The 72,089-nt window shown below is 43.2% G+C and overlaps 1 protein-coding gene and 1 long non-coding RNA gene across 6 annotated transcripts; one reads left to right on the top strand and one right to left on the bottom strand.

The window, feature by feature from the left end:
• The first annotated feature begins 15,074 nt into the window (after nucleotides 1-15,074).
• On the top strand, nucleotides 15,075-39,017 carry LOC106844170 (spermatogenesis-associated protein 31D1-like). Its single transcript, XM_070496091.1, has 9 exons — nucleotides 15,075-15,271; nucleotides 19,594-19,750; nucleotides 20,484-20,529; nucleotides 21,115-21,175; nucleotides 21,457-21,755; nucleotides 22,455-25,509; nucleotides 36,838-36,883; nucleotides 37,491-37,526; nucleotides 38,697-39,017. Exons 1-9 carry the CDS (start codon nucleotides 15,075-15,077, stop codon nucleotides 39,015-39,017), a joined length of 4,218 nt encoding a protein of 1,405 aa, XP_070352192.1.
• A 2,312-nt stretch (nucleotides 39,018-41,329) lies between these two features.
• On the bottom strand, nucleotides 41,330-66,774 carry LOC106828620 (uncharacterized). Of its 5 annotated transcripts, none has more exons than XR_011497270.1 (8): nucleotides 66,655-66,774; nucleotides 64,993-65,339; nucleotides 64,541-64,596; nucleotides 60,133-60,242; nucleotides 59,733-59,856; nucleotides 42,542-42,748; nucleotides 41,799-41,992; nucleotides 41,330-41,644 (listed from the first exon to the last, which is right to left on the bottom strand). It is a non-coding gene; the product is annotated as an uncharacterized lncRNA (long non-coding RNA). The 5 variants fall into 5 exon arrangements; XR_011497269.1 differs by having other exon boundaries at nucleotides 60,133-60,239; XR_011497266.1 differs by lacking the exons at nucleotides 60,133-60,242; nucleotides 64,993-65,339 and having other exon boundaries at nucleotides 66,655-66,754.
• Between the last annotated feature and the right edge of the window lie 5,315 nt (nucleotides 66,775-72,089).

The following is a 72,089-nucleotide window of genomic DNA, read 5'->3' as shown; positions in this document are numbered from 1 at the left end:
GTTGAAGTATACTGCAACAGCCAGGGCTAGCAACAGGGAAGCCATTATTCTCCCTAGGCCTGAATGGTTGCAGGAGGAAATGGTTACAGCAGCCCCTTGAGAACCTGTAGTCCTCAGTAGAGGCACATCGCCACTGCCAAAATATGGCCCAGCAGGGAGGGAGCAGGAGGAATAAGTACCCTGACCTCTCTCCTTCCATGTTTGATCAGAACATCCATCTTTGGCTGATGCTTTCCATCTGCCAAACCTAACCTGAAACCAGACGGTAAGGGACTTGTTAGATGCAGTCTATAAAGATTAACCTTACAAGACACTGAGGAGGAGGAAAAGAGTGGAGAAAGTGGAGAAGGGTGGAGATTGAAGCTGTACCCAGCAAGTGTTGGGTGGATCAGTGCAGATGTGAGGCAAACAAAATATCTAGCTCAGTGATTTCATTGTATAGATATATAATTATTTAGTCTACTGTGTGTTATTGAGCATTTAGATTGCTTCCAGATTTTCTTTTTGCTTATTATAAACATTCTTTTATTTAAATGTTTTCATGCCTGTTCTTACTTCTGCAAGATACATACTTAGTTGAGTGGCTGGGTCCCACTTTTAAGATTTTTGATATATATAACCTTCAGAAAAATTTTACAATTTACCCTCTTCCAGCAAAATGTGAGAGAGTTTGTTTGCCTACATTCTCATTAACACCAGGTATTATCATTAGTCTTTGCTGGTTTACTAGGGGAAAAATTACATCTTGCTGTTTTAATTTATATTTCTTTGGTTACTAGTTGAACTTAAAAATTAAAAAAATCTTCACTGGACATCTTTGTTTTGTTAAATTATCTTCTTGTTTTAGTATAAAATCCTTACTCTAATTTGTGGCTAGTGCCCTTCAAACCATAGATCCTCTGTTTTACCCTCTCTAGAGAATACACTTTCAATATTTTGTGATGGTCTTTGCCATGGTTACTTGACTAGAGTTGGGGCAGAGTTGTAGGACTGTCTAACTCCTGAACCGGATTTTCAACCAATCTTCATGTTTTTAGTCCCATTTTTGTACCACCACCTTCTTCTTCCTACTTCCAGAGACACCTCATGCTGCCAATTCCCAAGCCTTTTGGTGGCAATGCAATGTAGTTTGCTTTGATTGTTGACTTTCTCCTCTGCCAGCTCAAATTCAAACTTCTCAGGTCTTCCAAGTAAGTTACCACTCTTCTCTTTGCTTTCCATCTTCCTCATTTTTGTGGTGGTGATCTCTTCTCCTGATCTCTGTGTTCTTATATGTTATACCTTACAAGTATATAATTCCCTTTCCTGTCATTTTAATGAGTTCATTGGAGGGTGCAGTGTTTTCACAGAAAGTCCCAACCTGAATTTGTATCTTAAATTTGAAAGTGTTTTACTGGACCTTGTTAGGTTGGAAAATCCTAGAGATGTCTCATAGACTCAGAAAGGATAGCTGTTAAGACCAGAGAGCTTTAAAGTTGCCTTGGATCAGTGTGAGGAAGGCTCCTCTATTGATGAAAATTGTTTCCATGACCTCTTAGAATATCTTTGCACTGACATTCATAAAGGTTTTAAACAGTTGGGTTGTTCATGCAACAGTTTGTGAACTTGTTCATTAGCATGCAATCCAATGAATCAGACAGGTACACATTTATTATATTCACAATTTAGGTTAAGCCACCCAGGAATATAGCAAAATGGTTCATAACTGATGTTGCATGAGCACTGACTATCAGAAAGGACGGTGGCTAGAGCAGGGTTCAGGGGACCTGCTGCTGGGTCATTTATATGCTGGATCATGAGGTGGTCTGGGCCACTGAGGAGGTCTAGGAGGGGCTGGGGTGAGGGGAAGGGGACACTTTAAGGGCTCAGTGCAGCTGCTGTTTGCCATCTAGTGTGGAAGCATTTTCATATTTTATAGTAGGTATGGTCATAATGGTACATATAACTAATTATCAGTCCTGAGTCTTTGTCTTTTGCTCCAACCATGTTGTTTTTATGTGAATTATTTACCCTCTCTAGGATGCTCTAGATGTGACTTTAATCTATGTTTTACCTATGTTGTCTGTCACTGCCTTAGTTCCTCTTCTCAATATCTTTCCTAGCTTTCTACAGATAAGGGATCCCCTGTATTAGATTCAGGCCTTCACCAGTTCCTGAGCCAGTCCTGAAGGTGGTGGCCATCTAATCAATAACATCAGCAACCTAGTGCTTGCTTTCCAACAAGCGTCCTGACTGTGTAGGTAATCCCTGAGTTGTAGCTTTCCCTTAAATCCCCAAACTTGGCTTTCTTTGTAGGGTGGACTTGTGTCTCAGTTTCCCTCCCCACTGTGCTTGGTACCTGATACCTTTTGGTACATCCTACATCTTTCGATTCGCCCTCTCCTTGGTCACTTTCTGTAGTCTTGCTGCAAATGGACAGATATAGCCTGGAATCATGATATAGCTACCTATGTGGCTTTGAGCCCATCTGCCATCTCTGCTCTGCTCTGTAACCCTGGATTGCACTCCTTTGGTATTGATGCTTGCCCAACCCACGACCAAGTATTGCTGTGCCCTTTGGATGCTATATTATAGACTGTGCAGGTGCTCCCACAAGACCATGTTTCATACCTTAGATTGGGCAAATTTACCACCCTAAAAAAAAAATCAATGTTCTGTTAGCAAGGATGGAGAGAAGAATAGCTGACAGGTCAGATACCAAACAGCTTTTGGCACACCATATCACATACTGGCATTGGAGGTTCCCAACTAAACAGGCCCTGCAAAATATCTAATGATATGGTGGGCAAGTGCCATGCAGGTACTCAGAGCTTGCAGTTAGCTTTTTAATCTCCCTCTCTTAACTGTGAGAAGACAACCAAATATTATCAGACATTTGAGGAAAGATGTATACACAAGAAAGATCAACTTAAAAAATAACTTGGAGAAAACAGAGGCAAAGCAAAAAAGGAGGTAGGAGCAAAAAAGTTTTAATATTATCATTAATATTCTCAGAGAGGTAAGAGAAGGTCGTGTAATAATGAAACAAGAAGAGAACAGTATAAAAGGAATATTTAAGGAATAAAAGAGAATTCTTGGAAACTAAAAATATCACAAAAATGATAAACTCAATAGAAAGGTTGGGCCGTGAAATCGAACACACCTTTGAATATAGAACAAAAAATAAAGAAAATGAAAAATGAGAGAAAAGAACGTTAGAATGTCATTCTAATAGTTCTAACAGCTGAAGGTTAGAGTTTCCAAAAAAGAGAACTAAGAAAATTGAGGGGAGAAATTTGTAAATTAAGTCAAGAAAATTCCCCAGAGCTAAAGAAATCAGTTTCAATCCTATTTAATTAGGTATGTCATTGTGAATTTTCAGAACTCAAGAGACAAAGAGAAGATCCTATAAACAGAGAGAGACAGAGAGAGAGAAAGAGAGAGAATAGGAATCAGAATGGCTTCAGATTTTTCAAAAGGAATACTGGAATCTAGAAGGCAATGAAGCAATGCTTTCAAGGTTTAACCTCAAATTCTGTACCCAGACAAATTATCAGTCAACTCTGAAGGTAGAATAAAGACATTTATTACTTGCAAATTTAATACTTACAAGGCGTCATGTTTTATCTACCATGAACCCTTTCCCAGAAGGTTACTGGAGGATATGCTCCACCAAAACAAGGAAGAGGAACAGATAGGTGATGCAGATGAGGCCAAGGGCACCCTCAGGATTGATGATGAAGAAAGGTCCCAGGATGAGAGTTAGGCACCAAGGCATTGAGGACAACTAGTCCAGATTGGAGCATTTCAGAAAGCTCTGGAAGAGGCTTCTTTCTTTAAGAAGATGTAATTGATAGATTGCCTGATACATGTGAATGTCTCAAGTCAGATTCACACTCCTGGCAAACAGTTGGAGGTTAATTCAAACTAGGGGAACAAAATCAAGCGAAGGAGAGAGCCAAAAGTGGATTCAGACCTGGCAGGTAGTTTGAGCAGGGCAGGAGCTATCAGCATAGGAGAGATACCACCTAATAATAGGAAGGGGATTGTCTTGCTCCCAGAGCCGGATGGAATATATGGTCTGACTGGGCATTTGTTGACATTTGATTCCTATATGGCTCATTTCATCCACACTTCTTAACAAATAAGTGGCCTCTGATATCAAAGATATTCCAATTATGACTTTATTATCACTTTTCATTTGGACCAAAAATATCAAGCCCTTAGTTCTTAAGCCTTAAAATTGTGTCCTTCTGTCTAGGTAGTTCTCCCAAACAGATACAGCTTTTCTAAAATATTGTGACAGCAGCTATCGGGTTTATATAACGTGTGAACATCCAGACAACAATAATACCTGCTTTGATGACTCTAGATAATGGACTCTCTCCTCCAATGGTCATTAGAGAAATGCTGCTATAGTCTTGTTCTAGCATCTTACTGGTTTATGTTGGCCTTGAGCTTTTTCTGTGTCTGATTCTCCTGGAGTTGATTTGCTCGATTCCTTGTACTGGGGACTTCACACTGATAGCAGCCATTTCTCAGTCTCTCCACCTGCAGCTACTTCATTTAGTGCAGAACCTTCAATAATTGCATGATGGTTTGTGTTCCTCTCTAAAAATTCTCTCTTATTCTCTGTCCCTCTCCCTCTCCCCTGTGTGTTGCTCTGAGATTTCCTACACAGGCAGGATGAGTGTTAGGCCCTCCACTTTTTGAAAAGAAGAAGAGCTTTCAGGTTAAAAAAGAGTGTTTAGTGCTTGTCTTAGTTAGCTTGAGCTGCCATCACAAAATACCATAGACTAGGTGGCTTCAACAACAGCCATTTATTTCTCACAGTTCTAGAGGCTGCTGGGAAGTCCAAGATCAAGGTGCCAGCAGATTCGATTCTTGGCATGAGCTCTCTCCCTGGCTTGCAGATGGCTGCCTTCTCACTGTATCCTTACATGATGGGGAGAGAAAGCTCTGGTGTCTCTTCTTATAAGGCCACTAATCCCATCACGGGGACCCCACCCTCATGACCTCATCTAAACCTCATTACCTCTCAAAGGCCCCACCTCCAAATACCATCACATTAGGGATCGAGGCTTCCACATACGAGTTTGGAGGGGACACACATTCAGTCCATAGAATGCACAGAAGCTATTCCTTTGTTTTTTCCTGTGAGCTTCATCAGAAATTCTGGCCATAGCCATTTGTGCATTTACTGATTGACTGTTTTCCGTCCACTGTTCATTGAACAGTGCTTCTTAAACGGTAGTGTACATACTGGTCACCTGGGGGATTTTTGTTAAAATGCAGATGATTCAGATTCTGATGTAGAGTTTGAGAGTTTATTTCTAACAATCTCCCAGGCAATGCTGATGTTGCTCGTATAATGACCACACTTTGAGTAGTAAGGATAGATACAACCACAAATACTCAGAAGTATTTATTTTGAAATTTGGGAGAGAAAGGATTTGGGTTTTGTTTAAAAGTGTGAAGCATGATCCTATGCAAATGAACCACTGCTGTCTAATATCTGTTAAGTATAGCTTAATATATTGAAAACCCTATTTGGTCTCAGGTTGTATGTTAGATATTACAGATTTTATACCTGGAAATTACTGCTGCTTCCATTATCCTAATTCTGTGTAGATAGTAGAGATCTGTCCTCCAGAGATGGGAATGAGCAGGATCCTTTCCTTTTGGGAGGTGTACATGGAAGAAAGGACAGAGAGAGCACAGATAGAGGATGTTGGGATGGACAGGGATCAACAAAATTACTTGCTAAGAGCTCTCTTCTCAAAAATGTCATTGCAGATTAAACTACTATTTCTCAAACCTGAGGGCGCATAAGAATCACCTGGGGTACTTGAGGACAGTGCAGATTACTCTATGCCCTGAGGTTCTGATTCAGTAGGTCTGGCAGTGAGACAGGGGAGGCAAAAATTTCCATTTTATACACACAGCTCAGGTGAATCAGGCAGTTGGGCCTTGGACCATTAGTGTGAGAAACACCGCATTAGCAAGATTGGTAGTAGTCTCTGGAAAAAGAAAACAAAACACAAACAAAACTGGGCAAATGTTTCTATCTGTTCTGATTGGCGTCTTTTGGAGTTACTGTAAGAGAGAAAGGAAGACGTCCCGCTGCTCAGCAGACAGGGCTTTCAGACATCTGACTATACATTAAGCAGGCTCAAACCATGTCAGTTCTCTGAAGCAGGACGGATGGCCATAATTCACAGGAATGTGTAGTTTATAGCTGATAGGAATTTTTGAGGCTTTCCAACTTTTTTGGCTGTGACCTATAGCAACAGATACATTTTATATTGTGTTCCAGGAAACACACACATGCACAGACACACTCACACAACACATATGTGTACATTTATTGACTTCATCAAGCAATACTCTTACAACCTGTGATGCTCTGATATACTTTTTGTTATGTTTAAATTTTAAAAAATTCTCATCATGACCCATGAGGTTGATTGTATGGCTATTGTGTTATAACTTGCCACTTGAGAAACACCAATCTAGTGCAGTCATGTTATTTTAGAAATGAGAAACAAGCTTGGAGAGGTGACGCTTGTCCAAAATCACACAGCTATAAATAGAAGAACTCAGAGCTAGAGCTTTCAATCCGGTCATCCATCTACCATGGCCTACAGTATATCTAAGTGTTTGTTTTATTGCTCTCACCCTATTTTCTCTCAGAACAAAATAGTCCATTTATATTTACTAGATTGCCTATCTAGTTGAAACACTTTGAAGGGTATAAATGTTTTTTCTCTAAATGAACCACTAGATGGTAGTGTCAACTCTTCTGATGGTGAACTATTCGGCTGAGACAAGGTGGATTCAGATTTGTATGTTTGCACCCTTATCTTACAATGCTTTATAGATTGGTATTTCTCTGTAGGTAAGCTGAGCTTTATGCCCAACCTGAAGAAACTGTTTTACATGATTTTACAAGCAGGATCCATTTTTTTATTTGGCATTTGGGTTTTTAAAATCTGTTTGGAAGAGATATTTAGAAAAACAAACACACATGTGCTGCCAATATCCCCAAAAGAGCCCTCTTGTTTTGTATTCACTATATTTTTATTTTCCATATTCTTATTTTAAAGGACTTTAAATAATCATTTTCTGTTATTTCTATTATTCCAGATTGAAAACTAAATTTCTTTTAGTGTGGAAAGTCCTATGTGGGCCCTTTTGGGTTTGTAATATGTGAACAAAACTCCCAAACAACTTTATATTTATCATCTCTTAAGAAGGAAAAGTCATATTCTGCTGTAGAAGATTTTTCTTTCTTAGTTGCAGCAAGGTTGGCAGAGTGATCTGTGCGTGTAAGAGGAGCTTCTGAGGAAGGTGAGTGTGAAGACTATGCTGTTTGTTGGGGTTTCAGGGTTAAACAGACTGAACAGTTGAGTCCTTCCTCAACCATATTGTCCTCACAGTTTGAGCTGGAGGAGAAAGAGAGAATCAGATGGCTATCCTTGACCTTTATTCTTTCTAGCCCTCTTTCCAGCCTCCTACACAAGTTCTCCTCTTTAAAAAAAAAAAGTGAATTCAAGGATGTAGGAAAGATAGGAAGGATAAGAAGTGTGATGGTTAATTTGATTTGTTAACTTGGCTGAGCCCTTGTGCCCAGATATTTGGTCAAACATTGTTCTGGATGTTTTTGTGAGAGTACTTTTTAGATGAGATTAACATTTAAATTGGTGGACTTTGAGTAAAGCAGATTGGCCTCCATAATGTGGGTGGTGGGCCTTGTCTGATCAGTTGAAAGCCTTAGTGGAGCAAAGACTGACCTTTCTCCCCCACCCTCCCCCAAGTAAGAAGGAATTCTTACAGCAGACTGACTGCCTTTGGACTCAAACTGCGATGCTTCCCTGAGTCTCCAACATGCTGGCCTAGTCATCGTATTTTGGACTTGCCGAGCCTCCACAGTCACATGGGCCTGTTCCTTAAAATAAATATCTCTCTCTCTGTATACATCCATATGTATACATGCATGTATACAAGTATACACTTATATCCATTCGTCCTCCTATTGGTTCTGTTTCTCTGGAGAACTCTGACTAATACAAGAAGTAAAGGGATAGGGAAGATAGGGGACTTCAGGATGATTAACCCAGCTTACCAATTAAAAGCTCAATTAAAGCATATGGAAAGACAATTAGAACACTGCTGTTCTCTCCTCTATTTCTCTCCTGCAGCTTCCTCTTCTCTGAAGCCTTGAAAAATGCAGGGACTTACTCTGTTTTCTGTATCATGGTATCCTCAGTGCTTACCACAACTTTTGCCACATTCTAGACTCTTGCTAAGTATTTGTTGGTTGAGTGAATGAATGGTTAGGAGTCTTAATTGTACAACATAGGGAAGGACTGATGCTCAGTGTCACAGGAGCATGAAAATGTACAACAAGTTTGGGGAATGATGAATAGTGCAGAGGTGAAGGTGTTCTGGGACAGAGTGGCTATTTATAAATCTGGAAGTGTATCCTGCTGAGAATTGGGACTTTATCCTTGTGAGCAGCAGAGAGCCATCAGGCAATTTTAAGGAAGGATTATATCCATATTTGCCCCTCAGAAGCTGATTACCAGGATTTTCTGAAGGATTAGCAAAGCTCAAAGGCTTTTATTTTTATTTTTACTGCACTTTAGAGTGTCTTAAATCCAAATGTATTCCCTTGCCTCTGCCTGTTTCAAGTCTCCCTAGTTAACCTTTTTGTGCACTGACACAATTGAGAAAAGAACATGGGTCTGGGATTGATGTTGAAGCCTGGGTTTATCCCTTAGAGGCCTCATGATCTTGAGCAGCTGCTTTACTTCTCAGCAGCATGGTTTCTTCACTTTAAATATTGGTATAACCCAATGTTGAAATGTTGAAGGCATTTTCTTAAGATCCGGAACAAAAGGAGAGTCTATTATCTGCTTTCTTTCAACATTGGACTGAAGTTTCTAGCAAGTGTCATATGGCAAGAAAAAAAAGAGTAAAATGTATAATGATTGGAAAATTAGTTAATGGATAAATTATTAGAAATAATAATAAAGTTTTGTAAGCCTATTGGGTAAAATATACTAAAAAGTCACTATATTTCTATATGATAGCAACAGAAAGTGTAATTCAATAAAATTTACAATGGCATTAGGAAATATTAAGTTCTAGGATGAAATGTAATAAGTGTCCAAGTACTTTACGACAGAAATTACAAAACTTTATTGAAAGATATTACAGAAGACCTACATAGAGAAATATACCATGTTCATGGATTAGAAGGCTTATTTTGTGAAGATTTTACTTATCTGAAGTGATCTACAGATTTGATGCAATTCCAGTCAAAATCCCAATTTATATTTAAACCCAGTGAGCCAATTCTAAAATCCATGTGGAAATGCAAAGGACTAAGAATAGATAAGCCATTTCTAAAGAAGTATCAGATTGGAGGACTTGCTTTACCAGAATACTAGATATCAATATTTATAAACCTGTTAGTTGAAAGATTGACAAATAGACCAATGGAACAGAATAGAGAGCTAAGAAATAGATCCATGTATATACGGAAACTTAAAGCAAATCAGTCGGGAAAAGAATGAACGTTTGAATAAATGATGCTGGGAAAATTGATTATCCATGTGATAAAAATAAACTCTAGATGCATTAAGATTTAAACATGAGAATCAAAATTATGAAATTATTAGAAGCAATATAGAAAAATATCTTAAGTACTTGGAATAGGGAAAGATTTCTTAAATAAGACACAAAAAGCATAAGCCATAAAGGAAAGGATTTATAACTCCCACTATACTAAAATTAAGAATTTCTCTGGGGCCGGCCCAGTGGTGCAGTGGTTAAGTTTGCATGCTCTGCTTCTCGGCGGCCTGGGGTTCGCCAGTTCCGATCCCGGGTGCAGACATGGCACCCTTTGGCAAGCCATGCTGTGGTAGGCGTCCCACGTATAAAGTAGAGGAAGATGGGCACGATGTTAGCTCAGGGCCAGGCTTCCTCAGCAAAAAAGAGGAGGACTGGCAGTAGTTAGCTCAGGGCTAATCTTCCTCAAAAAAAACCCAAAAGAATTTCTCTTTACCAAAAGACAGCACAAAGAGTGAAAATACAAGGCACAAACCAGGAGAAGACATTTGCAATTGATAAAACTGACAAAAGGTCAGTATCCAGGATATGTGCATAACTTCTACACATCAGTGAGAACAGAAAATCCATAGAAAAATGCGTGAAAACTTGGAACAGACATTTCACAGTAAAAGAAAGCCAAATAGCCAATTTACCTATTAAAAGATGTTCTACCTCATTCGTAGTTAAGGAAATGTAAATGAAAACCATAACATACTACCATGTCCTCCACCCATGAGACTGGCAAAAATGAAAAACTCTAACATATTGTTGGTGAGAAAATGAAGCAAGAGGAACACATACACTGTGGGTGGGAATGTAAATTGGTATAACCACTTCAGAATAAAAAACGCCTATAAAAATACCCCATGATTGATCAGTCCCACTTCAGAGAAATTTTTGCACATTTGCACTGGGAGACGTGGGAAGGCAGTAGAGGAATGTTCATAGCAGTGCAGTTTGTGACAGCAAAACACAGAAAACCACTCAGGTGTCCCTTGCGAGCTGTCAGCCTCACTGCTCATGAACAAGGAGGAAGGACGCTATGACTGTCCTCGTGCCGTATAGTTCATGAACAGTGTCTGCCATACCATCTAACAGGAAGGCTCAAAGGAACTCAAATTATTTCTTAAACCCGAGAAATGATAACATAGTCCATTTTGTTCTTTCCTTTAACCTGTCACTTTAAAAATAATTCACAGGCCTTTAGGGGTAAAGAGTACGATGTCAACAATTGACTATAAGAGAGGAATAGTTTGCTGAATTGAACCTCTGCATTCTGGAAAGTTTAGAGAGGGTGTGGTATACCAGAAAAAGACTTTAAAAAACAATTTAAAGACCAACCTTGAAATCAATGTGTCAGTGTCTAACTTGTACACCTACTTTGTATTAATTTTGAAGCTGACTTACACCCTAACAAAATCAGACCACGAAGCCCGTGCAGAGGGTGTGGTCAGTTGTTTTTGCAATAGTAACAGGCTGACTACCTGAGCAGACTCTGTTTTCCTCATAGCTAAGCCTACTTGAGCAGTTAATGATGCAGCAGCTGCCGTAGGAGTTGTTCATTCCCCATCCATCAAATCACAATGCTTTTCTAGTGAAGGCAGTAGTGCCAGGGCGAATGTTTCCTTTCTGTAGCTCACAGTTATGCACGTATTTAACAGTGCCTTAAGAAAGCCTAATTTTGTCAGCATCATTGGAATATTTGAGTCTTGCTCATCTTTCCTCATCCATGACTTATGGAGGAGCTACTTTTTTTTTTTCTAAGAGAAATAAAGAAAGGAAACCCTGTGGAGCAAAGGGATACGTGGGGTGTGGGAGGGGAGTTGTATTTCCTATTCTAGGGAAAGAAAATACTCCTGACATTTTAGGTCATCATGTTAGGCAAAACAATAATCCCAAGAAGACAGTGAAATTTGAAGGGGTCAGACACACTTGGCTTCCCGTGTGTCACTTCTAACACTTACTTCCGGGCTGTCACTTTACTAACTGAGCTGTGATGCTACATAGCATTGAGAAAGCTGCTTAATCTTGCTAAGCCTTTGTTTCTTCATTTGTAAACTAGATGGAGTAGTAAAGCCACCTTGCAGGATTGCTATGAGAATATGACGATGCATGTAAAGCATGTAGCCCAGCATGTGGTAGGTGCCCAATAAACCTCAGGTTGGGAGCCCAGGGTCCTGAGCTCAGTGATCCATTTCATTTATCAAAGGTTGCTCTGAAAGTGTTTTCATAATGGAGTCTTTAAAAAGAGTCTCCCTACTTCCAAGTTTATGCTAGAATTTAAGCTGCAACTTTGTGGTTACTGGCTCTGGAAGGTACAGTGATGAAATTGGTTTCTCGCTGAAAATGGGATTAGGTAAGAGCAAACAATTATGGTGCAGATTTTATCTCTGTGAATAATGCCTCTGAGCTCCTGAGCCCTATATGTAGGAACTTGTTTAATATCTGCTTGTAAATGTGTCAGGCATCTCAAACTCAACTTATCCAAAATGGAGCACTTGCTCATCCATCCATGAATCTCTTCCTCTTCAGGCTTCCTCATCTCAGTAAACAGTGCTTTTGTGCATCCAGCTGCTCAAGCCAGAAACCTGAGTCATTCTCAAATCCCTTCATCGCTCACTTCTCAGTCTAATTCATCTCCAAGTGCTGTTTAAAGCTCCTCTAAGTATTGTCTTCAATTGGTCTACTCACTCTCATCTCTACTGCCATCACCCTAAATCCAAACAAGCATTTTTAAAACCTGGCTTACTGGAATAGCTCTCCAGGTAGTCTCTCTACTTCTACTCTTATTCCCCCTCAATCCACTGGATATTGTCTTCTTCCTGCTCCAAAGCTTTGGTGGATTCCCTTTGCACATAAGATAAATCCAAAACCGTTAACATGACTTATAAAGCCCTGAATGATATGTCCCATGCCTAGATTTTCTGCCTTATCCATCACTATTCCCTCCCTTACTCCAGTAGATTAGTAGGAAACTCAGTTCTCCGGTGTGAGAATTTAGCATCAGTAATGTGCTATGCTTGAAAAGACTTCACCAGGATTTTCTATAGGAGAGCTGAGGTGAGTCTGGGAGTGTCCCTCCTTTGTCCAGATTAGGTCCCATTATTATAGTGGATATTTGGTTTTGCCCCCTCTCATGGCGAGGGGGAAGGATCTCCCCGAAGTCTCCCTGTGTGCTTCCAGAATGCTGACTTGCCCCCAGGCTTCACAGTGGAGCATGGACATTAGACCACAGTTCCTCAAACTGTCTGTGGTGAAGGACCAGTTTGCTTTCTCTCCCACATCCCCATCCACTGTGAACTGATACTTGTGAAAAATACAATACAAATGAAGTACTGGAAAAATGACACACAAAATAAAGATACAATATAAGCCTCAATTTTTTTATTATTAGATTTAATTACTCTTGTCAAATTGCAGTACAAATTTCTAACCATCCTTAATTTTTATACTTAACATGTGGCAGGTGATAACAAAAATGTGGCAACAGGTACTGGTCCATGGACCACACTTTGAGTAGGACTGACTTAGACTAGACTGATAGTATTCTCTGTCTCCCAGTAATTATTTCAGAGGTGCTCTTATGACCTGAGCTGATCCCATTCACTTGAATGTTGGCACTTTAATTGGGAACACTGAGACAACAATTCTTTGTTTTTCCTGGCTCGATGCCATCATGGGAACCCAACAGAAGTGGTTTGAGAACTAGTTAATGCTAAGAGATCAGAACCAAGGGATGGTGAGACAGAAGCTGAATCTACTCCTGTATTATGGAGAAATATAAGCCAATAAATTCAAAATTTTGAATAAGCCAGAATTCATCTGGTTTTCTGTCATCTGCAAGAGAAAGAGTCCTATGAGATACAGTGACTAATGTGCACATTTCCCTTGAGCTCTCAGCCAGCTTCTCTTTTGCCAGTCATCTTTCCAAAACACAGATCTGAGTATGCCATGCTTCTGGTTATGAAAACCTTAGCTTCCCACTGCCCTCAGCACAAGTTCAAGCTTCTTAAACTGTCATTCAAAGTCTTTCACAATTGAGTCTTCTAGTTTTTCAGTCTAAGTGTTTTCTACTCTCGTTCTCAGGCACGTACCCTGTGCTTTAGCGTGACCAGACATGTACTTTCATATATGTTACAAGTTTGCTCATGTTCCCTCTGGCTGGATTGCAGTTCCTCTTCCCACACTGTTTTCTGACTTTCTAGAACTCAAGAATAGAATCTTGAGATCATAAGGTGTTCATTATTTTCAAATGTTAAGCATTAGGCATCACCATCATTCGTGCTGATTCAAGGGCTAATTTTGAGAGTGTTGGTAGGAGGGAAAATTGATGCCCCAAGACATTTGAATAAAAACTGCATTTAGACCCCAAAGATCTCATTTCATAGGGAATCTCACATGGTTATACTACCAACATCTCAGAAAGCAAGAAGCTCAGATGAAGGACAGGGAGGAACCTTAAATGCATATCACTAAGTGAAAGGAGCAAATCTGAAAAAGCTACACACTGTCTGATTCCAACTATGTGAGTAACATTCTGGAAAAGGCAAAACTCTGGAGATGGTAAAAAAGGTCAGTGGTTACCAGGGGTTAGTGGGGAGGATGCGATGAAGAGGTGGAGCACGGAGTATTTTTAGGGCAGTGAAACTACTCTGTATAATGCTGCAATGATGGATACATGGCATTGTACATTTGCCCAAAGCCATAGAATGTATGACACCAAGAGTAAACTCTCATGTAAACTATAGATTTTGAGCAATAATGATGTATCAGGGTAGGTTTATCAATTGTAAGAAATGTCCCACTCTGGTGCTGGATGTTGATAATGGGAGATTTTGTGTGTTTGCGTGTGTGGAGCCATAGAGGAACACCGTATCTTCTTCTGAATTTTGCTGTGAACCTTAAACTGCTCTAAAAAATAAAGTCTAAAGAAAGGAAGAGGGGAAGGAAGAGGAAGAAAGGGAAGAGGAGAAGGGGACAAGTGACCTCCAGGCCTATTTCACTTGGCACCAACTCTCAAGTTTTCCTTGACTCCTCTCCTCTCTCCCTCTGGCCAGGAGAATTAATTGCTCCTTTTTCAGTGTTTTCACTGTGTTCTTATTCCTACTTCTTTTACAGTTTCTATCACTTTATCATAGTTGTTACAGGTCTCACTTGCTGAACTGTGACCTGCCCGAGGGCAGAGGCACTGCCTTATTTTGTTGATATTTCTACTAGAAATACTACATAGTAGAGTTCAGTAAAAGTTTATTCTGTGAATGAATGAAGGACATGGTACAGCTGTCGTTTTAAATGTAGTTTTAAAGGATATTTCCCCAGAATCTGTTCTTCTTCATGCTTTTCGGTATCCTGAAAACAGCTGCCCCCATGTGGCTCATGCCAGGGACAGTGGTCAGGATGTGAGAGGACTGTCCCTAGAAAATTGAGAATGTCTGAGAATCCCAAACTAATGACTTAGCCCTATTGAGTCTCCTCCAATGGCAGCACGTTATTCTACTAGAGCTTGTGGAAAACACAATCCTGGGAGACAGAAGCAAGTGCCGTCTGAAATCCAGGACCAGACTTCTGTGGTGACGTCGGTCCATTGGGAAGATGTCATGGGCTTGTGGGGAGAAGATCTCACGCTGCCAAAAGCCATCTCTGCCACCTCTGCATGGCTGCCTGAAATGGTCTGGTGAGAGCTTTGTTACAGGGCTTAGGGTGAGAGAGATGTAAAATGTGTGAGGTGCATTCCTGGAGGGGTGACATTTCAAATGTTATTATTCATTTATACCTTACTGAGAGTCAGGTGTAATACAGTTCTTGGAGGCAGGTTTTAAGAGGAGAGTAGAGAAAAGCTATAAAGACATTGCTGCTGAGAGGGCAAAGGAAAATGTACCTAAGAGGGGACAGAATAACAACAATAGCTTTATTTGTTTTTGATGAAGAAGACTGGCCCTGAGCTAACATCTGTGGTGATCTTCATCTATTTTTTGTATGTGGGATGTTGCCACAGCATGGCTTGATGAGTGGTGTGTAGGTCTGTACTTGGGATCTGAACCTGCGAACCCTGGGCCGCCAAAGCAGAGTATGGGAACCCAACCACTATGCTGCTGGAATGGTCCCAAATTTCCCAGCATTTAATGGAGACAATGAAATTCTTAGCCACACAACTGCTTTAATTTTAGGACTCTGGCATTCTTTTTATTTCAAGAAGTCTCTTACTAATATTGTTGAAAATAGACACATTGAGGATGTAGGGGATTTAGTAGTCAGGGTTCTGCTACTCACTTGCTGAATGATCTAGGGAAGTCACTCACCCTCTCTGAGCTTCAGTTTTACTCATTGATAAAAGGAGCACAATAATACCTCTCCTGCTTGCGTCCCAGGGTGGTTGTGAAAATCCACTGAGATCGCTGAAAGTAAAGTGCTTTAGAAATTAGACACATGAGTTTCTTATTTACTGTTGATGTTAGTGTGAGAGGGGCAAGTGCTATGGACCTCTCCCATTAAACATTGATGGGGTTTCTTTCTGGTGGTACAAAAAGAACAAACAAAAAAAGTTGTACCTTTAGAATCTCGTTCCTTGTTTAGAAAAGGAATCGTACCAGCATTTGGGGAAAAGCCTTTTTATTGAAACTTCTGGTAGGTTTTAACTGAAGGCACTCGGTGTGTGTTAAGGATATCTAGCCAACACGTGCTCTTGTAAAGGAGGCAAGCTGCTCTTTGACCATCTTTGTTGAGTTGTATCAGAAACTGGAGAGGGGAGAGCTGCAGGGACGCCCTCCTGAGGAGCCCGGTGTGTTTGAGCAGTTGTCACCCACAGTGTCTGTCCCTTCTCTGATCTCTTCCTGAGATCGCTTGGCTGTTCCCAGATGTGCCAGGGCCTCTCCTGTGCTGTTGCTCTTGACCTGTGCAGGGCTTTTCCCTAAACCCTCAGCTCATGGTTCAAGGACAGAGACATGACTTACAGGTACTTGTGTCTCCTGGTTTCCAGCAGTAAATTTTTATTAAATGAAACTTGGCTCAGGCTGCCTATCAAGGTGAGGAGAAAATGGCGCCTCCTGGCAGGTTTTGTCCTCCAGGAAGGGTACCTGTTCCTGCGTAATTAAAAGGAGACCCCACCAGAGTGAAGGCTGTCTCACCCTTTCACAGAGATCAGGTGAGAGTGCTCTGCTGTGGGTGTCAGAGCAAGGGCATCACAGCTTAAGAAAGACGTGAGAAATTAGGAGACCCGTCAGAGGACAGCTGTCATGAAGATAAGGAGTTTGGAAAAGAATATGTAGGAGGAGGGGAGGGAAGTACTGGGATTATTTAAACCTGACAAGAGGAGCCTGAAAAAACGTGACAGGTAGTTGATTTTTGAACATACATGGGGTGATCATACAGAGCAGAGCTTTTCAGCCTTTTTCGTGGCAGGCGCTCTTAGGAAGAGATCATATTTACAGGGCCCACAAGGACACTCGGATGAGGCTGCACAAGACGAGATTTTGTCCTGGGCTTTGACACTCCTGGGTCCCACCTGCCACCCGAGGGCTGAGGGGATCAACAGCTTAGCACAGTACAACCTATCCCAGCCTTTGGGGAGTATATGGACTGAATGTGTCCCCCCAGTTCACATGTTGGAACCTAATCCCAATGTGATGGCATTAGGAGATGGGGCCTTTGGGAGGTGGTTCGGTGATGAGGGTGGAGCCTCATGAAGAGGATTAGTGTCCTCATACAAGAGACCTCACAGAGCTCCCTCACCCTCTTTTTCCACCACGTGAGGTTGCAGGGAGAAGGCAAGTGTCTGTGAACCTGGAAGTGAGCCTGGCCAGACACTGAATCTGCTGGTGCCTTGATCTTGGACTTCCAAGCCTCCAGAACTGTGAGAAATCAATGTTTGTGGTTTAAGCCTCCCAGTCTGTGGTGTTTTGTTACAGCAGCCTGCACTGACTAAGGGATGTGTACATCTGTAGAGGGTGGGGACTGTCTGTATTTTAGGAAGAGTAAGAAAAAGTGGGCTCAAAATAAAAAAGAAAAGATTGAAATAAAGGGAGAAAATGCTTTATTGTTGGATTTAAAAATACTGGATTATGTCGATGCAAAATAACCAATAACCATTTTATAAATAAGAGAAATAAGGTAACTTTAACTTGAGCCAGACTGAGGATTATAACCCAGGAAGGCCTTTCCCAGAAAGGAAGAAAGCATTTCACAGAAGCATGATTTTCAGTACAGACTTATATCTTTTTAGAACAAAGAACATACATTAAACATGCCCAGGATATATTTTCATCAAAGTTTCAGAGGTATTCAGTTGCAAACTAGCAGGTCAACATGATCCTGAAGTCAGGAAAGGGAACTTATTTTAGCAGTTCCAATGAGGGCGTTACCAATAGCGCATAAGGCAGGGAAGCGTGCATTCTTATCTTAAGAGCTTGTACTCTTCACTTTAATGGTTAAAGCATATGTACAGTGCATGTTTGAGAGGCCGTAAGGTAGGCTTCTTGAGTTCAAGTCAAATCAATTTTGAACACAAATAGTTACCCCATATACCTCAATGTGAAAATCTCTTGTCATTTGGTTTGTCAAAAGATGTGTGTGTTTGTGTGTGTGTGAGTGTGTACTGTGTCTGAAAGTCTTTATGCAGCTCAAGCTTCACTAACTTCAGAAAAATAAGTGCTACAGACTTACCCCCAAGATCATTTGAAGGTATAATTATTCACATTTATATTATATTTTATTTATCTAGTTTGTGAATGTTGAATAATGAATTATGCATTTAATTATTTGAGTCATCCTCTCTGAAGATGCTAAAGGCTGACTGAAAAAACCTCTAAAATTTGCTATTCAGTATTCACAAAACTAAAATGTAGAACTGTAAGTTGTGTATCTGGGTTCATGTAAGGAAAAAACATTCTATAGAAAGGATAGATTTGGGGATGATTACGATCCTGAGTGTAAATGTCTGGGTACAAGCAAAACTTCTGGGCAGTATCTCAGACTTGCAAGGCATTAGAATTGGTGAGACCCAAGTCCAGTTCTCCAAAGAGTAAAGGTGGACCCAGGTGATATGTGGGGTACAGATGGAACAAGCAGAAAATTCCATTAAGTAAATATATTATCTGATGAAAAGGTGGAGTTGGAAAATAGGACTACAGGCAGTGTCACCCCGGGCCCTCCGGGACTAGTTCAGCTGACTCCATCTCTTATCAACAGAGTGACTAAGAATTATCCTTCAGACAATCTTCAGAGTCATGTAGCCAGAGCATGCACAAAAGACATCTTGACCAGAAATGACTGCAGAACCACGGATCCCCCTTCCCATGGAACCCAAGGACTGGGACACGACAGAAACTTAGAAGTCAGACTCTTATCAGAAGCAAGGGGTCCCTCATTCAGGAAGATTTGGTGTTAAAATTCCTTCCCCATCTCATCATGAATGTTTACAACCCTATCATAAAAGTGTAGAACCTCATCATAAACGTTCAGAACCCAATCATAAATGTGTAAAACCTTACCATAAATGCTTGAAGCCCACCAATCAAAACCCGTGCCCCCAGTGTTTCAAGGTGCCACACTGTTCTCCCTAACCTCTTAAATTTCCCCAAATTCTGAATCAAGGAGACAGATCTGAGGGCACATGCCGCCTGTTCTCCCTGCAGATGGATCTTTCAGAATAAAGCTGATCTCTTTTCCCAGAGGCTGATGCCATAATTAATTGGCTATTTCGGTGCATTGGGCAAAAGAACCCCAATTTTGTGTGGTAACATTAGCAGGGCAGAGGGACCTAGAGGGCCCAGGAGGACTGGAGAGATCTGCCAGTCTGGTGGGTGGGGGAGGGGCTGTGGGCACACCTCTTCATGTCCCCTCCCCGACCCTCAGAAACCCTTTGTGACTCTTCTGTGCTCTGTGATGCAGGCCTGGGACTATAGGCAAGCACTGGCACTCTTAGAGCTCAGTTGCTTCAGGCAGCCTCGCGATTCAGACAATGGAGTTCAGCCATTGGAATGTTCTCTCATTTCTGAATAGCCCTATTGAGTTGTGTCTGAGCATCTGCTCAGCATTCTTAGATACTGACCCCAACCTCACCTTCCTGTGTGGGTTGTGGTTGCTTCTTCTGTTCCTGTGCTACCTGGTGGGGATTCCATCTTTATCAACCTTCTGGAAAACCAAAGCTTTCCAAAAGGTAAGGAATGCTGGGCAAGCCCGTAACAGTGATTCTTTATTGTTGTTTCTATCTTTATCCCCATATTTTAAAAGGAGTTTCATTGGCTCAGAGAGACACCTAAGATGGGAAGTCTGAGTAGAGGAGGGAGTAGCATCCTTCTAGGAGCATAGACCAGGCAGGGCTAGGGGTTCAGCAGGGAATGTTTCCCTTTGAAGCTCACAGACCATCTGGGTGTGGTGGAGGATTCTGGGATAAAATCCCCAACAGTGATTTCATGGCCCCAGATTGGGTTATTGAGAGAGTTTGGGATCTCTGCAGGAGAACAGAGTTCCCAGCGCTGGCTCGTGAGTCACATTCGCATGTCAGGGGTCATTTGTATCGGGCAGATCAGAAGAGCAGGGCTGAGCCTCTGGGCAGAGGCTGGAGTCTGAGCTCTGTCCAGGACACAGGGTCTATCTGAGGGAGCACAGACGTGTCTGTCGGCCTCAGAGTCTATGCCCTCCTTGAGCAGAGGACTTCTGACTCAGAATACCAAGTGTAGACCTCATAGACAAAATCTTTCTTCGAGTCTTTCCAAGAAGGAAAAATTGAAATACTGTATCATTTAAAAAAATTAATAACAGAAAGGAACACAAAGTTCTATTAATTAAAATAGTCATATTATTCATGGGACAATGAGTATCTGAGTTTCCTAGAGAGAGAAGGTAGAGAAATGAGTCCCAGCTTCTGATTCTTTTCTTTTTGTTCTCAGCGTAAGGGCACAGCCAAGAGGAGAAGGAAAGGTGGAACATCGGGAGGTAAGGTCCTGCTTATTCCACCTGAGCTCTCCAAGGGTGACTCTCCCTGTCCTTTCCATGAGGTCCCAGGTCCATGACCTCTGAGGATGTCAGCTGCTAGCCACAGTCCCTGTCAGAAAACAGAGCCCTCAGAGAAGAGGCTCATGGGAAGGCAGTCAGAACCTGAAACGCTTCTCAGACTCCTGCTCTGCCCACCTCTGGGCATGAAGCAGTGATGGACCTGGACAATGGGTATTGCCCAATAGGTGGCCATGTTAGATGTCAAGAGCCAGAGCTTCTGTCTCCTGACCTTGTGAAAGTACTTTGACTTCCTGGATGATCAGATTCGTCTTTGAGGTAACCATTGACCTGTGCTCCTCACATGGTGGTTTCGAGCATCACATGAGATAATGTATGTGAAAGTACTTTACAAATGAAGCAACATACACATATGAACCTTGTTAATATCATTGACCATTTGACCTCATCTGCTGATTCTTAGGGCTTTCAGAGTTTAATGTCCCAAAGGTCTCCCATAAAGGGACTCCTGTCTAACATCTATGCTTCTACCCACTCCCTCCATAACCCACTCTCCTGGTTGCCCAGGTTGGAGACGTTACAAGAGGGAAACAGAGGACATAAGGAAGCTGATTTCCATTCTGAAAAGGTAACCAGTCTTTCCACTTCTTTCTTGATCCCTCTTTAGCATGTTCTATGCAATTCCAGGGATTCAGTGCAGCCTGCCCTAGTCATGCCAGGGGGTTGCCATAGGAACGGGTATGTGAATGAAGGCCTTGGGGTGAGGACTGTTGAGTGTATTGTGAAGTCATGGATGTGGGGCAATGTGAAGGGGCAGCAGGCTTCAGGTGGCCCCTCCCCCACCCCAGGCCAGCAGGTCCTCCTTTCTTCTGGTCCTGGCTGCAGCTTTGTATCTCCTGTCTCCCACAGCCCCTCGGGCCAGCATCACGATACCACCCGCTTTCGTCAACTGTTATGTCCAGACCCCTCTTGTGAGGTGTGTAATAACACAACTGCGGAGGTCAATCGGCTGCTGTTCCTGGAGGACCTGGAAGATGATACTCTCTCTGTGTCCTCTTTGGCTTCCACAGCTTCTGTGACTGAGTCATCATTCACTCTGTCCTCTGCCTTCTCAGAAGTCCCTCCAGGAGGCCTAACACCAGCCCCTCCACCTGAGCCTTCCCCACCGCCCCCCTCCATTCTTTCACCTAAACCAATGACACCCTTAGGTGAGTTTCACTCACCCTCACCAATGGGTCACTCTATGCCACCAGAGCCTTTTCCTTCCTTGGATTCCGAATTCCCAGTGAACCATTCCCCACCCCAACCCCTTGCCTTTCCCCCTCTGCCACCACATGGCACTCAGACAGTGGATCTTGTTCTCCAACCAGAGGCCACTTTGTCTGTGCATACCATCTTCTCTCTTGACTCAACCCTTCCCCAAGATGTCAACCTCTTGCCAAACGTCTCCCAGACAATGGATCCCACTGATTCATTGACTTGTCATCACACACCACCAACCCTGTCTGTTTCACCACCACGAGACAGTGCTTTAACTGTGACTCAATCTGATTCACTTTCCACCTTATTGAAGCCCGAGCTGGAGAACTCATCTCCAGATAGCCCTGGTGGGTTGTCTACTTGTGTCCCACCAATCAAAGGCACTGACCCTTCAAGCCTCTCGGTTTCAGAATTCTCCACGTGGCAAGCTCATGCCAAAGACTTGTTCCCTTCCACTTTGGCACAATGTGATTTCAACCAAGAGTTTCTTGCCCTCCACTCTTCAGAGGGCTTTTTGAGGGGAGACCTTGCCAACAACCTTGTGGAACCTGGTAACCTCCCATTTCTCAGCCCTGATGTCCTGGCACTCTTGGAGAGACAAGTCCAAAAGAGGACTGATTTTCTGATGAGCGGTTCTTTTCCAAAAGAACTTAGGCCAGACTACCAATTAAATTCTTCAGAGAAAATGTTAGGGTCAATTGCTGATAAGCATGACTCAGCATTCTCCCTGCCTTTATGGAACAGCAAAGGGAAACCAAAGGAGCTGCTTGTGCACCAGCAGCCCCCATATCCTAAGGCCTCAGAGGACCATTTACAACAAAAACATGTCCAGCTCTTCTGGGGTCTCCCATCTATGCACAGCGAGTCCTTGGCCCCTGCTGACCATGTCTCAGGTGACTGTTCCTCTATCTTCATTTTCACTACAATATTTAACGCCTCCACATCTGAAGAATCCCCAGTACTTTCCCATCCTCTACCTTTGTTCTCGCCTGAGATGCAGCCTCAAGCCTTGCCTCAAACCCTGCCCCAATACCAGCCCCTACCTCTCACTCAGGTCCAGCCCCAGGCCCACCTTCAGTCCCCGCTCCCCATCCTACCATCTGGTCCTCTACCTGAGACCCAGATCTGTGGAGTGTGTTTCCATAGACCCCAGAATGAATCAGAGTCTGTCATCTCATCTGAAATTGAACAACTGGAATGGAATGTGTTGCAGAAGCAACGGGAAAGTTTGTGGGGTTTATCCTCCGTGGTCCAAAGATCTAGGGAAGACTTTCATCCTTCAGCTCCCAGTTCTCCTTACCTCCAGGCCTCCCAGGCCCATGTTTCAACCTCTATCCTTCCTGGAGAGTTTCCTCTCAGTGATGAGCTTCGGAAGAAACTAGACCACCACCTTCGAAAGAGGCTCATCCAACACCGCTTGGGCCTGCCCCACAGGATCCATGAGTCTCTGTCACTGATGATGCCTCTAAGAGATTTTTCAGAGATTCCTGAGTCAGAGCACAATCATGGACACTCATGTGTCTCTCTGAACAAAAATCTAAATGGTGGACTGAGCCATCCTGGAAGCTTCCGTGAGAGGGTCTCAGAAATGCTTCAGCAAGAGAAGGATGTGGGGAAGGATCAGGGACATAGCTCAGAGAACGGCCCAAAAGCTCATCTGTTGAGTGACCCAGAGAGCTCTTCAGATAGTGATCTGGGCTGTGACTCTGAGAAAGACCTAACTAGTCACATGGCGAGTCTGTCAGGGAAAAATTCAAGGGCCTCAAGTGTGAGTCTAGATCAGAAACAATTTAAAAATGTCCTAGACATACAGTTGAGCAAGAAGTTTGAGGAAATCAATGGGGGTCAGGTCCCTGGGACTGTGCATAGTTCATGGCATGCTATCAAGCAATCACTGCAGATTTCTGTGAAATCCCACACCCAAATAACACAGAGGAGTTTGCCACCATCAGTGGGTGGGGACTACGTCCTGAATACCTTCCAGGACCTTTCCTTCATTGATTACAGTACACGACAGACACTGGAAGCCCATATTAGAAGCTTTCGTATGAGGATGCTGTGGGGCCTTCCCCGCAGGGTCCTTGAATCCATAGAGATCTTTACTTTGAAAGGCGCAGCATCCGAGTCCTTGTCCCATTCCTACCTTCCCTCCTCAGCCAACCTGATTTCTGAGGTGGACTCCAAATCTGGGGGCCTTGAGCCCCTTAGAGGAAGCTCTAAACCTGTTCATCAAGACAAAGCGGGAACAATAAATTCAGCCCCTGTCCTGGATCGTTCTCACCCTACCACCTCACCTATGGGCAGGGAAGGACAGGGGACCTTTAGACAATCACCCTCTGGTATGAACCAAGAGCTTGCAGAGGATGTTAAGGGTGCCAGACAGACTCTTCTGCCTGTCACACATGGCATCACAGGCAAAGCCAGTCAGAGACTTTCTCCCCTAGGGAACAGATACCCCCCAAAGCTGCCTGCAAGACAAGCTGAGGCCAGACATGAGCCAAAGGGGAAGAGTGTGAGTTCCAGGGATGGAGTAGAAACAAGACAGGGAAAAAAGACAGATAAGTCTGAACCTTCAGCTGCATCCAGGGAGATATTCAGGGCCAAGGAGCTCAATGCTCTTCAGTCAAAAACTGGCAACATCTTTACAACCAGCAAGCCAGGAAACTCCCAAATGATGACTAAAGTAGAAACTACCAGGACCACTGAAAGGCCTTCACCAAAAAGACCAGTTCCCCAAGATCCTAAATCATCAGGCCTTAAAGAACAGCTGTTTGGTGAATTAAAGTTTAAACTAGAGAAGAGGAATCAGAACCAGGTCCAAGGCCAACCCACTGATAGGTCCCTTGCCTCAGAGAGCTTGACTTACAAGGCGCCACTGACTCATGCCCAGGGTGTCTCCACTGGGGACATGGGAGCTTCCCAGGTACTGCGTGCCCATTTGGAGGACAGAGTCATCAGTGTGGAGCAGCAGCAGGAGCCTTGGGTCCCTAGGGAAGTCTTAAGGAGGGGCCAGGATAAGGATTTCCCACCAGCTGCAAAGACAGCGAGCCCTCTGGGTCCCAAGGCAGAAGAGCTTGGTGGAGGGGATGCAGGGCTGGGGACATCCCAACCTAGAAGGAAGATCTTCTTTACTCAGAACAAGGCATTAGAGGAGACAGTTGGGAACAAGTCTTCCCAGACCCCATCACAGAAGGGACAGCCTCCTCCTGAAAGCCTCTTCAGGAAAAAGATGAACCACATTTTGCAATGGCTTCATCCTGGAACAAAAGGCAAAAGCCAAGAAAATTCCCAGGAAAAGGGCAGCCCCGTGTCATTGGCGCAGAGCAGGGGCCCAGTTAAAAAGAGAGCTGCCCTTACTGGGATGACCACAGCTCAGAAGACCATGATGGTTCCTGGGAAGTTCCCAGAGGAGAAATCGGGGCGTTGGCATGCAACAGATGTCACCTGCCCTCAAGAGCCCCTTCCTTCCCCAAGGAAGTTTGGGAGAACTCAGCGGAAGGCAGAAGTGCTGGCTCGGGCAGATCCCATCCAGGGACATCCTTCCAACTACAGGGCTCCCACCTGTAAAGTCACAAAAAAGCCCTGCCACCAAGAAGCTGTCTTTGCTGGCCAGAGTGATCCTGCAAATAGTAGACGGATCCGAGATGAGGACGGACACCCCCAGAAAGTTGTGGCCTTTAGGAACCAGCTAGCAGATCAGTGGTATCCCTCATCTGTGCCCTGCAGGGAACACGTTCCCCATCCAAGCCCCACCTGCAGGAACCAAGTCAGCCAGGGCCCTCCAGCCACTCTCACCACTGCTCAAGGCACGGTGTTCAGAGACCTGTCTCTGCTATGTCACCAGAAAATGCTTCTCCAGCATTTCCAGAGAGGAAAACTTCCTGCCCCCAAATAATTCCTTCTTATGGAGAACATTGATTCTCCCAAATAAATGATTCTCTAAGAATAGTGAAGTCTTCTCTGTGTACTGTGTTGGGGGCATGGGTTTCGGGTAACTCAGGGCTTGTGCTTTGGGAAAGGAAGAGTTAGTCCAGCTCTTACTGTTCTCTTCCTTTGGTTTCTAACAGGTGACCAGTCCCCTGGAGCTCTTGTTGACAGAGATATGACGTGCCCTCCAAAGCCCATTTCCTCCCTGATTAGTTTGAGATGGGCTCTGTCTCCTGCCTCTTAGCTTAGCCTTAACGAAAATGTAGAGCAGCCCACACCTTCCCCTCAATGGATGTTTCATATCCTGCAGAGCAGTAGGCAAGACAGGTCTTCTATATCTGAAGAGGGTCAAGGACAGGTACATTTTTCAGACAATAACAGTGAAGAAGAAACAGTAGCTTCATCATGATTTATAAGTCAGTAACCAGAGGACCCCACAGGTGGGTGAATCCTGGAGAGAAGTGTTTGGGGGTTACTGCTGCAGTGAATTCTGTGCTGGTGGGGGAGGGGCTAGGAACAGCACAGATGCTACTTAAGAATCTGTCACGTGGGTTATCTTATTGTGTTGGGGAAGCATACTTTAGACTTTACACTGAAGTTTCCTTACTGGAAAGACAGCTGGGGGAAGTGGTTCCCCTCCCTGGGTATTTCTTCAGATTGCTGATTGATGACATTTTGTTGCAGAGCAAAAGCATCACTTGGCTGTCAGTGGTAGTAATGTTGATCAGGCAGCCACCTACCTCCCAGGGTAAAATAAAGCCGAGAGTAAGGAAAAGATGCCTTAGACGGAGTGGGAAGGTAAGAAAAACTGAAGAGGGGAAGGAATGGCCTTGCTGGTGGAACAAAGGTTTATGCCTCATCATCCATATCGTCACCCTGTCCTGTTCCCCCTGCCCCTTCCTCAATCTGATCCAGGCACCACTTCCTTGAAGCTTATCAGAGCACTGCACAGCACACTGATGCCTTATTCTGAAAAGACATGGGGCTGCTCTTTGAGCACTAAAACAATATCTGCAGGCAGGTCATCAGGCATGGCATCCCCTTCCTGGGGAAGGTGATCTTGGTGCCTTTCTTCCATCCATGCTTGATGGAAATACACAAGATCTTGCCCTTACTGTCTAAAGTTCATGTTCAGGATGGAGGTGCCTCCTTTGATATTCATGGCCTTGGTGGAGCCATGGTTGGTCTCCCCAAGAACACCTGCAGCTCATGAACCAGAGGCGAGTCCCAGACTATGCACCAGGTTACAGATGTTTGGGGGACTCACCATGGACTGCACACATACCCACCCTTACAATAGGGCCTGGAGGGAAGGCAACTCCACTTGTATAGACTGGGACTCAAACATGGGGTCAGTGCCCTAGAGGGCACTTGAGGTAGTTCTTCCAGAAAGACTTGTGAATGCTAGGTCTTAAAAGAAAAAACAAAACAAAACCGATGTCCACCACAGCCCTCTCTCACTCCACACTTGTATTTTCTTGTCCAGAGTTATGCCATTGACCCTCCAATGTCTGAAGCTTAGGGTCAAAAAATAATGCAGATTCTGTGGAGGCCCTAGGAGGGACAAAAGGTGGGACAGGGCCCAGGGCAGAGAACCGAAGAGGTGAGGAGGCCGTGGAGGGCTCGGACATCCATGTGGATGGACCAGCCAATAGCCCGACCCCTCAGATCCTACATCATCTCATCTTAGGGTCCTTTACTTCCATTCCAGGACAGTTACTGCCACACTCCAGGGCTTATCACCAGGAACACTTCTGACATCTGGATTAACACAGTTTGACATTCCACCCTTTGGCCTCATCCTGATCCTTCTGGTGTACAGGCCCCTTAGTAATTTTTAACTCTAGGCCATTCATCTTTCCACTTACCCTTCATCTATCCACCTAGCTCATGTCTTCATTTCCTCCCTCTCCAAGGTCAATTTGATGGTCTGTCAGGTAACCAACATTTAAAAAGGTCCATTAAAAATGGGTCCCAACTAATCCCCTTTAATCCTTCCTGTCTGGCAAAATCTCATCTCTCTGCCTTTTCCAGAAACGTCTTCCTATGAGTAACTGATCGCTATTGGATTAAATCTCACAATGGAATCTACTGGTGCCACGATAAATTCAGCCCCAGCACTAGCTGGAAAACCTTGGCTCATTCCACAAATAATGACCCCATGCTTACCAACACGTGAGGAAAACAAATGGGGCTTAGGTCACTGTTTCCTTAGTCCATTCTCTCTGCTGCCTCTCTACTTTATTTCAAATCTCCTTCACTTTCCTCAAACTTAGGCTGTCTCCACTTGCTCAGTAGATGTACTGGACCACCATTCACAGAGGAGCTAGAAGCCATGAGATAGGAACTTTCCGTCAAAACACCTTCACAAAAACCGTTTCCCATTCCTCCTTTCCTTCTTTCCTGGTATATGAAAAGAGGTTTCCTTCCTAACCTCAATGGAATTACACTTCCTGAAATGTCCTTATTGCGAGAGCTAAACCCTCGTCTTCACAGACTGAGCCCCCTTGCCAGGGATCCTCTCGTCCCCTCCGTCTCCTTATGAGGCACCCAACTTTCTCTGTTTTAAGCTTTCCATTACAGAAATGTTTAAACATGTATGAGAGCAGTGTATCTTCCCATGTACCCCTCACCCCGCTTTCAGAGTTGTCATCTGGCACGTGTGATACGGCCCATCTCCTACACTATGGTTAAAGGGCAAAAGCCCATCAGAACATCCTGCCATACGTCTCTCAGACGTATGCTTTGTGCCCGTGTCACAGTTCTCAAAATTTTTTGACAGTTACTCCTGTGGGGCACACTGACCCACAACAGATGGACACAGCTGTGGGTGGGGACCAAAAGCACTGAGCTTTAGAGGCTTTGGCCATCAGTTCTGCTCAGCCCTGCAGTCAAGCCTGAGGAGTCACCCAAGTGAACTCCTCCCTCAACCCCTCATAGAAAGGAATCTTCCTGAGCAAATGCAGTGCACGGTGTTGCAGTCCCTTAACAACACAGTGGACTACAGCATGCAGAGAGTACAGAAGGAGAAAGCTGTACATGTGATAAGGACTTGACATCACTATGTGTTATCAAATATTCAGAATAAAATTTTTCCTGTCATATATTTACAATGAGCTATTGTGTTTTGAGTTAAACATAGCAGCTCGAACACTTAACTCCTCTCCTTCGCAAAACACTGTTAAAAAGATTAGATGGAAAGATGCTCAACATTAATAGTCATCAGGGAAATGCAAACCAAAACCACTATGAGATAGCACTTCACAAACAGGATGGCTAGGATAAAAAAGTCAGATGAGTGTTGGTGAGAATGTGGAGAAATGGGAACCCTCATACACTGCTGGTGGGAATGAAAAATGGTGCAGGTGTTTTGGAAAACAATCTGACGGTTCCTCAGAAGTTAAACACACAGTTACCATATGACCTAGAAATTTCACTTCTAGGTACATACTCAAGAGAAATGAAAACGTGGGCACACAAAAACTTGTACACAAATGTTCACAGTAGTACTATTCATAACAGTCAAATAATGGAAACAACCTAAACGTCCATCAACCGATGACTGGGTAAATAAAATGTGGTATATCCAGACAACGTAGTATTTTTTGGCAATAAAAGTACTGATACATGTTACAACATGGATGAACCATGCGAAGAGGCCAGTCACAGCCACATACTATTCCATTCGTATGAAATGTCCAGAATATGGAAATCTAGAGAGATGGAAAGTAGATTAGTGGTTGCTTAGGGCTGGGGGGATGAGGGGAGGGAGAGATGGCAGCTAAAGGTCACAAGGTTTGTTTTTGAAGCCATGAAAATGTTTTAAAACTGACTGTAGTGATGGTTACACGTCTGTGAATATACTAAAAACCATGGAATTATACACTTTAAACAGGTGAATTGTAAGGTATGTGAACTATATTTCAACAAAGCTGTTAAAACAAGGCAAGGACACAAAAAGAATAAGCACTTGAGGATGACAAGGAGAGGACAGGACAAAAGATGTCAACACATTTTTGGAAGATGGAAATCCAGTGGAGGTGTGGTAACTAGCAGACTAGCAGAGCAGACGAAATGCCAGCAAACCAACTCACATCTCAAAATGCCAGAAGACCGAAGACCTGGTGACACCAAATAGGAAAGAAATTAAGGGTTCCATGCTGTACACGTTGAATGTTTTGTTCTTTTTCTGTTTTTTTGTATTGTGTATGATTTTTAAAAATCGTTTTTTTTTTGGGGGGGGGTGCTCTTTTCCAGTATTTTGTAACCCTGTTGAAATGTTAGCACGCTTCAAATATGCAAAGAGGATCCTGGGTTTGTTGCCTGGGACAGAACCTAAGTTAACTGTTTTAAAGTCACCATTGTGCACTTCTGGGGTCTAGGTATGCTGGTGGTGGCAGCTGCTGGAATCAAAGCCACAAATCTCAAAGGTTAGGTAAAATTCAGGACAACAGTCAATGGCTCATTTTTAAAACATATTTATTTGGAAATAAACTTGTGGAAAAGTTGCATGGATGGTAAACAACCACACACCCTTTATCCAGATTTACCTGTTAATATTTGACCCATTTTCCATCTCTCTCCTCTGTCTTCGTCTGTTTCTGTCTCCTTCCCTCCTTCCCCTTCTCTCTCTATATGAACACACACACATATGAAAAACATGCATACATTCCTGAATATTTGGGAATACATTTCATGCATCATGCACTTTCTCCTTGAATATTTCATTATTTATTTCTTAAGAAAAAGATATTCTTACATACAGCAGGTAATCCCCTTCAGCAAATTTAACATTGGCATAAAACTTTTAACTAATCTCCCATTCATATTCCACTTTTGACAATTTATTGAGTAATGTCCTTTGTGGCTTTTTTTTTTCTTTTTTTGAGCCTCCTTTACAGGATTCAGGCTACAATCACAAACTGCATTACTTGTCATGTGTCTTCGGTCTCCTTTAATCTGGATCAGTTTCTCAGCCTGCCTAACAACAGGGCCACTTTTGAAGACCACGCTCAATGTGCCATTCTTATAATCCCCTCTCACCTGGAAATTTTTTCGGTGGAATTAACTTGCTCAGACTTTAAAGCATGTTTTCACAATTGCAAGTCCTGGGGACCTTAGGGGAAGTTAGGACCAGATGTGCTACTAAAAAACAATGCTACAGGGGCTGGCCCGGTGGCTTGGTGGTTAAGTTCGGTGTGTTCTGCTTCACTGGCCTGGGTTCAGTTCCTGGGTCTGGACCTACACCACTTGTTGGCCATGCTGTGGTGACGACCCACACACAAAATAGAGGAAAACTGGCTGCTAATGTTAGCTCAGGGTAAATCTTCCTCAAGTAAAAAGAAGATGATTGGTCACAGATGTTACCTCAGGGAGAATCTTTCTCAGCAAAAAAAAAAAAAAAAAAAGCCAGAGATGCAAAGATATGTGGAGGGATTTTACTGAACAGAGATGCCTCCTGCAGTACAGGTAGGGTATGTGAGAGTGGTGAGCTTGAAGTGTACCTTTCTTTTGGGAGGAGATGATGGTGAAGCTGTGGATGCAGGAGAAGATGAGTCAAAAAACAAGCTGTCGTTACTGGTAAACCCTCTCACATGGGATGGAAAGGACTGTCTACAGCCCAGACTGATTCTTCAGACTCAGCGAGGCAATGCAGGCAGGCAGAGGGAGGACATGACACAGGGCTTCATTTCAGCAGTTTAGCACTAAATAATGAAGCTGTAAGAGTTAGGACTATTAAATGACTAGCTAGCATGGGGAGATGAAATAAATACATGTACACCATCAATAAAAATGACACTATTGTTTAAAAAGGTATAGAGATACCAAGGGGAATTTTGGTGAAAAGACAGAAAGTAGAAGCGAAAAAAAACATAAAATCTTTAATGGAAGAAGTAACCGTAGGTGTGATTAAGACACAGGAGCCAGCCCAATGGACTACTGGTTAAGTTCTGCGTGCTCTGCTTCGGCAGCCTGAGCTCAGTTCTTGGGCGCAGATCTACACCAGTTGTCAGTGGCCATGCTGTGGTAGTGTCCCACATACAAAATAGAAGAAAACTGGCACAGGTGTTAGCTCAGGGCGAAACTTTCTCAGCAAAAACAAACAAACAAAAACCAACAAGTATTGTTAAATATAATGACATTTATGCTCACTAGAATTTATGCTAAAGAGAAGCCCACTCCCTAAATTAAGATGAGTTTGGTCCTGTGGGTCGTGGTCCAGCACAACTGCTCTGTAAAATTAAGTAAAAATTAAAAATGTTTCAGGGAAAGAGGGGATTTGGCAGAGAGAAGAGAGAGGGAGCAGCGGGGTGAGACACTGTTTGGGTGGAGGGGGCTAGATTTGAGAACCCTTAGGGGCTGAACAGCCTAAGAGGGATTTGGGGGAAAAAAGTACTACTAAAGATTTTCAAGTTGTTTGCTGTGGGTCCATGGGTGAGCCATGCCTTTGTCTCCCTCTTTGTCATGTTTTCTAATCATTGGTACAGGCTACTCTGCTCTCTCATGCTTCTTGGTGAGAGTGGATTCTTTTGAGGAGATATTGGGGGTGGGGCTGCTGCTGAGTATATTTCTGGTTCCTACAGGTAAAAACACATTAAGTATCAGGGGAAGCTGTAGGTGAGGGCAGAGTAGATCTTGGGGGTGTAAATTCCTGGGCAAAGCAGACTTTCAAAGATGATGTGGGGTCCAAAGGGAGATCATCAAGCAGTAAACGGTCTTAGGTAATAGCTGGGTAACAGGTAGAATAAATAGAAAATTTCACCAAGGTAAATATATGGTATGGTGAACGGGTGGAGTTGAAAGGTAGGTTGCAGGTATCTAAGGGGCCCTGGAGGTATGGACAGATCTGCTGGGCTGGATGGTGGGGAAAGGGTTGTGGGTTCATCTCTCTTGTGTTGTCCCCTCCCCTCCCCTCAAGAACCTTTGGTGTCTGTGCTAAAGCTCTGTGATGTGGGCCTGGAACTCTAGTCTAGAATGTGCACTCTTAATGCCCAGCTGCCTGAGGCAGCAATGCATTTCCCATGACCTGGACCACCTTCCCTGTCTGAGGAGCCTTACTGCACCATGGCTGAGCTCCAGCTCATCTTCCTAGGTATTCCCATCCTTGCCTTCATGGGTGGGATGGTGCTCATTCTTCTGTCATTGTGCTACCTAAAGAGAAATCCATGTTTCCCAATATTTTGGAAACAGAGGTGTCAATCAGGTAAGTGAACCAGAGTCTCTCAGAGATATTAAATCTTTCTTTTCAAACAGGTGTGTTCAATGCTATTAATTCCCCCCTAAGCTCTGCTTCTGCTGCATCTCACAAATTTTGATGTCTTATTTTAATTTTCATTTAGTTTAAAATATTTTTTTTCTCTTGAGACTTCTTCCTTCACCTACGTGTTATTAGTGTATTTAATCTCCAAACATTTTGGGATTTCCAGCTATCTTTCTGTAATTGATTTCTACTTTAATTCCACTATGGTCTGAAAACATACTTTGTATGATTCCTATTTCATATGTGCTGAAGTGTGTTTTGTGGCCCAGAATGTGCTCTATCTTGGTGAATGTTCCATGTGAGTTTGAGAAGAATGTGTATTCTGTTGCTGGAGGAAGTATTACACAAATGTCAATTAGATCAAGTTTATTGATGCTGCTGTTCAGGTCAACTATATCCACACTGATTTTCTGTCTGCTGAATCTGTCCATTTCTGAAAAAGAGGTGTTGAAGTCTCCAACGGTAACAGTGGAGTCACCTATTTCTCCTTGAAGTTCTACCAGTTTTTACCTCACATATTTTGAGACTCTGTTGTTAGATGTATCTATGTTAAAGACTCTGTGTCTTCTTGGAGCACTGACCCTTTTGTTGTTATGTAATGCTCCTCTTTATCCCTGATAATTTTCCTTGTTCTGAAGTCTGCTTTGTTTGAAATTAACACAGTTACTCCTATTTTCTTTTGGTTAGTGTTAGCATGGTACATTTTCCTCTGTCCTTTTACTTTTAATGTATCTGTATTTGTATATGTAAAGTGGGTGTTTTGTAGACAACATATAATTGAACCTTGTTTTTTAATCCAGTCTGATAGTCTCTGTCTTTTAATTGGTGAACTTAGACCATTTACATTTAGTGACTTTTTAAAAAAATAGATTAATATCTACAATGTCTGTAACCATTTACTATTCATTTTATTCTTTTTCCTTCCCATTTTTTCTACCTTTTCTGGTTTTAAACAAGCATTTTATATGATTCCATTTTGTCTGTTCTCTTAGCATACTGATTATCCTTCTTTAAAAAAAATATTTCAGTGGTTGCCCTAGAGCTTGTAATATACATTTACAACTAATCTAAGTCCCATGAACATTGTTTTCATTCATTTCACTTATCCATACACTATAAACATGTAATACATCATCATCATTATTTTTATTAGGTCAATTGAGAATGAGAAAAATAAAGGTCCTATTTTACCTTCATTTATTCCTTTTTTCTCTTTCTTTCCTTTATGTAGATCCGAGTTATCATTTTCCTTCTCGCTGAAGAATTGTTTTTAACATTTATTGCAGGGCAGGTCTGCTACTGACAAATTCCCTCAATTTTTGTTTGTCTAAGAAAGTTTTTATTTCTCTTTCACTTTTGAAGTATAATTTCACTAGATAAAAAATTATAGGTTGATGGGTGTTTTTTCTTTCAGCTCTACATATTTCCCTCCACCCTCTTCTTGCTTGCATGGTTTATGATGAGAAGACCACAGTTCTTATCCTTGTTCTTCTAGATCTAGAGTTGTTTATTTTCCTCTGGATTCTTTCAAGATTTTATCTTGTGATTTCTTACAGTTTGAATATGTATAGGTATACAGTTTTTTAGTATTTATCTTGTTTTCTTCTGAGCTTCCACAATCTATGGCTAAACTATCATTAATTTCGGAAAATCCTTGGCCACTATTACTCCAAATATTTCTTCTGCTCTGATCTTTTTTCTCCTTCTGGTATTCCAATTACATGTACGTGAAACATTTTGAAACTGTCTCACAGTTCCTGGATATACTGGGTTTTAAAATTTTTAACAACTCTTTTCCTCTTTGCATTTCAATTTGCAAAGTTTCTGTTGATATATATTCAAACTCGTGTTCTTTCCTTGGCTATATGTAACCTACAGATGAGTCAATCAAAGGCATTCTTCATTTCTCTTACAGTGTTTTTGGTTTTTAACATTTCCTTTTGATTCATGCTTAAGAGTTTCCCTCTCTCTGCTTACATTCCTCATCTGTTCTTGTGTGCTGTCTACTTTTCCACTAGAGCCCCTAACATATTAATCATTATTTTAGATTCAATGTATGATAATTGCAAAAGCTGTGTCACATCTAAATGTAGATCTGGTGCTTGCTTTGTCTCTTCAGACCGATTTTTCTTGCATTTTACCATGCCTTGTAATATTTCGTTGGAAGCAGACATGATGTATTGGGTAATGGGAACTGAAGTAAATAGACCTTTAGTGTGAAGTTTTGTTCATCTGCCTAGGTGTTAGGGTGTGTTTAATATTTCCTGTAGCTGTACACGTCAGAGGCTTCAATTTCCTCTAGTGTCCTTGTTTCTGTCTTTCCTGGTGTCTTTAGGTTTCCCTAAATCTCATCCTTAAAGAGAGCCTATGCCTTGTAGCTCCTTCAGCCATGATCCTTTCACTTCACTGGTGTGCTGTGGATGTGGTGATAAGGTGTTGGAGGTGGGGATATGATTAAATCTCAGCCTTTTAGTAGGCCTGTGTCTCTGGGTTGTGATGTTCACAAGGGCTTCTGTTTTATTCTTCTTTCCACTCTTTATATGAGACAGCAAGGCTGGAGGGGGTTGTAGTTAGGTAATTCCTTTCTCCCATGTGGGATAAGGCTTGGTAGTTTTTGCCCTGCTAAGTAGGCTTCTGTTATGGAGAACATTCAAGGGATATTTCAACATGTTTTCGAAATGGTAACTTTCTCTCTCCCAACCCTCCCCCACCAGAAACATCAGAGTTTCTTCATGGCTCTTCACCGTGAGAACATGGTGGAGCTCCCAGTGGTAAAATCTGTGAATAAGCTGGGGGCCCCAATAAGAGAGTGACCCCAGGAGTTTCTCACTCTCATGCTAGCCCACACACATCCTTGAGGATTTGTCAAAGTGTCCCTTTAAGTGTTTCTACCACTTTATGACTCTAGCATTTCTGCTCCACATGAGCTGATCTCAACTGCAATTCACCCCGTCTGAAGATTCTGGGTAGTGGTTTGCCCTATGACATCAATTCTCTGAAGGCTCCAAGAAAAGTAACTGATTTACAGTTTGTTCAGCTTTTTGCTTCTTCTAAAGACTGGAGAGATGACTCCAAAACTCTTTAAAATGTCACAGCTGGAACCGGAAGCCACCTCTCAAAAAATGATTATTTACTTTCCCATTCCTCTTCCCACATTGCTAAATGAGTTTGGTTTGGTCAGAGAGACAACTAAAGAGGGAAGTCTGAGGAGAGGATAGCACGTCATTCTTTTAGGGGAAGACTGGGCAGAACTAGGGGTTAGGGAGGACTAAGGTTTCCAACTGAAGCTCACAGACCATCTGGGTGTGGTGGAGGATTCCAGAATAAAACTCCATACAATGACTTCATGGCCATGGATTGGGTTATTTAGAGAGTTTGGGATCTATGCAGGAGAACAGAGTTCCCAGCACTTGATCAGGAGTCACATTCACATGTCAGGCATCACTCAACCAAGCCTCCCTTCATGTTGAGCAGGTCAGGAGAGCAGGGCTGAGCCTCTGAGTAGAGGCTGGAGTCTGAGCTCTGTCCAGGACACAGGGTCTATCTGAGGGAGCACAGTCATGACTGTTGGCCTCAGAGTCTATGCCTTCCTTGAGCAGAGGACTTCTGACTCAGAATATCAAGTGTGAACCTCATAGACAAAAATCCTTCTATGAGTTTTTCAAATAAAGAAAAATTGAAAATATTGACACCTTTAAAAATTACTTGAAGGAAGGAACACAAAGTTCTATTAATTAAGGTAGAGAGTCATGTTTTTCTTGGATAATGGATATCTGCATTTCCTAGAGAGAGAAGGGAAAGAAATGAGCCCTAGCCCCCAATTCTTTTCTTTTTGTTCTCAGCATAAGGGCAGAGCCAAGAGAAGAAGGAAAGGTGGAACATCGAGAGGTAAGGTTCTGCTTATTACACCCGAGCTCTCCAAGGGTGACTCTTCCCATCCTTTCCATGAGGTCCCAGGTCCATGATCTCTGAAGATGTCAGTTGCTAGATACAGTCCCTCTCAGGAAACACAGCCCTCAGAGGAGAGGCTCATAGGAAAGCAGTAAGAACCAGAAACACTTCTCAGATTCCTGCTCTGCCCATCCCTGGGCATGAAGCAGTGATGGACCTGGGCAATGGGTGTTGACCAACAGGTGGCCTTGTGAGATGTCGAGAGTCAGAACTTCTGTCTCCTGACCTTGTGAAAGTACTTTGACTTCTTGGATGATCAGATTCCTCTGTGAGGTAACCATTGACCTATGTTCCTCACAGGGTAGTTTTGAGCACCTCTTGGCATTATATATACACACACACATACATACACATACATAAAAACCCTTTGTGAATGACAAAGAAACATACATATGTGAGCCTTGTTATTATCATTAACCATGTGATCTTGAATCCTAATTCTTGGGGATCTCCAAGTACAATCTACCAAGGGTACCATAAAGGACATTCTACTCTGCCTCCTGAAAGAGCTCTTTGCTTCTACATCTTTCTCCTGGTTTCCCAGGTTGGAGAGATTGCCAGAGCAAAGCAGCTGAGGCAAGTAAGGTGCTTTCTCTTCTGCAAAGGTGACTAAACATAACCCTTCTTTCCTGCATCCCTCTTTTTAGCAGAGTCTGTGAATTTCTAGGACCTCAGTGAAGCCTGGGATTGCCATGGGAGGGAAAATCCTGAGTCAGAATGTGAAAGCCTTTGGGAGAGGGAAGCAAGTTACATTGTGAGATCAAGCAAGTGAAGAAATGTGAAAGGACAGTATACACTGGGCGCCCTGACGTCTGCCAGACCTGCCAGGTCCCATACATTTGTTCTGGTTCTGGCTGCAGCTTTGTACCTCCTGTCTCCTGCAGTCCCCTGGGCCAGCATCATGATATCTTCTGCCTTCATCAACTGTTATGTCTAGACTCATTCCATGAGTTGTGTAATACTGCAACTGCTGAGTCAAGTGGCTGAAGTGCCTGGAGGCCCTGGAAGATACTCCTCCCTCTATGTCCCCTTTGGCTTCCACAGCTTCTGTGACTGAGTCGTTGTTCACTCTGTCCTCTGCCTTCCCAGCAGTCCCTCTAGGAGACCTAATACTAGCCCCTCTACCTGAGCCTTCCTCACCCACCCGCATTCTCTAACCTAATCTAATGACACCCTTAGCTGACTTTCTTTCACCCTCACCATCAGGTCTCTCTATGCCACCAGAGCCTTTTCCTCCCTTGGATTCCAAATTCCCAGACTATTCCCCACCCCAGCCCCTGCCTTTCCTCCTCTCCTACCACATGACACTCAGACAGTGCATCCTGTTCTCCAATTAAAGCCACTTTATCTCTGCATACCATCTTCTCTCTTGATCACAGCCTTCCCCGAGATATCAACCCTTTACCAGATTTGTCCCAGACAATGAATCCCACTGACTGATTGGCCTGTCATCACACACCACCAATCCTGTTTCACGACCACCACACTGCCCTTTAACTGTAACTCAGTCTAAATTGATTTCCATCCTATTGAGGCCTGTTCCAGAGAAGTCATCTCCAGATAGCCCTGGTAGGTTGTCCACTTGTCCCAACTATCAGAGGTCCTGACCACTCAAGCCTGTCAATTTCAGAATCCAGTTGCTGGCAGGCTCACGTTAAGAATATGTTGTTTCCCACATTATCACACTGAATGTCCCTCACCAAAAGTATCAGTTCCCCAAGATTCTAAACCATCATACCTTAAAAAACAGCTCCTCAGTGAGTTAAAGTTTCAACTGGAGAGTGAGGAGCATAGCCAAGCTCAAGACATGTCCTTTATTTCAGATAGCTTGCCTTCTCAGTCCTCCCTGACTCAGTACCAGAGCATTTCCAGTGGGGACACGGGAGTTTCCCAGGTGCTGCACGTCCACCTGGAGAACACCGGGATCAGCATGGAGCAGCAGCAGGAACCCTGGGTTTCTAAGTGTGTGTCATGGAAGTTCCCGAATAAGAATTTCTCATCAGCTGCAAAGAGAGTGAGGCCTCTGAAAGCTCCAAAGCAGGAGAATGTGGAAGTGAGGACTCAGGAGTAGGGACATCTAAAGCCAGAAAGAAGAGTCACTCTATCGAGGACAGAGAATTAGAGGGCACTTCTCCATCTCTGTCACAGAATGAACAGTTTCCTCCTGAAGGTTACTTCAGAAAAAAGAGGAGGCAATTTATTTTCAATGGATCAATTCCAAGAGAAAAATCATAGGGCAGCAAAGTCTCCAGCAAAAACCCAAGTTCATGTCATCCTTTGTGCAACATGAACACCCAGCTGGAAGCACAGCTCTCTTTGTGAGTTGTGGGCGTCCTGAAGCTCATGAGCTCATGGCAACCAAGGGGAAGATCCTAGAAGAGAAACTGGCGTGTGGGTACAAACCTGAGGCCATGGAGTTAAGTCAGCAGAAGGAGGAACTGCAGGCCCAGCAGAGCCTGGCAAGGGACATCCCGCCAACTATGGGGCTCTCTCTGATTCCCAGCCAGGAGAATGGGAAAGGACCACATCCTACAGCCAAGACCCCGCCTCTGCTGACCAGAGTAGTTTATAAGTGTTAGCCAGAACAGAGACAGGATCGGACATCCCTGGAAAGTTGGAGCCTTCAAGGATCAGTATTTATGCCACAGTCAACCTCGTTCCCCGCCTTCCAGGGAGTCTATGCCCCATCCAAGCCCCAGCTGCATGCATCAGGTATGCCAGGTCCCTCCGGTCACCACCACCCCTGAGGAAGGCACTGGGTTCAGAGATTTGACTCTTCTATTCAAACAGAAAACGCTTCTCCAACACTTTCAGGGAGGAAATATTTCCCCAAAGAAATCATTCAGTCCTTGTTGAGAAAGCCTCACAGTTTTCATGAGAACACATCCTCTGATGAGAACAATGGTTAGCCACAATCAAGAAAACTGATCCTCAATTTTTTCTGCTAACAGAGAGTGGTGTTCTCTGCATCATGCACTGGGCATGTAGGTTTGGGGTACTCTGGGGCTCGTGCTCAGGGAAAGGAAGGAGGAGGTCAGCTCTAACTGATTTCCTCTTTTGGTCTCTAAAAGATGACCAGTCCCTTGTAGGGGACCTGACAGTGGCCATCTCACTTTTATCCTGGGTCCTTTATTTGACCCGGCTCAGATGTCCTCTATTTAAAACACTTTATTCTTTCATAAAAAGTACAAAAAGTTTATTCTAAAAACTTTAGTCCTTTTCAAAGTGGGCAAAACGCTTCAAGTCCAGAACTTGGCTCAACCTGTCTTCCCATCTGCTCCCTCACTATCCTGAACTATACACAGCGGCAGGCTGGGATGCTTTCCTCTGGAATAATACAGCCAGAATTCCCCCTTGTGGCTTCAGAAAGTTTTGGAATTGGAAGTGTGGAGGTGGTTGGGCCCTGAGGTGAGTGGTAGGGGCAAATGTTGCTCTTGGATCTCTTGGTGAGGAATAAATGTCAACTGCTCCTAAGAGTCCTTCTCTCCCTCAGGAAGTCTGGGGTGTGGGCCATGTCTCTACTCCTCACCTGACCCTAATGAAAATGCGGAGCAGTTCACCTTTCCCCTTCCTCTACCATTCCCAGAACACTAGGGAAAATAGAACTTGCAGCTCTGAAAAGGATCAGAGATACAAATATTTTCCTGAAAACAGCGGCTTATTTTCATTTAGAAAAAGTTGCTGACTCCAGAGACTCTCACAGGTGGGCAGTCAATGGGGGGCTGTGTATGGATGGGTTTTGCAATTGTGGACACTGGAGTAGCCAGGGCAGAGTCTAGGAACTGGGTGGGTCCTGCTGAAGAGTCTGTTATATGTAGGGTGTTAATCTGTCTAGAAGGCATATTTTGAGATCTACAAAGAGGTCTCCTAGCTTGTGAGGGACGCTGAAGATCGCGAAGAGCCGCACCTCAGGTAAATCTCTTCAGGAGGCCTAGCTTGACAGCAGCATTGCAAGACCAAGAGGTCACCCGGCCATCTCTGAAGGAATGGTCACTGGGCAGCCACCCAGGATATGGGGGGAAAAGAAACAGAGTAAAGAAGATGTAATGGTGGAGTGAATGTGAAAGGAAGAAAAAAAGGAGAAGGGGAAGAATGACCTCATCATCACTCTTCATGACCCCGTCCTGGCCATGCACTCCACCCAACACTACCTAGGCCTCGCCTCCTGGAGACTGATCTGGGCTTAGTGGAGCAGAATGCTACCATTGCAGCATAAAAGGATGGGGGATAGTCTTTGAGCAGGAAGACAGTTTCTCCAGGGAGACTGTCAGAGAGGGTGTCCTCCTATTTGCTGCCCGCCTTCCCAGCCATGCTATATCTTACACCAAGGTTACGGTAATTTAGGGGTGTATCTATTGCTATGTAATGGATACCCCAAAATTTTGTGGCTTAAAAAAACACATATTTATTAACTCACAGTTTTTCTGGGTCAGGAGTCCAGGCAAGGCCTACCTGGGTTCCCTGCTCCAGGGTCTCTCACAAGGCTGCAATTAAGGTATCAGCTGGGGCAGGGGTCTCATCTGAAGGCTCAACTGGAGAAGGACATAGTTCTGAGCTCACTTATATAGCTGTTGGCAGGATGCAGCTCCTCAAGGCCTGTTGGACTGAGATCCTCAATTCCTGGTGGCTGTGGGCTGGAGTTGGCTGGAGGCAACCCTCAGTTCCTTGTCCTGTGGGCCTCTCCAACATGGAAGCTTGCTTCATCAAAGCCAGGAGAGAGTATGACAAAAAGACAGAAGTCACAATCTTTGGTAAACTAATAATAGAAACACATCCCATCACCTTTCCCTTATTCTATTAGTCAGAAGCAAATCACTAAGTCCAGCCTACTCTCAAGGGGAGGGGTAATTACCCAAAGGTGTGACTATCAGGAGGCGGGGATCATTGGAACATTCTTAGACGTCTTCCTAACACCAGGGTTTCTTCTTGGACACCCCACTCAGTTCACTGAAGCAAAAGTGGCCAAAGGTGCCAAGTGGATCCTTGTTCTCATCCACATCCATGTCTTCAAGGTCAAAGTTGCTTAAGAGCTGAGTGGAGTGGCAGCTGAAAAACGTCAAAGAGGTTGGGGCATCCAAAGAAGGAGAAAAAGGTGGCGTGGAGGGAGAGGTGGTGTGGGGTCATCATGAATGGTAAAGTGAAAGGAGCCCTTAGAACCACCTGACTCACCACTGCCAGTATTCAGACTTAGAGGGGAGGAAAAATTAGGTGCAATATGGCTCACCGTGGCTCCACCTCACTCTCTCCACTCTGCTCTAGCTCCCAGACAACAAGCCTAAAGAAGCAACCTTCAGCTCCTGCAGAGACAGCCAGGCTTATAGAGGAAGCAAACCCTACAGGTTGCATTTAAACCCAACAGATTTAATTTCTGCTCTTATTAATACATTTAATATAACATATCCATCACTTCAAATTTGATCTTCACAGTTGGAACATCAGAATGAGTCACACAATCAATGGCAAAGCCAGTACTATGGAACGCAGAGCATGTCACTCCCATTCTGGGATGTTTTCCATCTACCCACAGCCCGAGGACTTCTAACCAAGGGGAGGTGGTGGCCCAAAGGGGCTGATGTACAGGCTAGGGTCACATACCAAGTCACACCTGGGGCCCAGATACTTGCTTCCATTCAGAGAAACACTGGATGAGACAAGGAGACAGAATTTGCACACTCAGCACATCTAGGAAGTGACCTGTCCAAATGAGATGGCAGCACTGTCCATGAGTGATCCCATACTCTTCTTCTGCTTCTAGGACTGTTTTCCTTGTTCCCAGACTCCTGTTCCTATGGAAAAGCAGGACTGTAATCAAAAGAAGGAAAGTTTATTAGCTGAACAGTAATTGGAGAGATGAGGATCAATTTCTCTAGAAAAAGGTTTCATGCGCTTGGTTCCCACATCCAGGGATCACAGTATTGTGCAATTTCAGGAGGGTCTCATTTACATATTTCCTGGTGCCTGAAGAATTATCACTGACATAGAATGCAATCGTAATAGGCTACCTGAATTTTTACAATCTCAAGCCCACACTCCAAATCTAACATCAGGACAAACAAAATGCATGAATTGACTGGTAACTTAACATGGGTTGGGCAGGGAACCCCAGATCCCAGGTTCAGGCATTGTGAATTTCTCCTGTGCCAGGTGCCGCCTAAGGGAATCAGCTTCCTTGAGGCAGCCTTAGTGGGGATTAACACTGAGAACTGTGCCCTCATTTGCAGTCACAATGAAGGGGCCCAGACTATGAGAAGGGGCTCTTCTCTTGAGGGCTTTCTTCTAGAACTTCCATTAGCTCTGGATCAGAGCCTTAAATTAGGCTATTTTCCTGGGGTTACAAGGACACATTCAGTTTTCATTAAGGACGCCAAGGAGCAGCTCAGAGACTTCTGGAGGCTGCCTTCTTATCTCCCAGGAGACTGAGGGTCTCTTCCTTCCTTCTAGGGGCAGCAGGGGGCAGGGAAGGAACTGACTATTATGCAAGTTTAACAATGCTTCACTGTGGGAGGGGGTTCGGCTCTCAATGACAAGAGGGGGCAATATTCCTCTAGTGATTCTTGCCTAGCTTGAGGCAACTTTCATTTGAAACAGGATAATTTACCAGGCTATTGATTGCTGTTTCTACTCCCTGCCAGAGTGGCTCCAGAAGGAATAAATGTTATCTTTCCACTTTTATCTCACAGGAAGTTCTGGGCTTCTGGTCTCAGGGGTTATTAATGGCTTTTATGTTTCCTGACCCGAACAGAAGCTGTGATGCACCTGTTCTACAGTCCTGTCCAGGCCGTCATGTGGGAGGAGAATTTAGCTGGGTGTCCCCAGGAAAGAGGAGATAGGGGTTGACACAAGCGTTGGGTGAAAGGAGAGTAGCCTAAAGGTAACAGCTGCTCCAATGCCTTGAGAGTAAAAATGCAGAGATGAGTCCCTTAAGTGGGTTGGTTATGAGTGGAAGTCCTGTAGGAGACAGCACAGGTTTTACAGGATCAAGTGATGTTGCTGAGATGACTAATCATCAAGCGCCATCACCCTGAGAGTTGCAACAGACACTGCATTGCTCACACTTGGCACAGAGGCTGTGCAGCCACTGGCCTTTTAATGGGCCAGATGGGCTTAGACAATGAACATGCCAGGGGCAACCCAGATGGACCCAATATCACAGGCTCTTTCCTACATATTTGTTTCACAGTGAATATTAAACTAAATAGGCAAAAGGCTCCCAGTAATGACTAATAATGGATATCTTCTTACTCCTTAAAATGGGGCTTTGAGCCAGATTTAATTTAATTTAGATTAAGTACTGCTTGTTGCACTTCAATGTTGCGGAACAAAGTTATGCTTTTTTGTGTGAGGAAGACTGCCCCTGAGCTAACATCTGTGCCAATCTTCCTCTATTTGATGTGGGATGCCACCACAGTGTGGCTTGATGAGTGGTGCTAGATCCACACCTGGGATCCGAACCTGTGAATCCTGGGCTGCTGAAGGAGAGCACTCAAATTTAACCACTAAGCCCCTAGGCCGGCCCAAAGTTATGCTTTTATGTATATTATGCCATTTAATCTTTACAACCCTTTGAAACAGGTTTCTTTATCATTTTTTACAGAAGGGCATGACCTGAACGACAGGCAAGGTAATATATATTTAATGTGCTAGTACAGAAGAGGGAGACAGGGATGGAGAGCCCCCTTATACTGTGAGGGATTCTTTGGATATAAATGACAGCAAATACAAAGAAGATCTGTTGATTCAGGCACCTGAAAAAGTCTGGGAGTAAGGCTGCCCTCAGGCAGGAGGATTCATGCTGGGGCTCAGTTGATGTCATCAAGATACAGTTTCTATCCATTTCTTGGCTCTATATTCTGGACTGGCTTCACTGTAAGACTTTCTGTCTGGCAAGTTAGTAGCTACATATTCCAAGTTAAAGTGCAGCTTAAAATGGGTTGTCTCTCTCACTACTCCCTTCAAAAATCCGTGTCTTATTGTCTCTGGTCAGGACACATGCCCATCCCTGACCAATCACTGTTGCCAAAAGCATGGACCAATCTTTTTGGCCAAGCCTGAGTTAAATACCCACCCTTAAAGTAAGAGTGTCACGACAGACAACTCCATGTGCACTTGGACTGAGAACTGAGTTAGTTCCCCAAAGGGCAATAGAAGGACTATTTCCAGAAGATGAGTGAATGCTGGGTGTCAAAACAACAACAACAACAAAAAAAACAAAACAGATGTCTACTACAGCCCTCTTTCTCACTGCCCGACTTCTGCCTTCTTGTCCAGAGTCATGCCATGGACTGAAGCTTACAGCTGCAGGAAATGCCAATTCTGTGGAGATCTCGGGACAGGAAAGGGGCCCAGGATAGGAACTCAAAGTGGGAGGAAGCAGTTAGAGGCCCCAACATCCATGTGGATAGACCATCCAAAATCTGGTCTCTCACTGAATACCCCTCCTCATCTCAGAGCCCTTTACCTCCATTCCATGTCAGTTATGGCCATATCCTAGAACTTATCACCAGGAATGCTTCCGCATTCTGAAAGAAGACAGTCTGACATTCCACCCTTTATCCTCTCATCTTATGCCCTCGGTATGCCAACTCCTCAACCTATTCAGGAAGTACAAGCCACTTTATACTTTCCCCTGTCCATCTGACAACTGCTGTCTCCATTTCCTCCCTCTTCAAGGAAAATTTTATGGTCCATCACTTAACCCCAGGCCTTAACAGCGCTACTCTAAACTGCCTACCCCTTTCTCCTTTCAGCTGTCCTGCCTGGCAAAATCCAAGTCTGCCTTTTTTAGACCTGCCTTTGAATAAGGAGCTGATTCCTCTTGGATGAAATCACGCGAGTGAGTTTTGGGTCCCCATAAATGTCTGTTTTACAGCTACTGGTCAGCTCCACCACTGCATGAGAATCTGCAGTCACTCCTCCTGTGTTACCATGTGCACTCTTCTAACCACGTGGAACACCCAATGGAGGCAACAAACAGAGTCCCTGCCTCGGTGGAGCTTCTGTGCCTGTTTTCTCAGCCAATTCTCTTGCCTAAGTTCTCACAACGACTTCACTTTCCTACAATGTGTCCACTCTTCTCACTCCAGCACACATGCTGGACCACCACAGGGGAATGAGACGTCATCACATGGGAACTTTTCATCATAAAAACTTGAAAATAATAACAAAACAAAAATACAATCCCCATCCCCTCTTCCCTCTTCCCTTTCCATTATACAGAAAGGTTTCCCTCAATGCTTTCGTTGATCCTCCCGAGCTGGGATCTGCCCTTGCTTTCCAATTCACAACACTTTTACCACGTGTGGAGTATGTGGCTTAATTATCTACCTTCTCAGAGGAGCAAGACCATGTTTCCCTGATCACAGCCAGGGACACCTAGCAGAGATCAGAATCCTCTGGAGGAACATATAGGCAAAGGGAGGGATTCCTAAAGGGAGGCCCGGCCCAGAGTGCTCTGGGGGTAGGGCTACATCCGGTGGCAGGGCCTGAAAGGCTGTTTGAGAGGTCTGTTCGGCTTAATGATGGCAGCACAGGCCAGCTGGATCCTGTTTCCACTGCTTCTCGAAGACAAAAGTTGAGATTTAACTCAAAGACAGGTTCTCACAAAGGTTTCTGGATGCCCAAGCGACCTTACCCCCTGCCCTGCCCAAAGGGTCCTTCCCTCCCTCTGCCATTTCCATCCAGGCCAGCCAGGCCTCGTGCCTTCTCAGCCTGAACCCCGACTCAGGGCCCGGCCTCAAAAGATGCTTGGAGGTCTGGAGGCGGGGCTGCATCTGCCAGACACTGCTCCTTTCCCGAGGGAACCTGAGGGAACTCCACCGAGGTGATGATAGTAATAAATAGAGTAACAATATTGATGACTGTTAAGTCTTCACCTTGTACTGGCTACCTGGCCTTGCACAAGTAACCTAAGTCTCAGATCTCATCTATTAAGTATGGAGATACTAATACGTGCTAACAGGGTTGGCCCCGAGAACTGGAATGAGCAAGTAAAGAGCTCTGAACAGTTAGAACAGTTAAATTTCTAACATCAGAAGTTTAACAGGTGTCACCTATGATTACCATTCCCTTAAAATGCTAGACCTCCTCTTTATCATTTTAGAACTATCAATTTTCCACTACGTCCTTCCTTCCTTCCTAACAAATACATTTATTTAGTACCCACTATGTGCCAGACACTGTGCTAGACTCTGGAATACAATGAAAAGCAAAAAGAGGTAGAGTTCCTGCCTTCCTGGATCTTACAGTCTAGTGAGGAGACCAAGCAGAAATTAGATAATCACAAAAGTTCATGTAAATGTCCTGTATTACATTCTATGAGGGGTTCATGAGCTGGTTGATGGTGCCAAGGGAGTTTAAAACACGGGGATCTGGCTTAACCAGGGAGGAGAGGGTCTTCCTCAAGCGTCTCTCAGGAGCTGATAAAGGTTAAGAGGTAAAAGGGGAGTAGGAGACAACTTGGCAAAGCAGGGAGGGAGGAGTGCTCCGGGCAGGGGACTCTGGGTGATGGGAGCACAGTGTGGAGGGAGGAATGTGATGCAACAAGAGGGAAAAGCACAGGGGGCACAGATTATGCAGATCTCTCTGGGGCAAATCAACTAGTTAAGTCTTTGGAGCAATGGGAAGGCCAGGGGAAAATTTTAAGTTAGGATTTATGTGTGTGTGTAGGGTATTCCAATTTTAGTAGTATTATTTGAGTTTCCAAAAGATTACCGTGAGTGAATTACCATGAATAAATACCGTGAATTAATGAGTTACTGTGATTTAAGGTGAAGAATGGTTTGGAGGGGGATAAATAGGATGGGAGAGGCCAGTGAGAAGGCTACTGCAGTGATCTACGAGAGATGACGTCAGCATAGAATATGCTGGTGGGGGCCAAGGTGGAGTGATGAGGATGGATGGGAGTGGTATTTAACAAAATTCCTAAGATTTGGAGATGGATGAGGTTGAGGATGGGGCAGGGAGAGCTGGGTGCATTGGATGACTTCATTAATTCTGAGATGGAAAATTTTTTCTTTTGTTTCCCTCCAGTGCCCAGGAGGTCTAGGTTCATACAACATATGGGGTCTTTTATAGAGTTGCAAGAGTCAGCAGACCCGAAACATTTGAGAAAGGCCACTTGGGCTGCTGATTAGCCAAAATTAAAGAGGAAGTTGATCTTTAACCCTTGTCTTTGTTTTTTCCAGCTGCAGAAGTCAATTTTGGTTGCTCTCTGACTCAAGTAAACACCACTCCCTGTCACCTTATCCCTTTGAGGGTCAGTGCCACTTCTATAGTTTCAGTGGGACATGATTCTCACTGACAGTAGAAAGTTCGGCACCCAGAGCTGCAGCTGTGAAAATACTTTCTCCTCTCCAGAATTATTAGTACTTCTGGGAAACACGTCCTAGTGCCAACCACTCACTGGTCCTGAAGTGACCCTGTTATTGGAGGAGGTAGTAAAGGAAATGGTATTTCCAAAACCCCAGGTTGCACCCTCTGGCATCAAAAGGTGTAAGCGATAAAATGCTCACTAGACTTAAAGACCGGGGAGTAAACAGGGGCTGGATGCTCCCCAGACTGTCTGCGTGTGTCAGCTCAGTGAAATAATCCAGGAGCAAGTGTTCTCCTCAGTGGAATAATTAGACGACAGAGGTGGTCAATTTAGAAAAGCTAACTATCTTCTTCTGGCCTGCTTTAGAATTTCTGTTATGAACAAAATCCAAGGCAGATTTAAGAGAACAGGACAAAGACTGCTAGATGTTGAACTGGAATGGACCCATGTTTTATTCATCTTTGTATCCAAGCACATCCACGGTGCTCTTCAGGTGGTAGATGCTCAGTGAATGTTGGTTGGTTCAAGGATTCCTCTATGTTTTCATGGAGTATTTCTATGGTATAGAGAGTTAATCATTTTTTGTCCCACTTGGTAGAGATGGATGCTTCCTGTACTCTGTATTTATTTTAAACAGTATTTAACTATGAGGATGTAATAAAATGAAATAATAAGGAAATCAGTTTTAGCATGATTTTACATATACAGATAGATATACTTTCTGACTAGGTGCACATATGGATGCTCTCCCTGGAAGATGCCTTTGCCACCTAAATTGCACCAGACTGAGGTTATTGATGTGAGAGGAAGGGAAAGTAAGATAAAACTCACAGCTTAATTTCTAGACAGGATTGTGATTTAAAAAATGAATTTTGGGTGCTTCTCGTGTACCTGGCACAGGCACTGGGGATTTAGTGGTGGTTTCTGATTTGACACAACCCAGAACAATGGTTCTACGGTCCCCTGTCCTTTAAGCAGTTGGTCTGTTCTCTTGATCACTATTCTGTACTTTCCCACCAGCTCCCCATCAGGGCCCCATTCCTTCTGCTCTGTCCTGGTGGAACAGTCCCTTGACCTCCATTCTTGCACTACTCTAGTCTCAACTTCTCCTTGTTGTTAGATTACTCTGTTATGAGTTGTCAAGTTGTGGTTCCCAGACCAGCAGCATAAGTATTGCCTGGAACTCATCAGAAATGGAAATCCTTGGCCCTCACCCTGGACCTACTCAGGAAGGAACTCTGGCTGTGGGGTGGGGCTCAGCAATTTTGTTTCAACAAGCAGGTAACCTCCAAGGTGAGAACCACTGCTGTACATAGAGCTCAGTGCTGAACATATCACCCCTTCACCCAGCACCCTTGACTGCCTTCCTGCCAACAACCACGTGAGTGTGTGTGCATGTCCTTCTATCCAAGCCCCTCTGCAGTCGAGCACCAGCTCATGTGTCCCTATCCCTGGAGGTGTGTTCCACACTGTCATCCTCATGGGTTACCTGCTCCTCCCTCTGCTCTCCTGCTTCCTCTGTGTTAATGTTGGGTCCTCTGCTAGGAATGTCCTCTCTCCTCCCTCTCAGTGTAGAAACCTTACTCATTCTTTAAAGCCCACTTAATAACATAGGTGAGGAACACATTTCCTCTATCCGCTCTGGGTTCTTCTGGCTGGAGAATGAATTAAATTCACATGAGACAGAATAACAGGAGAAAATTAAACAAAGCTTTATAACATGTATACATGGGAGAGGCTCAGGCAACCTGAGCAACTCGCCAAAATGGCTGAAGCCACCACCTTAAATATCATCTTCAGCTAAAGACAAAGGAGGATGTTGGGGGTGGGGGGAGTTGATCATGGGAGATTACCACACAAGTACAGTAAACAAGAGTCAGGTTATTATGCAGACTTGAGTCCTTGCCTTCCACATTGCTAAGTTTCTAGAGATAAGATCATCCCTCCTTCCTGGCACAGAGAAGGAGACACCTTTACAGATGGAGATTTCCTTTACAATGTAAATGTCTCTTAACAAAAGGTAAGTAAATTCTACTTTTCAGAGTTTCTTTCCTGTCTCCAGTTTTTAAAAGTAACCAGGCCAAAATAATCCTCATGCCAAGAGACATATCTTGGGGTGGCCAATTCCAGTCCGCCATAATATTTATCTAAGTAATTCATACCTGTGCCTTTAAAATCAAATAGTACTGAAGGGTTTACAAAGAGCCACAACAGGCCCTCTCCCACCTCACAACCCCAATCCTTCCTATCCCCCAGTTCCTTTCCCCACTGAAACCACATTAGCCATTTCTAGTGTAGTTCTTCTTGCATTTACTTCTACTTATATAACTAATAGGCGAATACGTCTACTTAAAAGTAATTTTAAAACATTATCTACTAACTGCTTGCCACGGTAGATAAAATTTGAACACTAAAATTGTAGGTGGATAAAATTTGGTTGACACCCCATTCCCCTTGACTCTTCTCAGTCTCACCTCAGTTAAATCTTATTCATGCCAAGTCCATCTTGTATCTCTTAATGCATGTCCGACCTCCCTACCCTTGTATTACAGCCACATTTGTATGCGTGTGTCTCCCACACCCACTGGGTGGTAAGAGCCAGGGAAGTCTAAGTCTTTTACTTTCTCTGAATTCTCCCAGGGCAAAGCACAGGGCCCAGAATGTAGGTACACATGGAGTAAATGTGACCAATTTAACCATAAAGTAAAACATCTGCCTGACTTCTGAAGCTTGGTGGTGTGACAACAGTACTAGGAATGAGTCTTCCCTTCCCAAAGCGGTTTTCCAACATTATTGTGGGGAATAGTAAACTGGAGTCAGGAGACTTGAGCCAGACCATCTTCTTGCTGACTTCTTCTAAGACCTTGGGAAAGGCACTTAACAGCTTTGCTTCCATTCTTCCATCTATAAATTGGCAACAATAATAGCCATGGGCAGAGTTGTAGGGAGGACCAAAGGCAACAGCACATGTTATCAAATATAAGGCATTGATTCCTTATGTTTAAAACGAAAAGGCAACCCCATTATCTGGTTGCACACAGGGCTCTAAGGAACATTAAAAACAACTTTTAAATAGAAAACTTCATTTTTAGATTATCCAGAGGGTCTTTCTTCCAAAATAAGTCTAAGATTTTGCAGGGGAAATTGTATTTTAATCATCCAAAATTTGAAGCAAGAAAATTCAAATGCTTGGGGCCACTTGACTATTCTTACTTTAACTTTTGTGTATTCTTACTTCAACCATTTTTTAATATGATTATTTTATTGACACCATGTTGCTTTACAACATTGTGTAATTTCAGGTGTACATTAGGATTTGAAGGGCCTTCAAGCCTAATCTTGGTTTGATGGTTGAAAAAGAAAATCAACCAAAGGCACATTTTCTAAGCCCTTATCTGGCCCTATCCATTAGAGCAACGTGAGCTACTGTTCTATGAAAACTAACTAAACCTTAAATGTATAACCAGCTCTCAATCACCAAGCTTAATGGGACTACATGCACACATAATTATATCTTACATTTATACAGTGATTTTAACTTCTTCAATGCACTTTTCACTGTATTGTGTATAAAAAACATGAATTTTTTGAAATCCACAAATAAAGTTAAAAAGAAATCTTAGACATCAATTAATTTCAACTTTGTACCTTTCTAAAGTTATTAGAAATAGTAAAACTGTCTAATAGTACTTTCATCTCCCTACTCTTTTCTTGACCCCACTCAACTAAAGGCAGAAATGACTGAAAGATCTGGAGAAATCTCCAGAGACGAAGCCAAGGAGGGAAGGAAGCCAAGGACCCGGGCCATCCACAAATTAGATCATTAGCTCCAGGATAACTGAGAATAACTGACTGTGTGACTATGGCCAGAAAGTCCAGAAAGAGATGAAAAGGCAAAGGAAATGACATGTGAGTAACAGTATTTACAGGGCCTGTCACTGTCATTCTCTCAACAAACATCATTGAGCACCTACTGTATGCCAGGTACTTTCAACAAAGAGGATGGCTACAGCAATGAACAACCCAGGCAAGACTGCTACTCTCATGTAGATGACCTTCCTGAACAGTGCAGACAAACAACAAACAAGAACACAAACACATAAACAAGATAACTTCAGGTAGCACTAAGCTCTGTGAAGTCCATAAACACAGGAATGTGATAGAGCCCTGGGGAGAGGATGCTGCTGTAGATAAGGTCGCCCAGAAAGGCATCTCAGAGTATCTGAGCTGCAACCTGCAAGAGGAGCCCACCCTGTGGAGGTCTGCTAACCAGAGAATGGAATGAGTGAATGCACCAAGTATGCTAGAGGGAGGGGGCTCCAGGCCAGCCACAGGGGGGTCCAGGCCAGGCACAGTTCTGTGGCTATTCACATTGTGTTCTTTAGAGATATTGCTAAAACCTCTCTAGGACCACTGAATTACTGCCTCTACAATGGGGGTTGCTCATACTGATCACTGTGACAGGTACTGTGAGGAATAATGGGTTGTCATGAGGAGCTACATAAATGCTGACTAATGATCACAAGAACCTTTCATTCAAGTCAGCACCGTGATAGGCAGATCACACTTAGATGCCTCAGCAAGTGTGGAAATTAACATGACTGCTCACTGTGCACACCAGCACCATCCTTTGAAACAGAAAAAATAAATGAGCCGATGGTCCTGATATTCAAAGTGGTTAGTGATCAACTAACTGGAGAGAAAGCTGGTGTGTGAAGTGTAAAATGGGAGCAGGAAGATAATGGCACATCACAGCCCAGCACAGGCAGAGGGTAACTAGTGAATCAACTGGATGCTTGCTGCTGCACGTGTCCTCTGCTACAGAGTGGTCATTCTAACCTCATCAGGAAGAGGTGCTGTCAAGAAAAGCCTGGCAGAGGGGAAGTGGGGTGAGAAGGAGCCAGATCAGCAGCATCTCTGGCAGCAGCCCCGTCTGGCCCACTTGGCCTTGGTAAGCCTCCCTGGGGGAAGGACTGAGCAGTCCCACCTCACAAGGGCACCAAGGAAGTGGGGAGGGAGAAAGGGGGGATGAGCATTGCATTGTCTCCTTTCTGGCATGAAACATCCCAATGCCATCAGAGACTTCAGTTGTCTTCACAGCTGAGCCTCCCAACACAGAGATATGAATCCAACCCATAATTTCAGAGGAGTGTTTTTCAAACTGCAGGTCCTGACCCATGACTGGATTGTGACAAGCACTTAATAAACAATGAAATAAAATGGAATAAATAATATTAGAGTACATCACATGTAATAAAGGGAAGTAAAATTTCATAAAACTTTTGTATTAGTTTTGTGCATGTGTGTATGTATACTGCTTTATATAAAAATTACTTCATATTTTTTTTGTGAGCTGTTGTCAAAAGAGTTTGAAAGCCCCTGCCTTGGATTTAAAGCTATCTGAAACAGTTTTACAGTATACCAGTTTGAAATGAAGCCCCAACAGTATATTTAAAACATAAAAGTGTAGATAGCTTTTAGTTACATATTTTAAGGGGAATGGCAAGTTACTTTTCCTTCGAAGTCTAGCCCTGGGATGACTGGGCATTTTCCAAAGGGCCAGGCACCAGTTAGCCCAAGAAATGGTAGGAGCCCAAACGCTCTCTCCTCGGGAGGCCCTGAGGTACAGGATCCTCATCTGATCTGTGATGCTGTTGTTGCCCTGCTGCAGTGGCTTGGAAGTACTGTCTCTTCCCTAACCAGATCAGAAGGACCCAGTTTTCCCAAGGTCTCAGGCTGCCAGCAAGATGGTGGGGCCCGCCCGGTGGCGCAGCCGTTAAGTGCACACATTCTGCTTCAGCAGCCCAGGGTTGTCCGGTTCAGATCCCAGGTGCGGACATGGCACTGCTCAGCAAACCATGCTGTGGTAGGCATCCCACATATAAAGTAGAGGAAGATGGGCAGATGTAAGCTCAGAGCCAGTCTTCCTCAGCAAAAAGAAGAGGATTGGCGGCAGATGTTAGCTCAGGGTTAATGTTCCTCAAAAAAAACAAAAAACAAAAAACAAAAAAAAGATGGCATTGCACTTCTCCCCTATTCGTGGGACCTGCACCCAGCTTGGAGAGCTGGAAAACTCCACCCTTACCTCCACTCTTGGCTAGAGAACCTTCCTTTTCCTTCCCACTGGGTCCTGGGAAGATGGGAGGCAGCAGTAATGGGTACTTGTGTTTTATCCACACCAGGTGAGTCTGTGTTTTTGTGTGAAAGCCGAATCAAGTAGAGGAGAGTTCTATCCCTGGAATCAGAAAATTAATTCTTAATGAGAGTAATGACCAATCTGCTAATGAGCTTTGGGGACAGACGGCACATCTTCCTGCAGCTGATGGATGCCCCTTTCAGAGCATCTATTATATCCTCCCCAGGTCTTCACTCAGCTGGGCTCACACACTTCAGAACCAAAAGAATTCTCAGGGCAGGAAGGGACCCCCTCACTTTTCTGGCTCTTGCCTCCTTCACATTTTCCAACTTCTCACTTTGCATTCTACTCTCTCTGCTATTAAAATGGCTGTCTATTAAACTGATTAGTGGAATCTGCCATATTGTATTGCAACTTTTTCCATCTGCTTATGGTTTTTAATTTTTTTCATAGAAAGCTCTGACCTAAATCTTTTACTCTTCTTTTATTATGCTTTTATTTTGACCTTACTACTGCTGAAAAACAACCAAACTCCATCATCACTGCCCCCACCCTAATCTCCATCAACATTCTCCTGTTATGCAGGTTTTTTTCTATACTCTCAAGAGGGAGTGAACAAAGATGGACTAAATTTTTACAGAGGACTTTTTTGTTCCACATGTGACATTTATTTTCAACAGGAGCTTTCAGACAAATTAACAAAGCAAGGTAAAGCTGTTACCAACATTAGAATCTGATTTCAAAATATTTTCTAGAGTCCAAAACGTGGCATAAAGCAGATTCCTATTTAAGAAAAAGAGCCTCATTATAAGTTGTCATGAAGACCCTGAGACTCTCCTATAAAGCAGTGCTATGGGAGGATATGAGGCACAGTCTCGGTCACCCCAAGAGTTAATTTAAATGGAGAAAGTGTGGGGCTGGCCCCACAGCTGAGTAGTTAAGTTTGCATGCTCTGAGACAGAGGGAGGGATTAAGGAAGCAAGGAAGAAAGGATACAAAAATTAATGAATAAATAAATAAATAAATGGAGAAAGTGAGATCGTCTCCCAAAGCACTGGAATTGGTTTTGCCCTGAGCCTCTCCTTAGCTTTAAATTCTTATAATCACAGAATATAGAGAAGGAAGAAACTTGGTGTTCATTCTAACTGCCCCATTTTAGGAAGCCGGATATCGAGGCTCAGAAGCCTGAGGTCATTAAGATAATTCAGTTATTTGGCTGGTTACTAGGACTAGGGTGGTTTCAGAAAGGATGCAGAAGAGTGAAACTACTTGAGAGCTGTTTAGAGACTGTAATAATCAGCACTGACTGGTTGGTGGTGGGATGAGAGATTGGATACTAAGGGAGAGGGAAGATTCAAAGATGTTGCTTGAGTCTTTAGCTTTAGCATCCATGCAAATTGGAGGCATTCATTTTGAAGGAGGACGTAGGAGAAAAAGTATCTGCAGAGAAAGACTGCGAGTTTAGTTGAGGAGTGCTGAGTTTTGGGCACCTTTGTAAAATCCAAGACAATGTACTACAACTGAACATACACAGGAGAAAAACCAGGAGACTACTGAGTTCTCAAAGTTTAGTAGAGTGTCTCCAAGAGGATGTTATCATCATCCACAGCTGCTGTGAGGTCAAGTGAGACAAAGATGGAAAGGTGTCTATCAGGTTTAGCTGTAAGGAACTCATTGTTGACTTTGGCAACTCCTAGAAGAAAACAGAGGGAAAAACCTCCTTGATATCAGTCTTGGGAATGGTTTTTGGATATAACACCAAAAGCACAGGCAATAAAAGCCAAAATAAACAAGTGAGATTGCATCAAAGTAAAACGTTTCTGTACAGCCAAGGAAATAATCAACGGAGTGAAAAGGCAACTTAGACACCGGGAGAAAATATGTGCAAATTATAATAATAATTATAAGGGTTAATATCCAAAATACATAAGGAAATCATACAACTCAATAGCTAAAAAGCAAATAACCAGATTAAAAAAGGAGGCAAAGGATCTAGGTTGACATTTCTCAAAAGCTATACAAATGGCCAACAAGTTTATGAAAATATGCTCAACATCACTAATCCTCAGCGAAATGCAAATCAAAAACACAGTGAGATATCACCTCACACCTTAGAGAATGGTGATTACCAAAAGACAAAAGACAACAAGTATTGGTGAGGATGTGGAGAAAACAGAATCCTTGGACACTGTTGATGGGAATCTCCATTGGTAGAGCCATCTGGAAGACAGTATGAAGGTTCTTCAAAAAACTAAAAGTAAGGGGCTGGCCCCGTGGCCGAGAGGTTAAGTTCACGCACTCCGCTGCAGGAGGCCCAGTGTTTCGTTGGTTCCAATCCTGGGCGCGGACAAGGCACTGCTCATCAAACCACGCTGAGGCAGCGTCCCACATGCCACAACTAGAAGGACCCACAATGAAGAATATACAACTATGTACTGGGGGGCTTTGGGGAGAAAAAGGAAAAAATAAAATAAAAAAAAAAAACACCTAAAAATAAAACTACCCTATGATCCACCAATTCCACTTGTGGGTATATATCCAAAGGGAAAAAAAAATCAAGATCTCAAAGAGATATCTGCACTCCCACGTTCATTGTAGCATTAATCACAACAGCCAAGATACGGTAATAATCTAAATGTCTGCTGACGGATGAATGAGTAAAGAAGATGTGGTATATATATCCACAATGGAATATTATTCAGCCAAAAAGAAAGGACAGAAATCCTGACATTTGCACCAACATGGATAAACTTTGAGGCCATTACACTAAGGGAAATAAGCCAGTCACAGAAAGATAAATACTGTGGGATCTCAGTGCAATCTAAAACAGTCAAACTCACAGAAACAGAAAGTAGAATGGTGGTTTCCAGAGGCTGCAGACATGGGAAATGGGACACAAAGTTCAGTTATGCAAGATGAGTAAGCTATGAAGATCTCATGTACAGCAATGTGACTATAGCTAACAGTACTGTACTATATTCCTGACATTTACCAAGAGGATAGATCTTAAGTATTTTCACCACAAAGAAATAAAGGTAACTATGTCAGGTGATGGATATGTTAATTAGCTTGATGGTGGCAATTAATTCATAATGTATACCTATATCAAAAGATCAAGTTGTACACTTGAAATATATACAATTTTTATTTGTCATTATGTGTCAATAAAGATGGAAAAAAAGCACAAAAGCCATGAACAGACATCTTACTGTCTGAGGATATATAGATGGCATATGAACACATGAAAAGATATTTAACATCACTAGCCATTAAGGAAATGCAAATTAAGACCATGAGGAGATATCACTATACACCTATTACAACCACAAATACAAAAAATAGTGGCAGTACCAAGTACTAGGAAGGACAGAAAGTAACTGGATTTCTCATACAGTGCGGGTGGAAATGCAAAATGGTACTGCCACTCTGAAAAATAGTTTGGCAGTTTCTTAAAGAACAAAATATATACTTGCCATACAACACCAATCACACTCCTGGGCATTTATCCCAGAGAAACAATAATTTATGTTCACCCAAAAACCTGAACATGAACGTTCACAGCAGCTTTATTCACTAAAGCCCAAGACAAGAAAGAACCAAGAAGTTCTTCAACAGATGAATGGCTAAACAAACTACAACACATTCACACAGTGGAACACTGTGTAGTAATAAAAGAAATAAACAAGTGATACACACTACAACTTGGATTGATCTCAATCTCACATCAAATACTCTATGATTCCATTTATATAATGTCCTTGAAAGGGAAAAATTATAGAGCTGAAGACCTAATAAGTAGTGGGCAGGATTAGCGAAGGTGTGGGAGAAAGACGGGTATGATTATAAAGAGGCAGCACGAGAGAACCCTTTGTGGTGATAGAAGAATTCTGTATCTTGATTGTGGTGGTGGTTACACCCATCTCCACATGTGATAAAATGGCACTAAGCTATTCACACACATTGTACCAGTGTCTGTTTACTGCTGTTGAGACCATATTATGGTTATCTAAGACATAACCAGTGGGGGAAACTTGTGAAGGATACAACTGTGCTAATTCCTGTGAATCAATTATGTCACATAAAAAGTTATTTAAAGAGTATATGTAAAAGCCAAAAGCAACCTGAAAACTTTTTCTTCTTAAAGGCAAGCTAGAGATGGAGAAAAAGGTTTGCAGAAATATATTTGATAAAGGTCTGAACTTCTTCAACTCAACAATAAGACCAAAACAAAGTAAACACAGTAAAAAATGGGCTAAATATTTGATCAGACACTTAATTAAAGGAGATTATAAATGGTTAAAAAGCAAATGAAAAGAAGTTCAACACATTCACCAAGGAAACACAAATTAAAACTCAGTAAGATAGAACCAGACACTAACCAGAATGGTTAAAAATATTAAGACTTACCAAAGCATCTGTTGGTAACGAGAGAGCAATGAGAAAACTCAGACATTGCTTATAGGCATGAAAAACAGTTGAGCCAGCTTGGACACATTCATAGCGTCTCACACAGTTACATATGAACTTACCAGAAGACCCAGCAAGCCCACTCCTAGGTGCTTATACAAGCAATGAAAACGTGTCAACACAAAAAACTGTATGTAAATATTCATTGAAGTTTTATTCATAATCGCCCCAAATGGAAAAAAATCCCATGTGTCCATCAACTGAAAGGAAAACAAACTGTGGTTTATGCACACAAGGGAACACTACTCAGAACAGAAAGAAGAAACTAGTGATTCACACACGTACAGGACTCTCAAAAGCATTCTGCTGAGTAAAAGAAGCCAGACAAAAGACAGTCTATACTCGGGGCTGGCCCAGTGGCATAGTGGTTAAGTTTGCTCTGCTTTGGTGGCCTGGGGTTCATGGGTTCGGATACCAGGCATGGACCTAGCACCACTCATCAAGCCACGCTGTGGTGGCATCCCACATAAAATAGAGGAAGATTGGCACAGATGTTAGCTCAGAGCCAATCTTTCTCATGTACAAAAAGAGTCTGTGATTCCATTGATATGAAAGTGGAGAAAAGGCAAAACTACCGCAATAGAAAACAGACCAGTGATTGCTCTCAGGCATCTGAGAGGTAGGGGTGGAGGGAGGGGACTTACCGCAAAGTAGTACAAGAATGTTTTTGGCATGATGGAAATATTCCAAATCATGATTTTGATGATGGTCATCTACTATATCATTTTTGAAAACGCACTCACTTGTACACTGAAAAGTGCTGAGTTTTATTTTTTCTTATACACACCTCGACAAAATTGGTTAATAGTTAAAAAAGAAAACACAAAATCTGCAGACTAAAGGGAGTCACATGGTAAGGTCTGCTCACCCACCAGACAAGGCAACTGTAGTTCTCCAGCTTCACCACGTCTCTGTACAGGGTCCTCTGTGCAGACTCCACCTGCGGCCACTCCTCCTGGGGAACTCCACAGGCACGTGCTTGAATGACACTGACACCTGCAACAGCACATTTCTAATCAATGTGAGGGTCCAGAAGCAGTGACACAGAGAACACTGTTAGAAACTAAGTCTTACTATGTTTACTGTTCACAATTTAAAACAAAATGCTATAAAGGATGACAATCACGGGGCCCTAATTCTGTCTTATACTTTGAGGAGATGTACATCATCAGTAAAAAAAAATTATTCTCATGCCGATTTATTTACATTTATTTTTATTTTATACACATATATTGTCGCTTAATAGAATAATGAGAAACCTTAATGCCTTACTTTTTTAGGTAAAGTTATTATAAATAGGATTCTTGTATATATTTCCCATACACCAATGGATTATGCTGAGCACTCTGCAGAGTATACACACTCCAGACCGGAGATCTCTGCTGGGGAAATAGGAAACCAATAAGAGACACATGTAAGCCCAGGGAGACATTACACATCACCAGATTTTTATTTCAGGAGTAATGCTCTAGAACAGGATTTCTTCAACATGGCATTACCAACACTGTGGACCAGACGATGCTATTTTTGTGGAAGACTGTGCTGTATATTTTACGATCTTTTTCAGTATCCCTGTCTTCTACTGATTGGTTGCCAGCAGCATCCCCAGTTGTGACAATTAAAACTATCTCCAAACATTGCCAAATGTCTCCTGGGGAGCAAAACTGACTGCAGCTAGCAACCACTGCTCTACATGAATAGTGGACAAGGTCTTAAGCAGCAAAACAAAAGATCTAATTTAAGAAATTACGATATTAAGGCAAAGCAACAAAGATAAAGAATGGGAAACTAATTCTTATAGAAAACAAAACCTGGTCATTATTTTCTTGTGCAACTACACAGAGATGCTCCACAAGCAAATGGGTGGATGCTGATGCCATACACAGAGACTAGAAGAATAAATAAGAGTCAGCGGTTGGGTCACTAGAATTTAGGAGACTTTAGTCATTTAGATGGTAACTGAAGTCATCAGAGAAAAAGGCCTGGGTCAGAAAGGACATAGAAACTGAGGAGAGAAAAGGCACCAAATACAGAATTCAGGGAAATAGTAAAATTGAAGACGCAAGCAGAAATTGAATAAGCCTTGAAGGCTGAGAAAAAAATTCTAAATGGTGGAATGAGAAAGTAGAAAGATTAAAGTACTGGACATTAAGAGAAGAGACAATTAGAAGGATAAATGACGCTTCTAGTTCAAGGGAATAGCCTGAGCACACACATTTACAAGCCCTGCCTCCAAAAACGCACTCAGATAAAATACAAAACCTACTATAAAAGTACAACAAAAGAGGATTGCAGAGAAACATCCCAGAAGGCGGCCCAAAAATATGAACAAATTTTGGAAGACAGGGGGTAAGGTCCTATTAGATGAGAAAGACAGGACAATGTAGCCCACAATCAAATGTAAACAGAGAAGTGGGCAGAAAGAGCAAGGCACTGAAGAGAGCCCAGAAAGACGTCCAAACTTCAAGCAAGCAAGACCTGAACAACGTGTGTGGTGGGAAGAATGATTAACAAAGTAAACTTCCTCTTTGAATATAGGTGACATCATTCAAATAAGTGAGGAAAGGCTGGACAATAATGTCACAGGGATAGCTGGAGGCCACCTGGGAAAAGATAGTTAGATCTCTCTCTCACACCACAGAGCAGGATAAAATAAAATGCATTCAAGATCAAAATGCAAGAAACAAAATCACATTCTAGAAGACTACACAGAACAATGATTTTACAATGTTAGAATGGGAAATGCCCAGCTATGACTGAAAATCCAGGAATCAGAAAAGAAAAAGATGCTAAATTTGACAACATAAAAATCAAATGCCAGGGCAGGCCCGGCTGTGTAATGGTTAAGTTCGTGCGCTCCACTTCAGTGGCCTGGGGTTCACGGTTTCAGATCCCAGGCACAGACCTACACACCGCTCATCAAGCCACACTGTGGTGGCATCCCATATAAAATAGAGGAAGATTGGCACCGGTGTCAGTTTAGGGACAATCTTCGTCAAGCAAAGGAGGAAGAACGGCAACAGATGTTAGCTCAGGGCCAATTTTCCTCACCGAAAAAATAATAATAATAAAAAAATTTTGTTAAATCGTGAGCAAGACAAAAATACAAGAAACTAGGAAAACTGTGCAATTTATTTCACAGAAAAAGGGCTATAAGGGTATACTGGATACAGTCATTAAAATCGGCATGTAAATACGAGAACAGATAAGGGATAAAGAGTTCAAAAACAAAGAACTATAGTGAACTATTAACAAAATACGATGCCCCACCTATTCATGAGAAAAGCAAAGCTTACAGAACTAAACTGAGATCAGTTGTAAGTCACACTGGTAAAAATCCAAAGTTTGATGCACACTCTATTTGCAAGGTTGTGGAGAGGAAACACACTCTCCCAGACTCGTGGCTCTACCCTCAATCACACCTACAACCTGACTACTTCAAAGTAACTAACAGCCTTATGATCATCATTTCTTGCCAGGATTACAGAAATGGCCTCCTACATTGTACCTGCTTGCACCACTGCCCCACTAGAGTCTATTTTCAAACAGCAGACAGAGTTATTCTTTTAAACTGTAAGTCTAAACTCTCGTTTTGATGCAGAAAGATAAAAATCTAAACCCTCCGTATTACCGAACTAAATGGAGAGACATACCATGTTCATGAACTGGAAGACTCATGATCAAGATGTAATTTCTCCCCAAATTGATCTACACTACAAATTCTCCGAGTCTGTGCAATGAAAACCAAAATCTCAGCCGACTTTTGAGATAAGAAAGCTGATTTTTAAAACATTCTGTAAAGAAGCAAAGGACCTAGAATATCCAAAACAATTTTTAAAAAGAACAAAGTTGGAAGACTTGTATTACCTGATTTCAAGACTTACTGAAGAGACACTCATCAAGACAGTGTGGTATTAGCAATAGGATTAACATAGACCATCAGAAGTGAACAGGGGCCAGCCCTGTGGCTGAGTGGTTAAGTTCGTGCACTCAGCTTTGGCAGCCCAGGGTTTTGCCGGTTTGGATCCTGGGCGTTCATCAGGCCATGCTGAGGCATGGTCCCACATAGCAAACCCAGAGGGATCTACAACTGGAATATACAACTATGTACTGGGGGGATTTAGGAAGAAGAAGAAAAAAAAAAGAAGATTGGCAACAGTTGTTAGCTCAGATGCCAATTTAAAAAAAAAAAAAGACCAGTCTACCAGCCTAGGATGCCCTCTACAACAGAAGCACCAAAGGCACCATCAGGGATGGCAAAATTAAAAAAAAAAAGAAGTGAACAGAGTCCAAAACAGACCATACATACATTGCTGGTTGACTTCCCAGAGAGGTGTCAAGGTAATTCAATGGAGAAAGGATACTCTTGTCAGCAAATGGTGCTGACTGGGGGCTGTGCAGAGCCAGAGAACACAAATATGGCAAGGGCACATTCCTCTACTCCCAATGTTTAGGGTTTGCTGCCAGCATAAAATATGAAGACCCTCCGAAGCTGAAATTCTAGGTTTCAGATTGGGCCAACTAGAACACATTTTGTCCTTTTATGATTAGCAGCTTTATACTAAAACACAATTTAAAAGCTGATCAAAAAAGAAAATTATGGATAAAAGACTGAAATCTTTTTTTTTTTTTTAAAGATTGGCACCTGAGCTAACAACTGCTGCCAATCTTTTTTTTTTTCTGCTGCTTTATCTCCCCAAATCCCCCCGGTATGTAGTTGTATATCTTAGTTGCAGGTCCTTCTAGTTGTGGCATGTGGGATACCACCTCAATGTGGCGCGACGAGCGGTGCAATGCCCGCACCCAGGATCCAAACCACCAAAACCCTAGGCTACCGCAGCAGAGCGTGTGACCTTAACCACTTGGGCACGGGACCGGTCCCAAAAGACTGAAATCTTAAGAAAATTCTATCAATCAATTCATGAAAATACACTGAAAAACACACATAAAAATGAACAGTTTTCTATGAAAATGTAATGACCAAAGTCATACCAAGAAAAGAATACAAATCTAGTATAGACTTATGATGAATAAATTGATAATCAAACTCTTCAAGCAGAAAGTCTTCATAAGGCTCAAACTTACAGACGAGTTTCACAAAAGCTACACATAACAATTTTCTTATCTAAATTATTAGAAAAGAAAAGGAGCATGACCATTTTCTTTTATGAGACTATGACCTTGATACCATAATTGGACAGAGAAACTAGAAAGTACAGTCTAATCTGACCTGTGGATACAGAAACAAAAATTCTAAATATAGTATTAGCAAAAAGCCGTAGGAAAATATGTAAGAAGCAACTTAGCAACTACCGTCTACACAGGAATTCAAGTTCATATTAGAAAACCCATTGTACCATTTACAGTATTTATAGATGGAAGGAAATACAACTATAGCTTTATTCCAATAGCTGCACAAAGGGATTCAATATAATGCATTGCACAGTCATGACTAATATGAAATCTCAGCAAACAGGTATCTGGAGGAAACCTACTCACCCTGACAAGGTCACCTACGAAAGCTGACAACAAATATCACAGTTAACAGTCAAACAGGGTATATTTTCCCTCAAGATTGACTTGATCTATTTCTATTTGTCCTTTTTCCATATCATGCATGGATCCGTCTAAACCTATAAATCCCTTACAATACAAAGTGGGGAACGGAGAAAGCGCTCACCTGAGGGATGTTCACTTTCTGTGGCTCCTGGGCGAGTGTAGAGAACTGTGGCTCAGCTGAGGGGACAGAAAGAAGACAGGGGTCCTGAGATTTGACCTGCCACAGCTCCTAGAGTCACCTCCCCACATCAGCACCCCAGCTGGGGATCATCCTCCCCCAGACATAGGGCCCTCTGGGCCTTGAAAAGGCACGAAGTGGATCACACACAGGCGGCACCACCTGTCTTTGTGTGACTCTGCAATGATCATCTGCAGTTTTTTACTGAGTGAACATAAACTTTTCTTGATTGATTTAATAATAACGCATGTGTCCTTCTAACAGAAAGGAAGAAAAACAACAGATGAGTTGAATTAAACTACACCAAAGGAAAAGACACTATTCTTTCATTAAAATTAACGTGGAAGAAAAATAGTATACATCATATGTCTATTTTTCTCAGTAATATTATTTACGTTTTGGTACAGAAAATACACAGAAAACAGACGGGATGCTTGAAGGCAGGAATTTTTAATTGTTCATTTCAGCTGGGATGTATTCCTCAGAAGGCCCCTTTGATAAGATGCTTTTGGTGACTATCTGAGAGAGAACTGCAGTTTTCCTTCTGACTCTGTCACAAACCGGGTTTCCCTGGACAAGTCACTGAAACTTTCAGGCCAATGTCTTTAAAGTTTTCAACAGAGTTGCAAGTAGATGACTTTGGAAAATCCTTCAAGCATCATTATTCTGGGATCCTGTGAGATCAGGATGATGTCATTAATGTCACATGTGGTGATGGACACGTCTGACAGCAGCGCAGCCTCTGTAAAGAGCAGGGGCCATTTAAGGGGACCAGAGCCAGAACCTCTTCCCTCTGCCTGGTTGTCCCTGTCCCCCGGACCTCGCCCTCAGAAGCTCCCCAACAAAGCAGCCTTTCCTGAGCAGACTGCCCCTGGGCCACCCCAGCTCACCTGCTCTGCTCAGGGATGAACAAACCCCCCACTGTCACATGGTGTGGTGGCTCCTGAAGGTGGCATCATCACCAAGTCTGGCTCATTTTGGGCAAGGAGATCAGAACGGCTTCTGACCTTGCAAATCTAGGACCTGCTCTTTCTGGGCTCTTCTGTCTCCGCTCTGAAGCTCTGAAGAGAGGTCTAAGGTCAGAGGGGTGCTCTCCTCCAGGTAAGACTCCTGCACAGAGGCCCCTCCTTCCTGCCTCACAAGGGTTGCTTTGTTCAAGGAAACTGGGACATGGATCTGGGAAATAAATTCACTTTAGGGGACAAAATATGACTCTTAAAATTCACTACAATATCAGACTTGAAGGACATCCCGTCAGTGCAGAAGGGGCCAGGCCTGTGTGTCTGACCCAAGGGACCTGAAGAGACACTAGAAACCCCAGGGTACATGTGACACACGGTGGGATTCCATCCACATCCTTTCCCTTACATCCTTGGGGATGTGGGGACAGGCCACGGTCCTAAGAGCTGGGAAGGCCGCAGTGCCAGTCTTGGGCGGGTGTGACATGAGACAAAGCCTGAGACTGAAGGGAAGCCACCTGCCCTTGAACCCAAATCCTGCGCTGCGACCTCCTGACCCAGCACATCGGGCCACTGACCTAAGCCTCGGCTGCTGGGGAAGCGGTCGTGAGGGCGGGCACATCAGGCCATCCAGCGACACCAACAAACTGACTTCCAACTACGGCAGCAGCTGTCCCTTACGCAGGGCTTCCTACCCGGCCCTCGTCTAAATACTGTACAACGATGACTCGGACCTAAGGCTCAAAACGACGCCGTAAGACGGCGCTATCAATCTCACGCCCACATAAGCACGCTGACCCAGGCCCTTCTGTCGCCCCTGCTCGGAGGTGACAGAGCCGGGACTGACTGGGCCTTTCGGGCTCCGGAGCTCGGCTGCCCCGCAGACCCGGGCCCCGTCCGCGTTTCAACCGGCCTCCCGCCGCCGACGTGGGCTTTTCCTGGGTCGGGCTGCTGACCGGCTGCGCCGCACCTGCGCCCCGGGAGCCCGAGGTCCCCCACCGGCCTCCCCCCGCCGAGGTCCCGCCCGGGCGCACACACGACGCTGGGGACGGCGGGGACCCGAGAACTCCCGCCCCCAGCGCTCCCCGCCACTCTCACCCCGGGCGCGCCCTCTACTTTCTCAGGAGACTCTGGGCACCTAATGGCTCCCGCGGAGTCCGGAAAAGACGAGGGAGGAGGCGGGGCTACGGCTGCACATGCGCAGAGGGAGCCCGGAATCCCCTTCCCAGAGCGCCGCGCGGTGAACCAGGAGGAGTCAAGACTACGTTTCCCGTAGGCCTCGGCGTCCACTGTTGAGGTCGCTGTTTCAGCGCCCCCGCTTGTCAGGAACCTGGGGAGTGATGTTCTCTCCGAGCCGGAGCCGGAGCCCGAACCCGAGCCGGAAAAGGTTAAGGGTTAAACCTGAGCTCTGCCTCCAAATGCGAGGGGTGGTCCTCTATTGGCTCACTATTGAAATAGCATTTTTTTTGCTAAGTCAGTTGTAGACAAATTGAGGAAACTTGAATATGGATGGGATATTGAAAATATTAAAATTACCGTTACTTAGATGAAGTGTGAAAAAATTTTGGAGTTATGTAGTAAATTTTATTTTGGAAAAAAAAGCCATGGCGACTGAAGTATTTAGGATTGAAATTATATAGCTGTAAAATTAGAACTTCTCCCCTTTACAGCCCCGGTTTCACCAACACCTGAGCCAGGTCTCAGCGCCCCTGGAGCCCAGGGTGGAGGTTCTACTGGGGGTGGAGAGAGAGGATCTAGGCATACTTTTATAGGAAAGCTGTTTTTTTTTTTTTAATGAGGAAGATTAGCCCTGAGCTAACTACTGCCAGTCCTCCTCTTTTTGCTGAGGAAGCCTGGCCCTGAGCTAACATTGTGCCCATCTTTCTCTACTGTATACGTGGGATGCCTACCACAGCATGATGTGCCAAGCGGTGCCATATCTGCACCCAGGATCTGAAACAGCAAACTCCGGCCCGAGAGCTGAAACGTGCGAACTTAACCGCTGGGCCACCGGCCGGCCCCAAGCTGTTGGTTTTTAAATGTTGACACTGTTTCTTGCTGAATTCTCTGATTGTTTCAACAAATTTTTATGTTAATCATCTTGGATTTCCGTGCCCATAACAAGTTTGCTTGCTTTGTCCTGACATTTATTATTCTTTGTCATTCTTTAATGAGTTACAGATAAAAGCACAAAAATTCTGGTCAAACTGTATTGAATCAATCATAATAGACTTTAACATAAAGGTCACTAATGGCGAGAAAGTGGTTACGATGTATGTTAATTTAACAAACATTTCTGGAAAACCTGCGGTGCAATAGACATCATTCTAGATCCTGGGATAGCACCATCAAATAAGAGAGATTAAATTCCCTACCCCCATGGAGTTTATGATCAGGGTTGTTGTGGGGACCTATTAGGGTCCCCTCAAGAAACAGATGTCAATTGTCAAGAAACAGTAGGACACTTGAGGAGAGTCTACTAACAAGACTATAAAAACATGGGTAGGGTGAGTGAGGCATCCTGTAACCAGTGACGGTAGGGAGTCATCATCACTCCAGGCCTATAATGAGGGTAGGTGATATTACCAGACCCTGGCAGAAAAGGCCACCCTTATGAGACCTGTGGCCTTAGGAAGAGAAACGCTGTAATGGCCGTTACATGGCTCAGCACAGACAGCCAAAGGAATAAATACCCAAATCTCACTTGTCATCTCTCTAATGTCCTGTCCTCCGTTGAGCATTTGTAAATTCCATTCACTACCTATTCCTACAATTCCATCCACCTGCATCTCTTCCAGACCTTTTTGTCACCAATTTTCCAGTCTTATTCTTTTCTAGCTCCCTACTACTGGTCAATTCATTGAGCTACTGGACATGAATCAAGACAAATCTAAACTCAGGACGTGTCTCTTCTTCACAAAGTCAACACCTAAATATACCTCCTTAGACTCTGCCCACTGGGGAGGTTTCTTTTCACCACATCTTTCGGAACCACCCCTAAGTGAGACTGTAGTTGCAGCAGCCTTATCTTCTGATGATGCCACCACACACAGTGGACTCAGTTTGAAGGAGATTCGACTGGTTTGTGGCCACAGATCTCCCTTGGGGACTTCTGGGGAATGATTAATTGTATATACTTGTGACTAAGTTGTGAGGAATTTTGTCAAAGGGACTCAGCCTCCGCTTCAGTGGAAGCCTCCTGTCTATAAAGTAGGATATATCAAGGACTGGGAAAGAGGATCTGAATCCCTGTTATGATGACTTGTGTTAGTTTTCTGCCCGAGAGACCCAGAATTTCATATATATAGACAAATATCTTAAGAAGTATCTTAGTAGGGTGCCCATCTATTTCATTTCAATAGACTTCATGATCAAAGAGCCACCACCACAGATTCCTTCAGGTCACCACAAAAGATGAGTGCACAACAGAAATATGGAGAGTTTTAAAACATATTTGTCAGGATTCCATTAAAGAAGTATATATTTCATTGGTATGAAATGCAACTTGGGGTGCTCCTGAGTCCATAAGCAGCATACTCATATTGATAAATTTGGCCCTCTCCAGCTCCTTTTGTGTGTTGTGTTTTTATTTCTGGGTTAGACCTTGCAATATTTGCCCCGGGAATAGCTGGGTTTTCATTCCCATGCTGGGCCTGGAGTCAGTAAAGGTAGTGGGACAGGCAGGCCCTGAGGAGAGTGTGCATCCCCTCTCAGGGGTGAGTTATACTAGGATCACCCCTTAGGATTTGGAGAGAGAGAGAAGAGAGAGAGCCACTGTTAGAAGTCAGTTAATCTTCACTTCTTTTTCTCAGCTTCTCACAAGCAGTGGCTTTTAGTAAAAATTAAAGGCCTTAAAAAATCACACACACACACACACACACACACACACACCCACAAACAACATTTTTTTATCTGTTCATCCATAGATGGATACTTAGGTTGTTTCCATCTTTTGGCTTTTGTGAAAAATGCTGCAATGAACATGGGAGTGCAGATACATATCAAGATACTGATTTCATCTCCTTTCTATATTTACCCAGAGGTAGGAGTATTGGATTATATGTTAGTTCTATTTTTAATTTTTTGAGGAACCTCCATACTGTTCTCTATAGTGGCTGCACCAATTTACACCCCCACAAACAGTGCACCAGAGTTCCCTCTTCTCCACATCCTTGCCAGCATTTGTTAGCGCTTCTCTTTTTGATAATGGCCATTCTAACAGATCTGAGGGTACGTCTCATTGTGGGTTTGATTTGCATTTCCCTGATGATAAATGATTCTGAGCACCTTTCCATGTACTTGTTGGCTATTTGTAGCTCTTATTTGGACAAATGTTTATTCAGTTACTATGCCTATTTCTTAATCAGATTGTTTTTTTTTTTGCTATTGAGTTGCATGAGTTCTTTATATATTTTGGATATTAACCCCTTATCAGATATATGCTTTGCAAATATTTTCTCTCATTCCATAGGTTGCCTTTTCTCTCTGTTCATAGTTTCTTTTTTTGTGCAGAGCTTTTCAGTTTGATGTAGTCCCACTTGTTGATTTTTGCTTTTGTTGCTTGTACTTTTGGTGTCATATCCAAAAAATCATTGCCAAGACTGCTGTCAAGGAGCTTCCCACTATGTTTTAAATAGAAGTTTTATGGTTTTAGGTCTTACGTTTTTAATCAATTTCAAGTTAATTTTCGTTATATGTATATATCATATATTTATGTATAAAATAGAATATTATTCAGCCATAAAAAAGCAGGAAATCCTACCATTTGTGACAATATGGTTGGGCCTTGAGGGCTTTATGCCAAGTGAAATGTCATACAGAGAAAGACAAATACTGTATGATGTCAGTTATATGTGAAAGCTAAAGACATTGAACTCATAGAAACTGAGTGTAGATGGTGGTTGTCAGGCCCTGAGAGGTGGGGGAAATGGGAAAACGCTGGTCAAAGGGTACAAACTTTCAGTTATAAGATGAATAAATTCTGGAGATCTATTGTACACATGGTGGCTGTAGTTAACAATGCTGTGTTGTATGCTTGAAAGCTGCTATGAGAGTAGAGCTTTAATGGTCTCACCATAATAACAACGACAAAATGGAAATTATGTCAGGTGAAGGAGTGTTCGCATCCATGCACATGGGAGGCATTCGTTTTGAAGGAGGACAGCAGGAAGAAAAGCATCTGCAGAGAAAGACTGCAAGTTCAGTCTGGGGCTATTGAGTCTGGGTGCCTTTGTGAAATCTAAGACAATGTCTTACAATTGAATACACACAGGAGGAAAACCATGAGACTACTGACTTATGAAAGTTTAGTAACGAGAGTATTTCTATGAGGAAGTCATCATCATCCATAGCCACTGTGAAGCCAAGTGAGACAAAGATGGAAAAGTGTGCAATAGGTTTAGCTGTAAGGAAGTCACTGGTGACCCTGGCAAGTGATGTTTCAGTGGAGGGGTGCAGTGAGAAGCCAGACTGCAGTGGACTGAGAAGTGAGTGGGAGGTGAGGAAGTAGAAAAGTGAACCAGTATGAAGAACAGTCAAGGGGAGGGAGGAGTAGGGCGGCACCTGCAGGGGAAGATGGGGAGGGAGGGTTTTGTGTGGTGTGGGAGAGAGCTGGGCAAGTTTCAGTGCTGATGGCAGGAGGGCTATTTTCCTACTGAAGAAAGTTTTCTCTTCTCTGGCTCCTGCCTTCTGTCTAAAGGTCTGTGTAGTTCCTGCAAATCTCAGAGCAGATCTCTTAGGGGCATCAGAATTCTCTCTCACTACTCCATTATCAACTAACTCTCAACAGCCAGCTTTTGCTATCAACTCACAAGCCCACATTCCCCTCTGATGACTTTCTGGATACTCACACTCACAGTAGATCAAAATGTCTCTCAAATTTGATAATGGGGGTAAAGAGAGCAAAACTAATCTCCCCACATCTCAAAATGGCCTGTATATGAGCTCAAACTGAGAAATTAATGTTTTAGACCAATTTTTAAAGATTTGAAGAAATCATTATTTATGACTAATATTCATCACACATTTAGGTACTGACTATATTTACTTCACTATTATTTATTGAGTGCTTACTATATGGCAAGTGTTTGGCATGAAATACCTAAAGATGACCTAAAAGTTTTGATTTTTAAGTATTTTACATTTTGAAGAGAAATTTCTGGGGTCTATGATGATTTTCTACATTTTTGATACAATGTTCCTTGTTATATCAAAACAGTGTTCTTTAAGGCATAGCTGAACCTTTTTTTGGATACATCCAAGTCCCTCTCTACTTCTAAAATAGGCCCTGCTGTGTGAATCTTACTAGGAAAAAGGGCCCCACTTCTTACTCAGGAAGTTGAAGAGGCCAAATACCTTCTCCCGATGACCACTGAAAGCTGAGATCTGGACGACTGACCTGAATCAGCCAGTGGGTCCTCTCACCCAGGGTGTTCCATCCTGAGGGCATGGTAGAAAATCCAAAGACACTGAGAGTCACTCCTGGTGTTGGCAGCGGTGCTGAGTTTCCAGTGGTGTCCACGGCTTTGACCTGA

Source organism: Equus asinus, chromosome 23, assembly GCF_041296235.1.
Source record: "Equus asinus isolate D_3611 breed Donkey chromosome 23, EquAss-T2T_v2, whole genome shotgun sequence".
Classification (NCBI taxonomy): domain Eukaryota; kingdom Metazoa; phylum Chordata; class Mammalia; order Perissodactyla; family Equidae; genus Equus; species Equus asinus.
The sequence above is the reverse complement of the archived record's forward strand: the minus strand, read 5'-3'. Positions and strand labels throughout refer to the sequence as shown.

Bases quoted from the DNA above. Each gene is read 5' to 3' on its own strand.
- LOC106844170 (XM_070496091.1), top strand. From the start codon at position 15,075: ATGGCAGCACGTTATTCTACTAGAGCTTGTGGAAAACACAATCCTGGG. The intron at 19,751-20,483 runs GTAAGGAATGCT...TTTTGTTCTCAG, and splicing joins AAACCAAAGCTTTCCAAAAG to CGTAAGGGCACAGCCAAGAG. The intron at 37,527-38,696 runs GTAAGGTGCTTT...CTTAAAAAACAG, and splicing joins GAGCAAAGCAGCTGAGGCAA to CTCCTCAGTGAGTTAAAGTT.